This window comes from Solanum dulcamara, chromosome 5 (genome assembly GCF_947179165.1).
Source record: "Solanum dulcamara chromosome 5, daSolDulc1.2, whole genome shotgun sequence".
NCBI lineage: Eukaryota > Viridiplantae > Streptophyta > Magnoliopsida > Solanales > Solanaceae > Solanum > Solanum dulcamara.
This window is the reverse complement of record NC_077241.1, coordinates 71,218,726-71,290,814: the sequence shown is the minus strand read 5'-3', so window position 1 is coordinate 71,290,814 and position 72,089 is coordinate 71,218,726. Positions and strand designations below refer to the sequence as shown.

Below are 72,089 nucleotides of genomic sequence, written 5' to 3'. Positions count from 1 at the left end.
TATGAAATTATACTCAAATGTGTTGTTATTGGTGTTATTAAATATTAAATTCTCTAAAAGGCTCAACTCAACGGTTAAGTCGGTTCAAATTCCCTTAAAGATTACACAGGTTCAATTAACGCTAGCCACAAGTTCTAATATTTTTAACTCTTTTTTTGTGTTTATCTCTTTTTAACTTTTTGAATCTCCTTGGCAAAATGTCTCCATCATATGTCACAATTGGGCACAAATAAGTCTAGCATCCAATGGCATAAGGCCTCTTTTGAGTAAGTAGAACTTCAATAGATGGAGGTATTTGCTGACAAATTTTAATGTGATAAAAAAATAAATTATAATCATGAATAAAATATAAAGAAATATAATTTTATTGATAAAATAATATGGGTACAATTCTATTCCTTATTAATTCTTCTCTCATAAGATTTTTTTGTGATTCAAGGACCTTTAGTGGCGTGTTTCTCGAACTAAGAAATTTAGATTTGATCTTTTTACGAATATTTCATAAATTTGAGGAATATTTGAGATGCCTATTTAAGAGAATATAGTATCCTTTATATAGGCATGAATTAGGGTTTAGGGTAGAGTAACCTCAAAGAAATCTTAATTGAAATAGAAATTGTCTTGTAGAGTTCTACAAAATTTTGATTTCTACAAAAGGTTTTACAAGTCCATATAATTTAATTAATAATGAAGAAATAAGAGTCCCACCATGTTAATTAAAGTTATATTCTTGTAGTCTGTGACTAATTAAATCTAAATTCTAATTTTCATGAAGTTTAGATGGTCTTTGTGTATGCCTATATCTAAATCTGTTTTACATGTATTTTTGACTTATTTACGTGTTTGGTAAATATGAAATGTACTTATTAAATAACTCTTGTATAAAATAACTAAGAAGAAATATCGTGTAATGCATTATATGGGGGAATGGAAATTGTTTGGCATTACCAAGGATTGTGGTGAATCGGAAAATACCTTTTATCCTTAATCAAAGGTATTGGGTTGAAGTTTTTCTAAATACAGAGTCGTCTTTGTTAAGAAGCGGTTTACTCTCCAATATAAAAATTTTCAATACAAATTTAAATTTAATCGAATTCTAATGCAGATATTAAACACATGATAGGATGAACAAGAAAAGCAATTGATTGGCATTACATCATCCTTATATGGTTAAAATAAGTGCTTTATAGTTTTCTCTTATAAGTCTCCATTATAGAATGAAATACAGTTTGTGTACAATAATTACCTAAGCATGGCAGGATCGAAAAGAAAAATACATATGTATAATTAAAGTAAGAAGAAGATTTTTTTTTAAAAAAAATCCTTTATTGGAAAATCAGGTTCACATGAATTTTGACTTTTGAGTTATGGCATATTAGGTCAAGGGTGGCGGTTAGTTTATTGATTGTAACTTCCCTAGTGGGTTGCCGCCAAAGTTTTTTCATTTATATTTCTTAGATAAAACTAAATGCCAATGCATAAATTAGAAAAATAAATAATAATAATAATAATAATAATAATAATAATAATAATAATAATAATAATAAATGGAACGTACCATTTTTAATTATATATTGTTGTTAAAATAGACTCTTGTGGTCAGGCCCTTCCCCGAACACCGCGCATAGCGGGAGCTTTAGTGCACCGGACTGCCCTTTTTTTTTGTTATGAATAATTAGTGTTTGCATTTGTTTCAAAAGAATTACTTTTATGAGAAGGTTGTGTATCGATTAGTTCGGTTTGATTTTATGTATTAGTGGTTCAATTTATCGGTTTTCGATTTGAATTTGCTAATCGATAAATAAAGTAATAAAATATTTATTATCGATTAATCGATTTTTAATTCTTAACACTTCGACATTCAATTTAACCAAAAAGAAAATGTTCATATGATTAATTTTACACAATGTTCATAAGAATAGAATTTCAACACAAATTTCTATATTGATCACTTTTGTTCAAGACATAATTCTTTAAATTCGTTTTAAAGTCTCATGCAATAAATTGATGAAATAACATTAATTGTTTATCTTTTTCATAATTAAATTTAAAATTGAGAAGAGAGAAGGTATACTAATTTATATCGATAAGAGAAAAGGTGTCACAATAGAGAGATAGTAATGCTAGTTTATGTTGCCTACCGTGGAAAGTAATACTAAAATTTAGAAAATAGAATTAATAAAATATTAAAGTCACTATTATAATAAAGAGTAAAATAATAATTTTTAATATAATCTCATTGAATTGTCGATTTAACCATTAATAAAAATCATAAATCAAAATCGAATTGATAATTCAATAAAAAAAATTACAAAATTATTTTAAAATCATTAACCCAATACCCAATATCAATAAATCAATTATATATTTTTTTTATTCGATGTATGAGTTAAATCAATTCTTGCACCTCTAACTTTTTTACTACTAATCGGTATAAATTTTAATGGCAATAATAACATGCTTCTTCACATGTATGATGTAACGTGCCATTAAAAAAAATATTTAAATAGGAAAGCAGGAAAGTGAAGCCATAACTATTGAACGTGGCCCATCTCACATACTCTTTCAATCTTAATTAAATTCTTTGTTTGCTCTTTTTTGTTTAACATCAATTTAGGAAGCTTACTGTAGGCCGGAGCTAGGAAGAAATAATGAGATTCATCTAAATTTTATTCGATCAAAAATTATATTAAATTTTTATATATAATTAAAATTATTATATATATATATATATATATATATTATTTATTAAATATATTGAATTATTTTGATTTATTTGTATATTTACTTTTTTATATTTTAAATATTAATTAAATTTTAGCTCTGTCGATTTATTTATATATTTACTTTTTCATTTATTTAAATATTAATAAAATTTTACGGATTGGGGGATCTGGGGTAAGACAGGCCACCCACGATGTCGGTTTCTTTATATACATATTTTTTATTTCCTCTAATCTTTGACAAACTAAATAATTTTATTACTAATAAACACAGAGATTTCCAAATAAATAAATAATACTATAACCAACCACCGACACATATCATTTTTGTATTTTCTTTTACTTTATTCTTTGCTTTATCTTTTTCTCATTCTTAAAATAAAAAAGAGAATTGTCTCGTTGGATCCCTCGCCTCTAACAAGGATGTACAAATACATAATCAGTAATTGATTATCGTAAAACATGATATAATATAAATATATTAATACATAATTGATAATTAAATTGCATAAAGTAAAATATAACAAGTAAAATGTTTCTGTGCACGCATATGCTGACCTCCTAATATATAAAGTCCGGAATCTATTTGAGTCACAAAGAAATAAAAATAATACAAATAAATCACTTTTTTGAAATGTAATTAAAATAGACTTAGTGTAAAAACTTATTCCGTTTTATGAAAAAAAATTAACAGCAAACGTTAACTGTAAACGATTAAATTTTAATATAAAATGAAACTTTTTTTTACACTTTATAAAATATAATTTTTTCTTACACTTTATATAAAGTGTAACTATTTACACTAAATATTACTACGTTTATATTAATACGGCGTTTCTTAAACGTCATTGTAAATATTTCAATAACGGCGGTTCATAATTAAATTACGGTGCTTTAAACCGCCATTTACGTTTTTTTTTTTAAAAAAAAAATCACAAACAAATTTAGTACTTCAATAAATATTAACTATTAAATTTTTATATAGACAGATTTCTCACTCTTTTCCTTATTTACTTGAAAATTTTATTCTCTTTTCCTTAATTAAAATATAAATCACTGCTTCTCTCTATTTCCTTGAATCAATCCCAATTTTCTCTTCCTTTAATAAACTCTCTGCCAAAAATACAAAATCGTTTGATAGGTATCTCTTATCAGTGTAACTTTCTTTTCTACAGAGTGTTTGAGCTTCTGATAAGTGATTACATGAGTAACGTCCATGTTTAATAAACTGTTTTAATAATATTTTGTTCATTGTGGTAACATTTTCTATTAGAAAGTGACGTGCTAACTTTTTTGTTGAAGTTTCTGGTCAGCATGTTTCTTTTTTGTGGTCTCTGTAATTTTTTTGATAAGGTGAGATAATTTGTTGTGTCCCTGTAATGATGTAAAGAAATAAATCTCTGACTTTGAGAGGATTGCTAATTATCCAAATAAGATGTTCAGTATGTGTCCAAAACTTCACATTAAAGGTAAATAGTTACTAACATAAATATACTTGTTATTCTTATTATTCATTTTGATATTGTGATATTATTTAACTTTAAGTTGAATGGTTATGTTGTCCTTTCTAGCCATGTCAATCGATAAATCTTGAATTGGCAAACCACAAAATACTCTTGAATATTCAGATGAGGTACGAAACTTTTTTGATTTTGCCTTTGCCAATGGGTCTATCGACGGACATGTAATTAAATGTACGTATTTGAGATGCGATTTTAATAAATGGCAAAGAAGAGGTGTGTAATTTGATTGAAGATGGAAAGCAACTATTATATTAAGGGTGTAAGAAGTATTCTAAATTGTCCTTTCTAATCAAATTGTATCACATAAAGTATTTGTGCTGAATGACTGACAAAGAAATTAGTATGATATCAGAATTATTAAAAGATGCCTTTGAAGATATTTTGGGAAAGATTATGAAGGCTTATAAGAATGCAAAAAATACAAGACATCTAGGTGGAAAGACAATAAATAAATAAAAGCAACCTGCAAAGATTTTGCGCTACTATCCACTAAAGCCTAGGCTACAAAGACCGTTCATGTTCTCTAAAACTGTTGAGTCCATGAGATGGCATTCTTTACGGGGTAACCAAGATGGATTGATGAGGTATCCTAGGAATTTTCAGGTTTGGAAAACATTTGACTTGCTACATCCTGAATTTGGTGCTGATCCTCGAAATGTACGACTAGGCCTAGCTAGTGATGGTTTTAATAATTTTGGTGCAATGTCAACAACTTATAGTATTTGGCTAGTGATTCTTATTCCATACAACTGTCCTCCTTGGGAGTGCATGAAACAATCTTCATCCATTCTCTCAATGATCATTCCAGGAAAAAAGATGTCAGGAAATGATATAGATGTTTATTACAACCTCTTATCCAAGAGTTGAGGAAATTGTGGTATGATGGAGTGCAAACATTAGATTATTCAAAAAATGAAACATTTAAAATGCGAGCTGCTTTAATGTGGACGATTAGTGATTTTTCTGGGCTTGGTAACTTATTTGGATGGAACACATACACTCAGTTTGCTTGTCCCATATGCAACGGGAGCCACCAATTACATTATCAAGATCAGACATCTTAAAACAAATGGAGGGCATTAATGTCAATTTTGGAAAAGCACCCGAAACGAATAATAATCGCAAAAGAATTCGAGAAAAAACTGTTGTTGAAGATGAATTGAGACAATGGAGAAGGAGAAGCATATTTTTTGACCTTCCTTATTGGGAATCTAACTCGTTGCGTCATAATCTAAATGTTATGCACATTGATATGACATATCAAAAATTCGAGGATGTCCCAACATCTTTCATCATGCCAAAGTGTGATGGCTAACCAAAATCATTATCTAGTCCATAACTTGAAGCAATATTCATCTCATGCTGAGATAAACCGCTGTAAAAATATATTATAATAATAAATAATATAAATTAAAAAATAATAATCACAATCAAGAAATAATAGTCAAAGTATAATTATTGAGTATTACCAGTCACTTTCATTTATAGTTTTGTTCAAATCAAAATCATATTGACCGGTAAGAATATTTTAGTAATGAGTCATGATAAAAAAATCACTCGATTGGATTATGGAGAATTCATCAAGGTTATCACGATTTTCTAATTGAGGATGGACATCATCCGATAAAGGAGAACGTTGTCGACTAGTCTTAGGCTCCTTCCTAACATAGATTTCAAGCACAGTTAACTTGATTTGATCTATGTAATCACTTGGAGCCCTCAAAAAGTCGGTCAACGATTCGTCATTATAGATAATCCACTCCCCGAAATTTACTTGTCTTTGTGATAAAAATGAAGTTGGGTACTTTCCGACTATAATCAAATCGCAATAGGTACTTTTTACACCATCCTTTTATAAATTGATGAAAGAAACTTTTGAAATCGGACATTAAGTGAATACTTAACATTGTGTTGGGGGGGTGACAATTATAATGAATGGTGTTTTCTTCATGTATAATTTCACCTTCCCAATAAGTTGAAATTCTAACTTTTGGTTTAGAAGACATTTTTGAGATTGAACTGAAAAAAATGGAGGATTAAAGATGTTGAAGGCGTAATTTTTGACCATCCTTAAATAGAGTTGGGTGGAGCTTCGGAATTAAACAAAATAAAAATATATAACGTAATAATTTTTTCCGTTTTTTGATATGTCATATCAATATAATTGTATGACAAATACTGCAAAAGCTGCATAAAGAGACATAATTTAAAGTGTAAGAAATAGTTACACTTAATAAAGTGTAAGAAAAAATTCCGTTTTACACTAAAACTTAGCCGTCCACAGTTAACGGCTGTTGTTAATTTTTTTTCATAAAACGGAATAAATTTCTACACTAAGCCTATTTTAGTTACATTTTGAAAATATGACTTATTTGTGTCACTTTTATCTCTTTTTGGCTCAAATAGATTTCGGACTCCTAATATATAAAACAATATTGTTCTACCTTCTCTACATTTTTATTTTTGACAGAACATATCAAGAATCGCTCTTAAATTTTTCAGTAAATTTTATTTAGATTCTCGAATTTTGACATTTTTTGATTGAACTCATAAATCATAATAGATCATAACAGACATTTGCGATTAATTTTTTTAGAAAAAGAGTTATGCATGTAATTAACTAGCGCTTATTAAGTAGATAAGTCAATTATATAAAATATATTGTATTTTTTAATTCTACATATTAATCTTAATTTGATCAAGCATGAAGTTTTATAGCTTTTTGAGGCTAACGTACGTGTATTAGTAAGGATCGAAATGACATATTTTAAGTGTTAACTTATTTAGATAATAGAAGTTTAAGAGTATAAGTAAAATAATTTTTAAAATTTGAATGGAAAATATCTAATTAAAATAAGTTATATTTGAGTACTGTCTAAATAAAATTTATTGATACATTTAAAGATATATTTCAATTTTGAAAAATTTATTGTTAGCTACTGTCGTGCCAAAAAAAATTGTTTGGTAATTTGTCGGTGATGGCCACCTCTACTTCCTTCAGGCAGCTTTCTCAATCGGGTTAATTTCAGGGGGTCCCTATGTAAGTGGGTTTAATTGAATTCATTTTATTGAAAATATTTGTTTTATGCATGTATAAATTATTTTAAAATTGTATATATAAATAAAATGAACCCACTTTAGAATTGTGAGAAAGCGTGGATAAGTGGTTTGTGGGTTCAAATTCACCCAACTTATTTGAGTTCAAACCTCAAAGTAGCCATGGGCTAAGCTGCCTATTGCAGGAGTTCCTGACCAGGAATTTGTTCTTCGTAGCACTTCTCCTCCAGCTCCTTCTTCTATAGTACATGTGCTTATCATAAAAATACAAGAAAAAAATGACGAAATTGCTTAAATCCACTTGTGCGGCCCCTAAATGTTATGAAAGTCGTAGATCGTGTCGAGGTTGCACTTACAGATCCCCATGTACCTACGGAGGGTCTTATAATGGTTTGAGAATTATTTTAAATTGTTAATAAAGAATTATTTTAAATTGTTAATAATTTAGGCTATTTATTTATAGTTTTTAGATAGTACTTAGTTTAAATTTTTTATAATATACAGAGTTGTATATTATGTTTCCTTTTTATTTACTATACACGAAAGATATGTTAGTGTATTTTTATTTATTTACTCCATTTGTTTCAAATTGAGTGACATTTTATGACTTGACACGTAGTTTAATATATTGAAGATTTTTTTTCAATTTTATGGTCTAAAATTAAAGATATGTTATATGTACCAATTAATCTTATGATTTTGAACATGATATGAGAAAAATTGCAATTTAAAAATTGCTAAAAAGAAAAAGGATATTCTTTTTAAAACAGACTAAAAAAATATGTTATACAAATTAAAATGGAGGGATAATTATTTTACTAAATTAGTTTTTATTTTATATATGATTTCAAAATTGCTACAGTTCAAATCAAACCTCAATTCAAATTAAATTGATTAAAAAAATCAATATTTTAGTATTGGGTTTGAGAAAATGGTAAAGTGTGTAATACACCATATACTATGAAATTGGTGTTATACGTTCATGTATGTAATAGTTTTACTTTTAGATAGTTTAAATGTGTAATAAATCACAATGATAATTTAAGTATGTAACTGACTTTTCGATACAACTTCGAAAGAAATTTGTGTCTTTTCCGTATATATAAATGACATCACATGATAAGGTTGGGCCCTCCATATGGTGAGAACATGAGCTTCTTCATGGAATTGCCGGTGCTAAGAATAACCTTGTTTTCTCTTCTTTTCATTCATATGATGAGATCAACGCGTTTATAGAGTTATGTTTGATAATGAAGTGGGAATTTTCTAATTTTTTTTATTATATTCTTAATAAGATATTTTAAATTTTTTTGTTAAACTTTTTTCACCTTTGGTTGAGTTCGAATTTTGGGAATTAGAAACTTCTTTGGTATAGATCGTTTAAATTGTTTTTAATAACGTAGTCGAATTAGGATTTTTTTTGGGTAGGGGTTATCGAGAATTCTATTATTTTTGTGTAAAATTGATATTTATATTAAAAAAATTTATTAAATATATAATAAATATATGTTTGAGAATATAATAACGAAGCAACCTTATAGTCTAATGGCAAAAATGGAACCTAGCTACTTAAAAGAAATTATCCTGCTAGATAAGTTTTGAATCCGTTAGAACATTTATAATAATTTTTTATTTCTCAAAACTTATAAACTTTGAATTCTACATCTATCATTATTTTCATTATTCAAAATACAAAAAAAAGTACAAAATTTAATTCTTTAGAAGTGAATTTAAATGAACCTTTTATGCCTCTTCGTAGCTAGTTGTAAGTTAAGACAAATCATTCAATCAGTAAATTTTAAATATTAAATAATTTTATAAATATAGCTTTGTATTAAAAGGAAAATAGGCTAAAGACATTATCATGGCACGATAAGTGATGTGACAATTTGGAGAATTAAAATTAATTGTTCTTTTATGACACTAAAATTTGGTCTTTCACTACAATTTTTTTTCTTTGATGAACCCAACCTTGCATGTGCCTTCTTCGTTTCAAAAAGTCATTGAAGACAGAAGTCATTTTTATAGTATTTAATCATTCAACTGATTGACTATATAAATAATCAGTTTTACGATAAAAGTTTAATTTCCCACGTAATAATTTCTTTCTTTCCCTATTTCCCCATCAAAAAAATAAAGTTTCATTTCCATTTGACCATAAATTATATTTCAAAACTGAACATGTATTTAAAAAATTTCAAGTAAAATAATATTTTTTACTCATAAATTCAAATATTAATTTTTTATTCGACTACTTATTGTTCAAATACTAATTGAGAGAAGTATTAAAAACACTCACTCGAAGCAAATTATTAGTTTTATTTTTAAACTATTGACAGCCTTAAAAATATTCCTTTACTTGACTAACTGAACTTAAATATATCTCCAATCTCATTGCATGAAATACAAACCTAAATTCTCATTAAGTTTATGAATATTTTCAATACTTCCCTCGACTCTTTATTAAGAGTTTCATACTTTTATAAGAGTTTGAGATCACTTAGTATATTATGTTGCAGATTGACATTATATCAAACTTTAATTAATCAAGTAGATAAATCTTTTAAATCTGTCAATAATTCAAATACAAAATAAATAATTTATATCAAATTCAAAAATATTTTCAATACTTCCATACTAATATCTTTTCATCCCTATAAATTTGTTCCTCAATCAGCGCAAACTTCAAGATGGTCCATTCTTGTCTACAGTGTGCCGACACAATTTTCGAGTCGTCCACTCATCCAAGTTGAATTCTAACTTGTATACTCCTGTTTCATTTTATTTTATATTAAAAATATTTTTTTCTATTTTATAAAAAAAAAGAATTATTTGTTTTTATTTTTTTTATTAAATAATTATATCAAATATTATAAAACAAATTTAGATTTCTAAAGTATAATTAATAAATTAATTTAATAAATTAAATTCTTGATCAATATTATTTTTAAGTGGAAGGTGACTTGTTGAGTTTGACTTTATTTTGTTTCTTCTAGAAGTTTTTGTTTACAATTAGTCCATGATAGACAAATTACAGCTAAGTAGTTAGTTGCATATCTATATGGAGACATGTGATGCACTAAATATTGTAAGGGGTTTACTCATGAATTGGAAAAAAAAATTACGAACTTCTCTTAAAATCTTCAAGAAATAAAAGGAAAATACATTTTTAAAAAAAATAAAATAATTGGAGTGAATAAGTCCATGATCCTGCTTTAAAATCCCCTCAATCAACCTCATTGTTTTGTTAATTATCGTTTTCAATTACCAGACTAATCTTGCTGTCCATTAAGTATCATCAATTGGGTTATAGGAACTTATCAAAGTATTGTCAATGTCACCAAATTGATGGACACAAAAATTAGGTCGATGAGATATGCAATGATTCAAGCTTTTTTTTTCCTGATAATCATTTGGTATTTAAAATTTAGTGATTCGATTATTTTAGATTCACGTTGTGTTGGATTTATTTGAAGAAAAACTATTTATGTATAGTTTATTTATTTCAGAACTCGAATTCAAAATTTCTAATTAAAAATAATAGACTATTGATTTAACAGATGAAAGTGTCAAAGTAGAGTGGAAAAGTAAAGTACTCCAAGCTAGTTAATATTAGTAAAAATTTTAATACTATATACAATAATTAGGCAGCAACAGAATAAAGAAAATGGGGTGTGAATAATTACAATTAAATAATACTCCATGTAATGCTCCAAATTATTAATTAGGCTTGCTTTTGGAATTAAAGTGTAAACTGCGTGGATCTTTGAATCAAATCCTTTTTATACTCAAGTCCTAAGATTATACTCATCATAAGCACAGAATTTGTAGTTGGTTTAATCATTAACGGTGCTTAATTTATTTTGCAGGCTTTTTAATAAATCATTTAATAAAGAGAATTTCAAAAATAGGTTATAGTTTAGAGCATAATTATGAAGCGTAGTATAAATTAATTATTGTGTCTAGCAGAAAAGTTGTAGACAAATATCAATTGTATTAATGTGTATGTGTATAGTGTATTTGCTACAAAATTAAAATTATAATTATATTTAATTTCATAATTTTTTAAAATTATAGTTATATATGGTAAATACAATTTAAATATTTGTCACATTGCGTAATTTTTTCTTATTTACTTTTTTTATGGGGAGGGGGGGGGGGGTCGCCATCAGTCAATCCATAATATTTGGCTATTTATCTAATATTTGTATTGTTATTCATATTTTTCTCGATATGAGTTAAAATTTCCCATCAAACGGAATTTATATAATCAATTAGTATAATTTAGCATGTCGGCGTTTTCATACGTTGCATATGATAAGTGATTTATATTACCTGTCGTCCATTTTAAATGTGATTTTATTTTGATTCTAAAAATAAATATCGCTTTAAAAATTAAAAAGTTATTAACTGGTTTTTCTTTAATCTACAAATAAAAGATCTATACAATTTTCTAAATAGCCATTCAACAATTATTACTCATTTTTGAGAAGAGATAAAAGATAGTTTAGTCAAATGACTCTTATAATTTATTAAATATTCTTTTAATGACCGTACCAATATCTTAAATGACATTTAAAATGAAGCCAATTACCATTTTTTGCTTCAATCTGAGAGGAATATATGAGGAACTTTCAAAAATAGCAAAGACTTGACATATAATTAGGTTTATTGGCTACAGTTTGCTTAATTAAGTTTCATAGTTATAGTTTCAGTTGCTATGCTAAATTTTGTTTGTATAACTAGTTGCATTATACAAATTTGATTTAGAGATTTGTATATGAGCCCCAATAAATTTGTATATGAGTCCCAAAATAAACAAATACAAAAAAAATACAAATTTACTTTAGAAATTTGTATATGAGTCCCTAAATTCGTTTTCAGATTTGTATATGCTTCCACAAATTTGTATAATAACAAATTTCATTAAACTATAGCCATGATTCATAATTATAGCAAATTTCATGAAACTATAGTCGTGATTCATAATTATGTGAAACTATAGCTATTCAATTATACATTAATAATGTTTGTCAATTCGCGTAATTTTTTTGAATATATATGAGGGGACAACGAAAAATAAAAAAAAATCAGGATATTTACATAAATGTACTACATTAAGAAAATATTTACCATTTATAGCAATAATATATTTTTTTTCACTAAACATTTATAATACAATTTTAATACATATTAGAGAAAATAATTTATAAAACTCATATAATACAAGTTTTATTCATGAATAATATATTTATCACATACTTTAATACACTTATAATACATTGTGTCAATTTCTTACCAAACAAGTATAATATATTTTAAAACACTTATAATACATTTATATTGCATGCATAATTCACTTTTAATACATGGTAAATATCTCATAATATTGCTATATATTGCTATAAATGATAATAAATAAAAAGTATCTCTAAAATCAATAATTATTTATTAAAAAGTATTTTTCCTAATATTTTTTTCAAAGAAATCCATATCAATAGCCAATTGAGTCCCAGTTGTGTTTGTGTTATGGTGGCCCATATCTTGAATTTCAAGTTCAATTTGAGCTGGCCCAAAAATAAATTTTGAGCTTGCAATTTAGAGGCTTCTGATTCATTTGAATATGGGGTAATTTCACAGGTAGCGCTATTAACGTCCATTTTGTAATATAGTGGGAATTTTTTCAAAACGAACCAAAATACAATGTATTTCTATGGGTATATAAAATCTAATTCTATCTGAAATTGTGCAGATACGATATCCAGTTGTAACTATATGTGTATGTATATGCGATCAACTGTATATGTATGTATGTGTTTTCAAAGCACAAGCTGAATGTATGTATGACCAACTGTATGTGTATGTATTTGTTTTTGAAGGAGAAGTTGGATGTATGTGCGTATTTGAATACGTCAATTGTATGTGTGACCAACTAGATTCAATGTATGTGTTTTCAATCTGTAAGTGCACAACATTGGCTTAACAGAATATGAAAGTTATGTAAATTCCATATGAAGTATACGTAAAAAGTATATGTGAAATGTATATGTGGCCAACTATAATGCATATCATACGTGTAGAATGTCGTAGATCCCATGATAGACTAATTCAATGAATACATATAGGTATATATTGTTGAGTTTAATTAATAGGTTAAATGGGAAGTGCAGGGAAAAAATGAGTTGTTCCCTCTTGCTATATGAAATAAGCATTTGTCTCACATAGGTGGTAGAAAGAAAAAATCTCCTACTTAAAAGTAGAAGCACTCTTCCATGTTGCTAAAGGGTTAAGAAGAGGGTCTCCCCTCGTGCTGTCATCTCTCGCTTGGCTACGGCTCTGGCTCAAATGATTTGATTGATAATCTTTTTGGATCAAATTTCCTTTTTAAAACATTTCCTACCGTTTTTTTCCAACGAATTTTTTGAAAGTTGCAAACAGGTTACATATTTCTGTTGATCCTCAGAATTGTTCATAACGAAAATTTCTGATAAACATCTTCTTCTTCTTCTTCTTCTTCTTTTTTTTCTGCACTTCCTAAAAACTCGTGTGATATACTGCCTTCGAGTGGTTCGCAGTCACCATAATTTGTTGTACCGCTATTCTGGCGAGTAAATCGCTTTATCCTGGGAGGAAAGATTCCAAAACCTTAGGTACATTGAGGGGAATAATTTCCTTAAGGACACACTGCGCATTCAGTGGGCTCGATTTTTCGTTCTTACATACTTTTTCAGATACTGTTCTTCTTTTCAGTTTCTGTCATTTAATTTTCCAACTTTATTGTTACTGTTTCAATGTTTTACAATACAGTTTACTGACAAATACTTCTGCTAAAAATCAATTAGAAGTAGAAAAAAATATATGAAAAATTAATATTTACGTTTATTCATTTTCTTTTGCAGGGAGAATATGATATAGTTTAATTTCTTTACAATAGTTTAATTTGTTTCGGTATTTTATGTACTCAAATAATACTTTCGTCATGCTTGGTGTATAAAGTTTTAAAATATTTAGTCAAAATCTTTAAACCATTTTTTGATAATCTTAGAGACTCTAAACCATTTTTTTTTAAGTAACCCGCATATTGGTTCGCCTTTCTTCAAATATGAGTAATGGTAGTCCTATTGATTGCCAATTAATATTTACGATCTTCAATAATAACCCTGAGAGAATGAGACCGTATGTTATCCTCTTAGATAAGTTTAACAAGAAGTAATCAATATGTCTCCACTTTCAGGTCTTTACATCCCATTTTCTTCATAAATTTCAACCTTTTTTGATGCTTTATAGCTCGTGAGATTTGAAGTAGGCTTCATCTTATTTGAATATCTCAAGAATCACTTGCCTTGATCATCTCTAAAGATTTCTCCAAAGCAGCATAACTAATTTGAATTTTGACACTTTGTATTCAATTTAAGCATTCCTCCACAAGGAGAACACCAAACTATTAGTTTGAATTCTTTGAAATACTTTATCAATTTCGTTAGCATAATCTTCAATGTGTCTAAATATAAAATTGGAAAAATTACTTGATTGAGTGCTTTTTAAAAATTAATTACTGATTTTAACAATATTTTTTATTTATTACAATTTATAACAATACATAGCAATATTATGATAAATCTACACTTGTATTAAAAGTGAATTATGCATACAATATAAATGCATTATAAGTGTTTTAAAATATATATTATGTTTGTGTAATAAGAAACTGACATAATGTATTATAAGTCTATTAAAGTATGTGATAAATGTATTATCTATCTATAAAACTTGTATTATATATGTTTTATAAATAATTCTCTGCAATTTGTATTAAAATTGTATTATAAATGTATTATAAATGTTCAGTGAATTTTTTTTTATCGCTATAGATGGTAATTATTTTCTTAATATTGTTTATTTATGTAAGTTTTTAAAGGTAAATATTTCTGCTCAATCAAATTTTTATTTTATTCTTTTTATATATGCCACCTAATAGAAATTATAACATTAGCACTATAAGAGAGTTATCAATTATCATGCATTGTTTATAATGTCATTGAGCCATACAAATTGTAACAATTTATCGTTTGATATATGGTTTGGTATTTAATTATAGTAAAATAATATGATTTCGTGTATGCAATGAATTCGAATAGATCTTTTTCAAGTAACCCTTGATACATCATAACTTTCTGATGGAAGGATTGTCTTTTAACATTTTATTTTATTTGAATGGTTGAGAAAATGGAAGTGTTGATGCACCAACTAAATCCACAATTTCCTAATGTAACAAAAAAAAAGTGAAATTTAAAAGGTGTATGTACTTGGCATAAACAAAAATGTGTTAAAGGTATATCACAAAAACAAAAAATGGAATAAATAAAAATGTCTTAATGTTAAATGTGCTGAGGTATATCACAAAAACAAAAATTGGAATTTATCAATTAGTACTTCTGGTCGCTCAATTATTGATAAATTTCATTTGTTTGATTTTATGATATATCTTTAACACATCTAACTATTAATAATTAAATAGTGAAATAATTAATATTTTAATTTTTTTAAGCATAGAATCAAAAGTTTCACATTTCAAATAATTGAGGATTAAATATCACAATGCTATTAAAATTTACAAAAAATCGAGGGACTGAAAGTCTATTAGCCCTTTATTTATCCTAGTAATGGACTAGAGGTGTTCTTACCAACTGTACCATTGTTACAATAAAATATTGTATATTCAAGAACTGATAATGGTTAATTTTTACTATTTTTGGTACATAATGGCATTGATTTGTGTGTGCATCATTTTGGTTACACCAACCGGTTATAACCAAAATTACATGACATACACACCTTGTTATGCATTTCACTAAGTTTTTATTATATGTGTATTGAAGTTAGTTACACAAGACTGAAGGCAGTGAAGAAGTGTGCACATGGTTAGTTACAGTGCATATGACAAGCTAGTTGTTAGTTAGAAGATATTTTGTTTGTAATTCACCATGGCTATAAAATCTGATGTACAGCTCATTCAAGAGATGAGAATAATAAAAAAAAGTTACTTAGTCTTTCTCTTCTGCCTCCTATGTTCCTTCTCTAGCTTGTAATAGAATTTTTAAGCTCTTAAAGCTCACATTTTATCATGGTATCATAGCATTCGATGCTGGCTGATTAGAATTAGATTGATAGAGTTTAGATCTCTACTAGATAATAGCTTAGTTTGTTACTAAATTCTGCAGAAATGGCAATCACAAAGATTGATCAAAACGATCCTTTGTACATTGGCCCTTCAGATACCTCTGGTGTTGTACTGATTCCAATCAAGCTTGTTGGATCCGAAAACTATGGACTTTGGAGTAGGTCAATGAGGATCGCACTGTTGGGAAAAAGAAAGTATGATTTCGTGATAGGTACTTGCACTAAGACACTGTATAGAGAAGAGCTTCATGAGCAATGGGAGACTTGTAATGCAGTTGTTCTCTCATGGCTGATGAACACAGTCAGTGAAGAGCTTCTTAGTGGTATTGTTTATGCCACAACTGCATTCTCAGTTTGGGCAGATTTGAAAGAAAGATTTGACAAGGTAAATTGCATGAGAATATATCAATTACATAGGGAGATTACTACACTTACACAAGGCACTAATTCTGTATCTCATTACTTTACCCAATTGAAGACATTATGGAATGAGTATGATGCAGTGATACCAAGTCCTTGTTGCTTATGTCCTCAATCAAAGGAATATGTGGATCATCTACAAGAACTGAGATTGATTCAATTTCTGAGTGGTCTAAATGAAATATATTATCAGGCTAGAAGACAAATTTTGCTGAAGGGAGCTACATCATCTATCAATCAAGCTTATGCTATGATCATTGAAGACGATATTCAACACACAGCTTGCATGTCTAATGTAGTTGAAAAAACAGATTCTGTAATAATAAACGTGAACAAGAGCCAAGGAAGGGAGTATTACAAAGAAGGGAAATGTGAATACTACCACTTCACTGGTCATACCAAAGAGAATTTCTACAAGCTAATTGGCTATCCAGCTGATTGGAAGCAAAGAAAGAAGTCAAGTTATGGAAATAGTGGAATGAGGAACAATTCTGATAGTCGTGAAGGGGGACAAATCACAACAAACAATCTGAGAAACATAGCCAACTCCTCACATGCTAGCAGTCATGGAGGGCTTGAACACTCAATGAACAATGTTACCAATAGACAATATGATCATTCTCAGATGACATCAACCAGTCAAATGAAGAATTATCCAATTCCAGCCAAAGGACAAATATTCACTGATAAAGAGTATAAACAGATACTGAATATGTTGAATAGAGATGTTCAGGAACTTAGACTCAATATGACAGATATTGCTACTTGTTTAATGTCAAAAATTCTTTCTCAGGAGTGGATAGTAGACTCTGGTGCATCTCATCATATCACAGCAAACAAACATTTATTAACAAAGAGTCATGAATTGCCTAAGTCACAAAAGAATCAAATACATCTACCTACAGGTGATAGAGTAGAAATCAATCATATGAGAGAAATATCTATATTTGACAAAGAAATGGTGACGAATGTCCTATATGTACCAGATTTTCACTTCAATCTACTGTTAGTATCCAAGATCACAAAGGAATTGTCCTGCTTTATATCATTTTACTCTGATTTCTTTGTTTTTCAGGACCTCTTCATTGGCAAGGTGAAGAAGATTGGTAAGGAAGAAGGTGGTCTATACATATTCAAGAGAGCCCTGAAACAAAAAGAAGTTGTACAATGCACTCAGAAAGTGATAGCTGCAAGAGCAATATTTTCAGATATCAACCTATGGCACAAGAGACTTGGACACCCATCCCAACAAACCTTAAGGTCCTTAAATCTAGCTTCAGCAATAAAAGTAGTGAACCATTAGCTAGTTGTCCTGTTTGCCCATTAGCTAAGCAGACAAGACTTACTTTTCCTGTTAGTAATTCTAGAGCATGTATGAGATTCAATGTAGTCCATATGGACCTTTGGAGACCCTACAAGACCCCTACTTTAGACAAAAAACACTATTTCTTGACTATAGTGGATGACTATAGTAGATTTGTGTGGATTCAGTTGTTACAGTTGAAATCTGAGACTATTGTGGCTATCAAAACTTTCCTTCAAATGGTCAAGACTCAGTTTGATTCTAATGTTAGAATTGTTAGATCTGATAATGGAACTGAGTTCTTCAATTCTCAATGTACTGAACTATTTCAAGATCAGGGGATTCTGCATCAGAGTAGTTGTCCTCACACACCACAATAAAATGGTGTGGTGGAGAAGAAGCACAAACACATTCTTAACACAGAGCCATCAGATTTCAATCACAATTACCCACCAGATACTGGGGCTATTGCATTAAGGCTGCAGTATATTTAATCAACAAACTACCTTACACAGCATTAAACAACAAAAATCCTTATGAACTGTTCTATTCCAAGCAGCCTAACTTGTCTCATTTAAGAGTCATAGGATGCCTATGTTATGCTTCTGTGGTTCCAAAGGGAGATAAATTTTCAGAAAAGGCTATTCCTGCTATTCCACTAGGCTATTCTGAGTTAGAGAAGGGGTATATACTATTAGATATAAACTCCAAGAAGTGTTTTGTGAATAGAGATGTGGTCTTTCATGAATCTATTTTTCCTTTTGGAGATGCATCTCATATTGATACTTCTATAGGTTTCCATGGTTCTCCTTTAGAAGTAATGGATAATCAGAACTTGGAAGCAGTTACTGAGGATGTGCTTGAATCTACTCTTGCTAAGGATTCTACAAGCTTTGATACCAGTCATATTGCTACTGATTCTGCAAGCCTTGGTACCAGTTCTACTGTTACTGATGTTAGTGAAGCAGCTATTAGTTTTAACTTGCTCATTCCTACATACCCTCCTATCAAAAAAACTTCCAGAACTCTCAAAGAACCTTCATGGATGAAAGATTATGTTAGCAATACTAAGAAACACAACAGTATCAGCCATCCTCTAGCCAATTTCCTCAGCTATGATAAGATAACTCCCAGTTATAAGAGCTACTTGAGCAAGGTTTCTACTTGTGTGAAACCTAAAACATTTAGACAGGCTGTTAAAGATGATAAATGGGTTCAGGCCATGCAACAAGAGATCCAAGCCCTTGAACAGAACAAAATATGGCAAATAGTTGACTTGCCTAAGGGAATGAACACTGTTGGCTCAAAATGGGTGTATAAAGTGAAGTATCAGGCAAATAGTGAGGTAGAAAGGTACAAGACCAGGTTGGTAGCTAAGGGTTATAGCCAACAAGAAGGGTTGGATTACCATGATACTTTTTCTCCTACAGCTAAGATGGTGACAGTAAGGTGTGTAATTGCCTTGGCTGTATCTAAAGGCTGGCCATTATTTCAAATGGATGTTTACAATGCTTTTCTTCAAGGTGATCTAGATGAGGAAGTATCCATGGAAATGCCTGAAGGTTTCAAAACACCAGGTACCAACAAAGTGTGCAGGCTTCTTAAATCTTTATATGGGCTCAAACAAGCATCTAGGCAGTGAAATTTAAAACTAACTATTGCCTTATTGGGTGCTGGCTTCACTCAAAGCACTCATGATTATTCTCTATTCACACTCAAACAGGAAACAAACATGGTCATTGTTCTGGTCTATGTAGATGACTTGCTCATTACAGGCAGTAATGCACACATAATCAATGCCGCCAAGAATAGCTTACATAAGCAGTTCAAGATGAAGGACCTAGGAGAACTCAAATACTTTCTAGGTATTGAGGTTTTAAGATCTTCATAGGGTGTTATCTTAAATCAAAGGAAGTATATCTTAGAGTTAATCTCTGATGCAGGCCTCACCGGTGCTAAACCTGCCCCTACTCCTCTTGCAACTAATCTACGACTGACCTCAGTGGAGCATGATCAGGTCTCTGGTCTCACTAGAGATGTCATTCTCCAAGAAATCACCTCTTATCAAAGGCTAATAGGCAAGCTTCTTTATGCCACAATAACTCAGCCCGACATTAGCTATGCAGTCTAGACACTTAGCCAATTCATGCAGTCACCTAAAAGGTCTCACTGGGATGCAGCTACCAGAGTGGTAAGGTACCTTAAGGGCATAGTTGGTCAAGGAGTTTGGTTACACTCTGAACCTATAACTATGCTCACCTGTTGGTGTGACTCTGATTGGGCATCCTGTCCCAACACAAAAAGATCTATTACGGGCTATGTTGTTAAGTTTGGAGAGTCTCTGGTATCTTGAAAGTCAAAAACGCAGCAGACTATATCTAGGAGCTCAACTGAAGCTAAGTACAGGAGTATGGCTTCAGCTGTCTCTGAAGTCACTTGGTTGTTAGGCTTATTTACTAAGTTAGATGTCCCTATTCAAGCCCCTATCACCATCTTCAGTGATAGTAAAACGATAATTCAACTTGCTGCGAACCTAGTATTCCACGAACGCACGAAACATATTGAGATAGACTGTCATTTCATCCGAGATAAGATTAAAGCAAGGGTGGTTGACACTATGTATGTTCATACTCAGCAACAGTTAACAGATCTTCTAACTAAAGGATTAAGTCAAGCTCAACATTTGTCCCTTTTAGGCAAGCTTGGTGTGCTTAATGTTTTGCACCCTTCAGCTTGAGGGGTGTATTGAAGTTAGTTACACAAGCACGTGCAGTCAGTTACACAAGCACGTGAAGGCAGTGCAGTGAAGCCTGAAGGCAGTGAAGAAGTGTGCACATGGTTAGTTACAGTGCACATTTCTGCACATGGCAAGCTAGTTGTTAGTTAGAAGATATTTTGTTTGTAATTCACCATGGCTATAAAAGCTGATGTACAACTCATTCAAGAGATGAGATGAATAAAAAAACGTTACTTAGTCCTTCTCTTCTGCCTCCTTATGTTCCTTCTTTAGCTTGTAATGGAGTTTTTAAGCTCTTAAAGCTCACATTTTATCAATATAATTAGAAAAGAATCGAAACACAAGAAAATAATTTATACAACATTACAAACTCTTTAATTTCATTATTTTGTGAGGAGAATAGTGTTCTCCTTTTTTGGGCCTATGGAGACGTTTTTTTTTTGGCAAGGAGGAATTTTATTTAGCAAATTAACATAGAGGAGGGCTGCTTATAGCACAAAGCTCATAATATCTAATTGTAGCTTAAATTTCAAGGTTAATAAAAGGTCTTAAATTTGTACATATTAATGCACTGTCTAATCAGTGGCATATACAGTTTTATTTTTGTAAGCGAAACGTTTGACTAATTTTTCAAGTGTCAAACATATAACTCCCACCATCTATTCTTCTTAAGAACAATAAATAGAAATAAAATTTATTATATTACTTTTAATATAATAAATTTAATTTTTTAAAAAAATGAATAAGAAAATAACTATAATCAATAAATAAATTAGAAACTAAGCGATAAATTATTTTTTAATTTTTTTAACCAGATATATAAAAATTAATATCTATAACCCACACCCGATATATACATCAAACTAATGTAATTTCTCATGATTAAATAATTAATGAAGTAAAATATATGTTAATTAATTAAGATTAAGTAAAATAAACTCTAAATGCAAACAGCATGTATTGGGTTGGACTAATAAAAGTGGATGGAGGGAATACTTTTATGTTAATAGAGGTATGAGAGTTACAAATATAATAGTGAAAAGTGGTTGAAAGATTATATTCATAATAGGTTATGATCTGAATAATGTATAACTTAGTATTATTATACCGCCAATAATATGGAACAACTAATTTATGTATAACATATATATGGATAAATTAGAAAAAGAATAAAATTAACTTTATCTTTTTCCTAGAAACTAATGACAGTTAAACATTCAAAAAAATAATCATAAATTCATTACTCTTTTAGTTTTAAAAATAAATAATGTTTTTAAATGATATTTTGTATATTCAATTTTAGTACAATAAATCAAAAACCAAACAATTTTTTTTTAATATTACTAATTCTATATAACTAATATGTACATTTTCATTCTCCTATAACTTATCTTCAAATCAAACCCCCTTAACTCATTCGTAATATGAACGAATAGTACGGGATTCTTCAAAATATGAGTATTACTATTAAGAAATTCTAAAAGGAGTTTTTAATTTTTTTATTACTAACAATAATGAATTATGTAAGGGCTACAGTTGTCATTTGCTTTTTTCTCTCTCCTGAAATTCTGCTCTTTGCATGTTCAATATTCTTCTTAGTAAAGTACTATATAAGCAAAATATTTTAAAGATGTAAAAATAAACCAAAGAGTAGAGGTACGTGGAATCAGAATTTAAAGTTTATAATTTTAATTTTTTATATAATTAAAATTTAAATTAACAATTTATATATATTTAATAGTTTTTTTTAAGATAAATACAAAATTCTATCAAAATAATAGAATTCGTCCAACCCTGTAAACTCAATTATAAGAGTTTGTTTGAATTAATTTTTAACTTTTAACTTATTTTTATTATTTTAATTTAAAATTAAATATTTTTTAAATTTATTTAAATATTTAAAATTTACTTTAATTTAAAAATATTTAAAATAAATCAATTCAAATCAATTTTAACTCCACCTCTTTATTAGAAGAGAAAATCCACCATCTAGAATGAGATATAAATAGGTTAGCACGTAATGTCGTATTTGATGGTTAGGTTATTAATTAGGTCGTCCTTTAAGGGTCCACACCTCGTAAAAATACATAAAATTAGTCAAGATTGTTATATTTGGCGATTTTCTTTTCATCATTATTTTTTTTTAGTTTACGTCATATTTGATATTCGTTTTGAAATTTAATTATATGAATTTTATGAAATTTTTTTCAAGACAAAATATTCTTTATTAAAGAAAAATATATAATCGACATAAATTTGTTTGGAAATTACTATACTAATCAATATTTCCTAATTAATTAATTAAATTAGATAAAGAAATTTACTATACTAATCAATCTTTTCCTAATTTGAATCAAATTAGAATTTAGATAGCTCTTAATCAATATGTTCCTAATCTAAATCAAATTAGGTAAACTTGTTTTTTTCCATAAAAGATTAGTTGTATTTTTATAAATTGAGAAGCGACAAATTTAGTTCTCCCAACTCCCACGTTTGTTACGTGTGCAGCACCATTTCGGTTCAACCAATACTGCTGTGACCGGTCACCGGTTACACCCGGTCATAATAAACATTTGACTTTCTTATATTGAAAAAATAGCCACAAATCCAACCACCACGAACGATTTTCCTTTCTCTTTTTGCTCCGATCTGTGTTAACCACACGCTTTCAATTGCTTGTGGCCGGCCCGTTCTGCAACTTCTCCGGCAATCATTGGAATTCGGAAGTTTTTACCTCTGTTTTCCGGTGACTCCCAATTCGATTTCTCGTTGTTTAATTGTTATTTCTCTTGCGTATATGTATATATATTCCTTTGTTTCAATTTTGCTGAATATGGTTGATTTTCTGCTTTAATTTGGGAGTTTTGTGTGTAGGAATTCAAATAAATCTAGAGATGCTGATTTCTTCTGTATGTGTTTAACTGAGGTTTTTATTTTGGGATATTGATGAGTTTTAATTTTTGACCTTGCTTTAGTTGATGGTATAACATTAGGCAGAAAGAGATGAGCTAAAATATAGTTGTTATTTAATAAAAGTGAAAGTAAAGAGGGGGTTTGGGTTGGGAGACAGGGAAAAGGGGATAATATGGTCTTTAAGTGTTGAGGAAGTTGGAATTAATTGATTGTGCTATAATTTACTGATTTACTCCAATTGTTCTGTGAGAAATTTCAATTTAACTGCGAGGAAGAAGATTGCGTAGAGAGGAGTAAAAAGTTCATAAGATAAATAGATCTTGACCATTTAGTTGACAATTTGATAAAGAGGATATCTTGAAGGAGCCTATTGCTGAACAAATCAGGACGTACCGAAATACCAAACTAGGTATCGAAGACTGCTGGAACTTTTACCTGCATATGATTGCTGAGTTGCTTTCCGAGTAACTTGGTAAAATATGGATGACACTGGTATTTTGCAGCTTTAGATAGATTGTCCAGTTCAGACATCCAACACATGCTTTAGTTTAGTACGTCTACTTTAGATCCTAAATCTTTCAGGTGTCTTTTAGCTCTATTCGAGATTTTTATGCTTGTAGAAAACATAGAAATTTCTAGTACCTTTCATTTTTTTATTTTTCACTTTGTATAATGTTGGCTTGAGATGGATTTGAATGGAGAAACATGGTTAATGAAGATTCATATAGCCCCAACTTGTTTGGGACTGAGGCATACTAGTTGTTTGTCTTTAGTTTTTGTGAATGACATCCATATAAACATGGACATAAATGCTACACCCAGTTTCTAAAATGTGTAATCAATATTTTGTACCTGTTTTAACAGTCTTCTTTGCTGATATATTTGTTTAGGATCAAAAGAAATGGATTTCTTCTTCAGAACACAGAGTGAGGAGACATCTGATTGCTCCTTCAATGGCCAGGACATTCAAAGATGCCCGTTCTTGAGTAACATCAACAAGCCAACTAACTTTTCTTTCTTTTCTGCTCTGAACTTTCCCAACCCTGTAAGTTGTTGTTTCTTAACCTTATAGTTGGTGGTTCAAGTGATATGGTTATCCATGTGCTGTTGTACTGTTTAAACATCAACATGCAACTTTTTTAAAAGTATAAACATGCTAGTCATTATTTTCTTTTGTTCGTATACTAGTGATATGGTTAATTATTGCTTCTAACTCATTTTTCACACTTAAATCTCTATTACCTTTCAGATGAAGGGAGGTAAAGGTCCAATTTTTGAAGATGGCCCCAACTTCGATATGGCATTTAAAGTCTTCCATGGAAAAGATGGGGTTGTCCCACTATCTGGAAGATCTCAATTTTCTAATGACAACATGGAAGTAGAGTCTGCCCCTCAATTTCATCCTTTAGCTGCAAAAGCTGCCACCATAAGTTTGTCTTCATTCGGAGCAGGGGGTCCTTTTAGTTTTGATTCTTTCTCTCGGAAATGGAATTCACAGAAGAAGAAGCCGGAGTCATCCAAAAAGAAAAGGCCTTCTTCTCAGGTTTGTTTGCTGTGATTAACAAGAATATGTGTATAGAAGAACCCAATGATGTTATAATGTGATTATTATTGTGATCGTGATTCTAAATTCTTGATATTGGCTATTGGATTTTTCATCATAGAATACTCAGTCTGTTGATTATTTTTGGTGAAATGTCTTTTTTCTCATTTCTGCGCGTAAATGTTCTAGTCTATTGCTAATTGTGAATTGAATTTTTGTAGCGTAAAATGATGATTTTTAGTCACTTTAGGCAAAGTTTCACAATGTTAGAAGATTAAAATATTCTGGTATATGGCCCTTCTGGATTCTTTTCTGAGCAACAGGTGGGCTTCATTGAATTGATGTCCATTGCCAACTATAAAGTTGGACCGTGGCATTAACAAAATGGTATAGTTATCATAAATGTTCATAGTAATTGTTTTAATTTCATACGACTTTTCTTGAATATCACGTCACAACTTATTTCGATAGGATTTTGTTGATTCTGCTAAATGTTGAGAATGTGCCTAAGAACTTGAAATTATATGAGCATATAATATTTTAGAAGAAATTGGTCGTAAGTCTTCTGATGAAGTGCTGCTTTTTTCCTGCAAAAATGGCATCTTATAAAGTTTACCTTCTTTATTCATCCTTTGATTTTTATCTTCAGGATAAATCTTCTAAGCACGAGGCAATGGGAAATGAGTGGTTGGAGTCAGGGAACTGTCCTATCGCCAAATCTTATAGAGCTGTTAGCGGTGTTCTCCCACTTGTGGCATCAGCTTTTCAGCTGCCTCCAGGAATGAAGCTCAAATGCCCACCTGCAATTGTTGCAGCCAGGGCTGCCCTCGCCAGGACTGCTTTTGTGAAGACCGTGCGGCCACAACCACTATCTTCAAAGATGCTTGTTATTGGAGCTTTGGGCATGGCTGCTAATATTCCACTAGGCATATGGAGAGAGCACACTGAGAAGTTCTCACTTTCATGGTTTACTGCAGTCCATGCTGCTGTTCCCTTCATAGCTATGCTGAGGAAGTCAGTTGTGATGCCCAAAACAGCTATGGCATTAACCATTGCTGCTTCTATCTTGGGACAGGTCATTGGCTCAAGGGCAGAGCGACTTCGAATGAAAGCAAAAGCCGAGAGTGTTAAATTGGTAGCACAGACTGGCTCAGGTGGAGTTATTGCACAGACTGGCACAGATGCCGTTATTGCAGGTCTCAACTCAATCCAGGTCAGTGGTATGCCTGGGGTTCATTGTGGCACCCAGGGTATGCTTAAAGACCAACCCTCGAAAGAACCTGCCAATACTATCTCTCCATCTGCTAGTCTCTGTTTCTAAACTTTTTTAGAACTGGTAATTAAGCAGTAGATCTATTATGCTGCAAATAAGAGGTGTGTGCCCCTTGCCAGAGAAAGCAAGAGATTTAACAACAATATGCATTATTACATGTTTAGTGTTTGTATTAAATTCTATGTAAAGGATACATATTTCCATGACCTATGTGGTCTGAGTGTTGCAGAATCCTCAAATACAATGTACTATTGGATGGAACCTCATTAATAATATATCAACCCATCATGTTCCCACAACCTACTGCCCTCCATCCGATCGTTTTTCCTAAACTATTCATTGGGTTCTTTGTTGAGTTGAGCGCTCTTTTTGAGTCGTCGTTTCACTACTTTTTTCGTTGAGTTGAATGTCGATGATGTTGGCAGCAGTTATGTAAGTTTGCCATTAGCTTTTTATCAGTTAGTTGATCAGTTTCAGATACTCTGTTAGGGGGGGGGGGGGGTTATGTTTAGGGTGATAAGAAAGCAATTTGCTCTAAACTCAGTTTTTCATATCTTTTAAAAGCTCAAGAACTAGTTTTGGATTTTTTCAGTATTTGAAGATTCTGAAAATAAAGTATGAAAATCTTTTAAAAGAAGTTGAGGAGGACAAAATTTTTACCTTTGGTCAACTGTATTTATCTCCTGAATTTTGCATCTCCCATACTTAATTTTTTTTTGGAGAACTAGACTTGCAAAGACTACTTGTTTGTTTTTACTTAATTATTATTTATAATTAAACTTCCAAAGTATGGTGGGTTGTGATTTCAAATTTGCAAAGAAAAAAATTCAAGAATCAAGTAAACTTACAATTTAAAACTGTTATGGTCATCCTTGATTGAATATTACTACAATATGAAGATCAAGACGTCTGGATCATGAGAAAACCATGATATATAACAAAAGTTTGGGAAATATATATTTTATAATTATATTAGGAAAACCAAAATTCATTACCAAAAAGTCGAAAGAAAAGCAGGACTGAACAATCAAAGGAAGCAAAATAAAGAAAATGAAAAAAAAAAAAGGTCAGAAAAGGAAATTAAACTAATTTGGACTTGGGCTCACGCTAGGAACCAAATAGTCAACCCCAAACATAATTTTTTGACTAAACCACCACAAACACAAATTTTGTCAACATTTTTTTTTTCTTTCCAAAATCAACATGAGAAAAATTGACAAAATTAGAACCAAAGATTTTAAATCTTTTGATTTCAGTTGTTAATTGTCATCAACAACTGATGCCAATTGAATTTTTAAAATATGGATAAAGTCAATCAATGTTGATAGGTGAGCACGGTTTTAATTACCTCCTTAAACAACTTAGTTGTTGGTAAAGAACAACAACATACCCAATGTAGTCCTACACGCTTAATTTGTTGGTTATTCTCCAAAAAATAATTGTTTTGTTTCTTGGCGTAAATGGGCCTAACTTAATGTTGAACCTATTAAGTGACCAAATTAGTGGGCCAAACTAGCTGGATTAGTGGGGAAGTGAACAAACTCTATTGGGCTAAGACCAAAATTCTCAAACGAGTTAACAATGTGTAAATTTAAAAGGGGAAGGAAAAATCACCCCACACATCTATTTATGGATTAATATTATAATTTATATATTTATTTATTTTAATTACTATTTATAAATTTTTAATTAAAAGTATTAAAATATCAGTTTTAATTTATAAATTAATTGATTATATTTATTAAGTAAAGAAATAATAATATACTTTCCTTACCTGTAGTGTTTTATAAATGGTCAGATATATCAATTTTTGATTTTTTCATTTTAGTTTTTATCAATCTCCTAATTAATAGTATCAATCTATTTTATTTTTTAAATCTCTCCTTAATATTCTCACACAATTTTCTCTCTTAATACGCCACATGATTTTTTCCTTTAACTTTTTCATGCACGTTTTTTTTCTTCCTTTTCTTCCCTATTCACCTTCAATACAAATTTTATGTTTTCATCAATGATTTTAAATTATTTATTTTTTATATAAATTTTGTAAAGTAACATTTTTTTTTGAAATATTGTAACGTTCATTCAAACTTGATTCAATAAGGAGATAATAATATGAAATCTTAATTAAAATTAGTATCTAGATTAGAAATTTTGTTTTGAAAAGCACTGCATACACAAAGTAGTAAGAATTAAATATTTTGAAATTCTATTTAGATACTAATTGTATACAACATTAACTAGTTTTAGCTTGTCTTACTAGATTGAAATCTTAATTATATTTTATATTTTCAGCTGGATATCAATTAAATACCAATTGCATACATGGTTAGAATTAATATTTTCAGTTGGATACCAATTGCATACATTGGTGGATTTAATTTTTCAAGTGGATACCAATTAGATACCATGTGGATACCAAATGATTACCAACATTAACGAGTTTTCATTTCTGAGTCTATATTTGAAAAATAATGAATACACAAAGGATTAAGTAGTGCACATAATAAATATTCTGAAATCAACATTCATTGAGTTAAAAGACCCAAAACATCAAAATATGTATTTGTCACAATAACAACTAAATTAACATTAAAACAAATTATGACTAATTTTCAGCAAGATAATTTGAACATGTCTTCTTGTTGTGTCCCTCTCGTCGACATGCGCTGCACGTAATATATAATTCCTTCCATTTGAAAATCAACATACTTTCATGTTCCATCATAAATTTAATATCATAGAATTATATTATACTAAAGTAGAAGTAATTTTTATGCACATTTTATACCAGATTCATGCAAATGCGTGTACATTTTATAACAAAGTCATACCAAAATTCATACAAACTGTGATAAATATCGATATGTTGACACAATATATCAATTTTTCATACCATTTTAATGACACATATAACTATAAATTAGATATAAAAAAAACTAACTTATTCTATAACTATACCAAAATCATACCAAATATATACCATATTCATGCCAAATAGATGCACTTTTTAATAGTTTTGCACGAATATAATACATACTTCATACCAATTATATACCATTTTCATGCTACAACAAAAATCGTTGTCAATGCAAAAGTATACCAAGTTAGTTCTAAAATCATGCAAGTTTCATTTCGTGGTATGCATAAAAAATACCGAATATACTCATAAATCACTGTTTCGTACAAAATTTAACTACACATAAAATTCTTTAACGCATTATGCATTTTGAAAAGGTTTTTCATTTTTAATTCTCTTTTACACTGAATTATCACGAAATTCATGCCATGTTTAAATAAGTTGATCATTAGAAATAACGAACAATCAAAGAAAATTTAAACAAAAACAAATGATTTTTTTTACACAAACAAAAATTTTTAAAAAAGGAAAACAAAATTATTGAATAATAAAACCTGTACAATCCCATTTACCACTATGTTGAATAATTATTTGACAAGAATCTTTCACTAATGTCAATCAAATTTTCTTCCAAATTGATGAAAAGTCGTTACACACAGGAGAAAGAGGGACTTGGAGATCAAAAAAAGTATCTTTAGTTTGAAAGATATCTTACCGGATTGAACTGATTGAGAAAATAAAGGAATTTGATTTCAAAATTAGTTACTAGAGTCCTGATTGAATGGTAATTCAATATTACCATTAATACATTAATTCTTTTTTCCTTTAATTTATTGCCTTTTTTCTTTAATTTATTTATTAATACATTAGTTACTGCATAATATTTTAAAATTTATTATAACTTGATAGATTTTTACTGCTGCAACCTGAAACATATAAAATCCTGTTATAACTTGAAATATATTGTCTTAATAATGATATTTCGAAAAGATTTCACATTATGTAACTAGGAAAAAATTATTAACTTATTTATGTAGAATAGCTACAGTTTTAAAATATTGTAAAAAAAAGACTATAGGTTGTTTTTATAGCAAAATATTTAATTTTAATTATAATCCTAAAATACATCTTATTTTTCCTCCCCCTCAACTACACTCTTACTCCTCAACCCCACTTTCTCTCTTTTTTATTCATCCGTGTCTCTCCATATTCCTATACTCTCTCTCCTCAACCCAACTCTCTCTCTTCTGATTCATCAGTGTCTCTCCATATTCCACCATTCTCTCCCATTACATATTTTTTCTCCTTTTTTTTTTCTCAAAATGGAAAATCTTTCAAAAGATCTTCCATCAGAATTACATTGAAACATATAGTTATGTATTTTTTTCATATTTTTTGCCATTTTAATTTTATTTTTATTTTTATTTGTCAATTTGTTTCGTCAATTTAAGCCGAAGTATCTTTTTTTGAGATAATTTCGCCATTTTTAGGGTTGTGTTTGTATTTTGTTCCAATCCATATACATTTTGTGTCATTTTCTATTACAAACCAATTTGTATTCTCAATTTTTTTCTTGTATTACAACCTTACATGTATTCATAACACCATTTTGTATTCCAGCCCTACACTTTATATTTCAAAATAACTTGTATAAAAAATTCATTTGCATTACAAACTAATTTGTATTCTCAACTTACTTGTATTATAAGATTATGTGTATTATAAATACATTCTTTGTATTCTAGGTTTATTTGTATCCCAAATTTACTCGTATTCTAAAATTATTTTGTATCCAGATTTATTTGTATTATAAAAACATTCTTTTTAATTCAGTCTCAATTTGTATTGTATTTTTAGTTCAATTTCATAAGTGTATTCACCACTAGAGCATCAAAGTTGTATCCAAATTCAACTACATAAAAATATATTTCTTTTTGCATTCTGAATTTAATTCACTACCAAGCATCAAAGTTGCATGCAAATTCAAATTTATATAATGTACAATTTTGTATTTGAATCTTTGAACATACATATTAACAAGGAATCTCAATTAAAAAATATTCAATATACAATTCGAATGATATACCCAAATAATATTCACAACTTAATCGACATATAAATCTTACAATTTTGTATTTGAAATTATTTTTATTTACAAAAATAACTGATGAATAACATAAATTCAACTGTGATTTGAAATACAAATTAGACTATATTTGGAGGGGAAATAGGGAGTCATTATCTGAATAATTTTGGTTTGTATAACAACTTTGATGTCTTCAAACGAGCCTCGTTTTGTAAGAGTATGGTGGAAGAACGATGATGAATTGCTCTAATTTTTCTTGTCAGATGTATCAACGTTTTTGATTTTTTAGAAAAACAAACAAAGGAAATTGATGATTTTTGAATTTCATGAAAGATGAGAGATAATGAAAAATCGAAAGTCATGTATGTAACAAGAATAATGAGGAAGTAAATTATGGGAGTTTACTAAATATAGAGCCCGTTTAGATAGACTTATAAGTTGATCAAACCAACTTATAGGTCCTTTTTAGCTTATTGTGCTATTTGGTTACCAACTTAAAAAGTTAAATTTAAGCCATAAAGTTTTTAAAGTCACCAAAAAATAAAAAATTGAAAATCCTAACTTTTTTTTTGGAGGGCTTAAAGCCATTTTCTTTGACCATGGAAATTACTTTTATATCCCTTATATTTTATTTTAATTCATAAAGTACTCTCTTTAGCTCTAAAATTTACATTTGCCAAACACATCAACAACTTATTTTCAGTATAAGCACTTTTATCCAAACACTCAATTGTTTATTTATAAAAATAATTTTTAGCACTTAAAAATTTTAAAAGCACTTCATAAAAGTTACCTTTTTTAAGCTCATCCAAACGGGCTCATAATCTTCAATATACTACAATCAATTAGATTGTTTTTTTTTGGTATGCATCATGAGAAAAATACAGAATTTGGAGGCATGGCAAATAAAAGTATATGTGTGTTTTGCAATATATTGAAAGTATAGCTAAGGAGTCCTATGTAAGGCTTAAAATTTGCCATTTATAAATATTTTCCAACATAAATTCCACTACTTTAGGGCCTAATTACGTATCTTCTCTTGAGTTTTTGACCATTTGTGTCTGATTTTGGTTCTCATAGAAATGTGTTTGGAGCGTTCAGATACATGTATCTCGCATACATGAGTCAAAATTAGGTATAATGTGTTCTGGATACATTGTATCTAAGTGGATTTGCATATATATGAAATATAGTGACTCTCTCGCTCGCCTCTCTCTCTCTCTCTATGTATTTGTATTTCCAAATGTATTTGGGATACCAGATACATGTATCTAAAACGATTTACAAATATCTGGGATACACCACTTCTCTCGCTCACATCCCTCTTATCTCGCTCACCTCTCTCCTTCTCTCCCTATATAGAGTGTATCCGATAACAAAAATACATATATCTAGGTATATCTGACTTGAGATCTAATATGAAATTATTAATTAGTGATATAAACTATAATTATTTCAAACTATAGGAAGAATTAATAAATATGATAGGAATATTTATATAATTAGGTAGTTTGCCCAATTTAAAATTATAAGGCTAGAATGAATGTTAAACAAATGATAATAAAATATCGAGAATTCAAGATACAAGATAAATGAAGCAACAGATAGTGAAACACCTTTGCACCATGATTAATATTTAATAGAATCTGTAAAAAAAGTTATGGTAATAAATGTTGATCGCTCCACTAAAAATTGACTAGTTTTAAAATGATAGTTATTCCCTCTGTTCCTATTTACTTATTAAATATTTTTTAATTAATTTTTTTTTAACTTGTCAATTTTGACAAATCAAGAAAAAACAATTTTCTTCTTCCTATTATACCCTCAATTTATTAACATTGAGTTAATGTCTTTAAAAAATGTAGTAAGTAAATATGTTTAAAACTCTAGCAATTAATAGAGATAAAATAATAAACTCACTATATCAATAATTATTTCTTTAATAAGTGTGCCAAGTTAAAATCTGACAAGTAAAAAGGAATGGAGGGAGTAATATCTAATTAGCGGTTTCAAGTGGCTATTTGTCCAATTTTCTTCCTCCTAAACGGCAATTGGGCTGGCAACCAACTTCATAAAGCCCAAAATAATAAAGACGGCCCATAAAAAAGAATCCATTAAACCCCACCACCTTCTCAGGCTAAAACCCTGTGGGAACTGTAGAGCTGTGGCACATTGAGCTTTCAGGTACCCTTTCTTCTTTCTCTCCTCTTCAATATTATTGGGATTTTTTTTTTTTTGGTGAAATTAATCAATTTTTTCGCATTTTAATGTTTTTATTTTTTTGTTGTCGTAAAATATCGAATACAATTGAGAATTTGATTATTATTTTGATTTGGGTTTCTGAAAGTATGTTCTCTTTCCATTATTAAAGACACCCAGATGCTAATTTAGTATAAAGTTTTGTTTTTTCCTGTTTCTTGATGTGTACGGAGGAAATGGAAACTGGTTTATTTGGAGAAATCATTTTCTGGATCATTGTCTTTTATTTTAGGTATAAGGACTATGTATTGATACTTTCGGGTATTAAAGGTTGATAACAATGTCTAGGTGTTAGACTAAATAGGAGTTGAAATAAGGTAACCAAACAAGGTAAAACATTTTCTGTTATACTAAATAAATGTCATATATGCTTCTCTGTGGTTCAGATTAGTAACTTGATACAAATGATGATTGGTTTTATTTCCTCGTTCGAACTTTACTGAGCTTGTGCTTTATTCACTTTACTATGCCTGCATTTTCATATCTCAAGGTAATGTTAGATACTGTTTTGACTCGTGGAGCTCCGAGTGGGAGTTTATGAAAATTTTGTTGCTTACTTAATGATACCAATGTTTTGTAGTAGTTGGTTTTGTTTTCCTGATAAGTTAGAGTAAGTGGCCTACACTGCAAATGCATAATCTATTGCTTAGATGGATTTGCAATAGATTTGACTTTTTCATGATTCTTGATTAATTTTAGTTTTTTTGGGGGGGCCTTATTTGATATTCATCTAATTAGTGTTTTATTCGCACATCTGGATGCAAAGAAGGGAGCTTTTACTTTGATTAAGGTCAAAATGGGGTGGAAAAGTTATCAGAAACTCATTCATCAGTGGAGAATTCTCAGAGGAGATAATGTAAGCTCATTCATCACTGTTTCCATGGCTGATTCACTTTCTTAATACTTTCGTATCATTTTTTCCCCCAACACTCAGGTCATGATTATCAGAGGAAAAGATAGAGGCGAGACTGGTATCGTTAAGCGTGTCGTACGTTCTCAAAACCGTGTAATTGTCGAGGGGAAAAACCTGGTTAGCAATTTTGTGACACTTACTTTATATCTCTAAGCATATCTTGTCGTAATTTATTCTTTCTTTAAACATTTCTTGTCATATCACTCTCTTTTATGAGCCAGTTGGTCTCTTATTCTCATAACATGAAGCTAAGTGCACTTAGTGCAGACAAAAAGTACCCGATATCAATGGCAGAGTCATCAACTAAGGGGTGTCAAAATATAAAAAAGTATATACACGTAAAAAGTAAGAAGAGTCAACATATAGCATATATACATAAAGCTAAATGTTAACCTAACTAAACAATGTAATTCTCTTAGCATAAGGTGGCTTTTCTATTGCCCGATATTAGAGAACACAATTGTTCTGACTTGAACAGGGAATTTTGGCGGTTTGACCTTCTGGTCACCTAAAACTTCACTGGTAGTCTTGTGGGAATGATTTACAATAAAATCTACTACTTCGCAAATCGCAAGTCTTGCAAGTGTAAAATGTCTGTCTAAAAAATACTCTCTCCGTTCACTTTTACTATCCAGTTTGGACTTTGCACATCCCTTAAGAAACAATACTTTGTATGAGTATTTTAGTACTCATATTAATGGTGTATAGTTTCAATAGATTTGGAAAATGATTTGGGCAAGGAATAATTAATGATAAGGGTAAATCATGCAAAATAACATTGTCTTTCTCTTGATATGCTAAAGTTGCTATGGACAAGTAAAAGTAAAAATTTATTTTTAGTATAGCGGACAAGTAAAAGTGAACAAAGGGAGTATAAGGCATGCTTACCGATAAAAAAAAGTAATAGGCATGTTTAGTGTCCTGCACAATTTGTAATTGGTTATTGAGCCTTAACTGTTGGATATCATCTATTCTAGTTTATGTGTATATCTAGTTTGTTATGCTATTCAACGTTAAGTATGTGCCATATTCATTGTGGATCCATCGTAATCGTGATTGGATGATGCTGGGACATATACTCAAAGTGGAGGGGCTGTGTATAGAACTGAGGACTTAAGTTATAATGAATAAGAAAGCTTGTCGTTAGTTTCCTAAGTGTTGCCTTTTCCAAGTTTTGGGTCTTACACGAATAAATTCTTTTTAATAGTTGTGGTCTAATTTAGGGTGCTTGTAAATTTTACATAGAAGATTGATAAGTGGTTCTAACAATCTGATAGCTGGTTTGTATGCTATGATGTCATTTGCAACTTACATAAAAATAAAAATATCCCTGATTTTAAAGCAAAGGGCATGTTGCAATTTGAAGGTACAGCTCACTATATACAGAGATTATAGCCTTAATCAAAATATTGAAAAGAATAAGAGATGTTTTTGAGGTATAAAATCTAATGCAGGCGAGTACTAATTTTCTGCATAATAATAATTGTTCTACATACAAAAACCGTTGAGCGTACTAAACAGTAGACAGTTTGCGGATATTACAAAAAGTAAAATGAAGGGTTGAGAAAAATATGTTAAGTTATATGCACGGTTAGTATTACGAACTTTTTACACTATAAGGTCACTCAAAGGATATATATGTATAGGTAAGCATCCTTAAAACGTGGGATTTGTAATTTTGAAATTAAGACAGACTACTTGCTACACTAGGTAAAATTGACCCGATGATATAAAAAATATTGTACACTGACAGTGGATATATCTCAAACTCTTAATTTTTTTATCATAAAGTGCTGGTTAATCAGTTACCAGCATTTACTATTGTTAGGTTTGTAGATGTAGCAACAACTAGCAAGAGAAGCTTTGAATTGAAAAGCTCACACTGGATAGAGAGGTTAGGATCTTGAGAAATTAGGAGTCTTATATGATCCTATCAGACTTGATGCGACCTTCATGACGCTACTCTGTTATACCAGTTTTCATGGTACCTCTGAATGTGGATTATTTTCTCTCTGGGTTCAAGTGGTGATAGTATCAGCCTTTGCTGTGTGTTGTTTACATTAAGTTTAGTGGTGGTGTTGGAGAATGGGTGTAGACTGAAGAATATCTAGGTTCTAATTATCCAAGGATATGGCGATTGTAATCCGAGAGCATAAAGCAATTTCAATGTAGTAAATCCTCATTGGTGACCGTAATATAAAGAATATGAGAAAGTAGCTTGTTTACTATCATAGTGATAGCTGGATTAAGGAGGAGAGCTGTTAATTTACAAAGAAGTGTTTCAGGCTCTTTTTTCTTTTAGCGATATATTTAGACTGTTGGTGTAAGGGAGATTCTTTATCTAACATGACAAATATTTGGCCTTAGTTAGACTTTCTACCCGATTTTCTAAAGCTTTATCAGAGGACAAATGACTTTGTTAAGAGCCCGTTTGGATTAGCTTAAAAAAATGTTTTTTAAGCCAAAAATGACTTTTAAGTAAAAAAGAAAAAAGTAGTGGGGATCAACTTTGAACTTTTGACTTTTCTTTGTAAATTTTAACTTATTTTAAACTCTTTTTTTGATTTGCCAAACACTTCCAAAAGTTAAAAAATAACTTAAAAGCTGGTTTGACCAACTTTTAAGCCATACAAACATGCTCAAAATCTTTCAGTATCCACTTGTTACTGTTCATAAATATAATTACGTTCTTTTATAAAAAAATAATCAGAATGTAAAACAAAACTATCCCTTATATTATATGCCCTTTTGCAGGTCAAGAAACATATCAAACAAGGGCAAGGCCATGAAGGTGGTATATTTACAGTTGAAGCCCCGCTGCATGTATCCAATGTTCAGGTTGTAGATCCAGTCACAGGGTATGGATGTATTTATTTCTCTTTACCTTTTATTTTTGCTCTTAGAACGTGGTAGCTCATGTCTTCTTCCACAGGAAACCAACCAAGGTCGGAATTAGATACCTGGAGGATGGGTCCAAAGTAAGAGTCTCAAGAGGTATAGGAGCATCTGGTTCTATTATTCCCCGGCCCGAGATCTTAAAAATAAGGACCACACCAAGGCCTACAGTTGGTAATTATCAAATCCATTTACATATTAGTATATGCTTCTAAATTTCTATTGCATCTCAAAATGTAGTAAATGCTGTATTTTTTTTTTGTGGGGTGAGGGGGTTACTTAAAAAAATCTGTTAATTGCTTTAGAGGTATAATTGGATTTCAACTGGAAGAAGAAATGAAAGGTTAAAACTTCAAAGAGCTTAGAATCAACTGTAGACAACTGCATGATGTAACCTTAATGTAGGACAAGTTTCAATTAAGACAAATTGTTGAAATATACGTGAAGGATTATGGTGTGGTTTGAAAGAGTGTAATTTGAAATCCGATTATAAGGAATATGGTGAGGTTTATTCTTCTATTCTTTCCCTTGGTTTCATCTGTGGGAGTACTGTTTGGAGGAATGTCTTCTTATCATGCTTTTATTATTCTTCCTTTTTTCTGGGTGTGAGGTGGGGGGAGTGTGTGTGGAAGCTGGGAATGTGGTGGTATTGGGTTGCACAACTTTGAGAAATTGTGTGCTGAGTGATACCTAATAGGTGCTGAGGTATGCCACTTATCTATTCGTTTGATTGTAGTTGTTGCTTAGCCAAATGGTGCTTGTTTGACATTGTTACTTTACCACGTTCCTTCTATTAAACTTCAAGCGAAATGCTTATAGAGTTTGTTCAACCAATTTTATAAGATGTTTGAGTACTCTGCTCAGTCCACTTTTTAATGTGTGTTTGGTTGAGTCTGATCTTTTCATCTTTGTGGATGTTTTGGTTTCGTGGTGCAGCTGGTCCTAAGGATACCCCAATGGAGGTTGTTATGGAGAGGACATATGATCCAAAAACAGGAAAAGGCATGCCAGATCTCTAAAGAAAATGTGGTGCAGAAGCTAGTATCTAATGCATTACCTTTGTGAGAACACGGTCACTTATTTCATTTAAGAAACTCACACTGTTTGGCTTTAGATCAACAGAATTCGCTACCTCTTTTGTAACAGAAGATAAATATCGTCAACCGCCAGAATTATGGTATACTTTAAAAAAGTTCTTGGCAGTTGTTGAAGATTGTGTGCCTTTCGTCATCTTTAGTTCTTGGGAATTTACTTGTGGAACTCTTCAATCCTAAATCCTAAATCAGTTTTCAGTTGTTTCATGTTTGACTGTCTTCATCATTGCAGATTTTCCTCATTTGGCGTACCTGGCCAAATTACTCACTTTTTTGGCTCTTTGAGAGTCGGTGGCATAGCAAGTTCTTATAATTTTGTGAGAGTTTTTTGGAATCGAGAGAATGCTGACTACGTTAGAGAAGGCTGAATACATACACGGCTCCTTAAACTTGCCCTAAAATTTTCATTGAGACACCTAAATTAAAGATTAATTATATTGAAAAATTGTCTATTGGACGCATTTTTTGCAATCACCCAAACACTATAGGCGTGTGAGTGTCACACTTCAAATCTACCAACTAGTTTTTGACACCTTATCCAACACCCCACCTATCATTTCGGAAAACTGTGTAGACATAATTTTTCGGAATACGAAAGAGAAAAAAAATACATTGTGTGCTCAATAGACAATTTAATTAGAGTTCAAGTGTTTAAAAAATAACTTTTAGAGTTCTAGTGTTTAATGAATATAACTTTTAATTAAGGAATCTAAATGAAAACTTAGAACAAGTTTAAGACATGAGTTAGCTTCCAAAATTGATCCAGACTAAGACCAAGATACTTAATTCTTTCCTTCGATTTGCTCGACACATTCCTAATTCAATGTGCAAGTTTTATGACGTATACAACATTAAATTAAGAAAAGAAAACTATATTTAAAAATGCTTTTAGTTAATATCCCACTTAATTTTTAAAAGTGAATTCCTTAATTCATGTGCCCAAGCCTAAAACATAAAATATTTATTTTGAACAGGACGGAGTGTTAAGTATTCCAGACGTGAATAGAGATGACATGTCACAGATGAAAAAGATGGGACAACATTAACATGTTGGCAACACAGTAGTTTTATCTTAAAAGGTCAAAACCACAAAGAAAGATTATCTAAAAGAACTAAGAAAAAAAAAAAGAGATCACTTAAGCAAAGACTATAATTTACAGGGAAAGAGTAACAAAATATCACTCCTCAAAACAAGGACAAGACTTGTAGCGCATCTCGTCCAGGAACAGTGGCGCATAATTTAAGCCCCAAGCGGCCACTGTACAGAAAGGCAAAACGCAAGCCCTCAAGAAGCTTTCTCTAAAGCGGAACATGACTCATGATGAACCCTAAGAGAAGACATCTAAACCTGTACAGGACAACTTTATGTGCTCAAAGGTTTATCAAAAACCACCAACGTGTTGCCTTGGAGTATTCCCATATCTTCCAGACGTCATGTTATTGGCAGCAGGTGCATTGTTTACACCTGGGCAATCTCTTGCCCAATGTCCAAACTGATGGCATTTATAACACTCACTTGAAGCACCACCACCACTGCTCATCCCTGAAGTTGCCCTATTGCCAAAACCACCTCCTCCATATGCCTGGCTTTGACCACTCATCATGCTTGGACAGTTTGAAGCACTATGGCCTGTTCCACCACAACTATTACAGCTCCTATACATGCCTGTAGAAGAGCCAGACGGAGCAATCTGTGTGCCAGTAAGCTGATTTCCGTATGGACCTTGACGATTTCCCTGCAGTCCACTTTCTCTGCTGATACTACCTGCAAAAGAATCAGTCGGAGCAAACTGTGAGCCAGTAGGCTGATTCCCATATGGACCTTGCCGATTTCCCTGCAGACCACTTTCTCTGCTGATACTGCTATTGCTGCCACCATAATTTGTAACAGGGTTCATAGGTTCTTTGAGTTTACTCCCACATCCAGCATTATTAAACCCTGAATTTGGAGTTGCATCATCTGTCTTGGGAGGTAGAGCGCCAGATTCCTGCCCATTGATCTTGTCTATCAAGTCCAACAGAAACCTGGTCTCTGATTGGGGGTTAAGCTTCTCAGCTTTGACTACTGTTGACTTAACACGCTGTTCATCACTATACATCTCTTCTTTCACTTTCAATTTAAATATAAACTTGTTGAATAAAACATTACGCATGATTTCTGCAAACCTATCATCATCCTGCTCCTCATATTTTAAGAAATACAATTCTTTTGCAGAGACGCCCATGATCTGGTCACCACATTCCTGAAATGCAGTAACCCATGTTAAGCCAGTATGGTCCTGAATCTGGAACTGAAGAATGTACCTATATTCGCATTCATCAACAGTCTGATCACACCGGTCACACCGCCATTTCCCATCCCCATTATTTGTCACCTTTTTGTTGCACTGTCGATCTCCTATCATGAGGGGACATGCAGTATAGCTAAAATTGTCAACCTTTATAAATGTAACAGTGGCACTTATAGTGATCCAATCTGGTTTCTCAGAAGTGCCTAACCGTTCATCTTTGATTTGAGATATAGTTTTTCGCACATCTGTCCGACCAATGCTGCTCACTTCTCGTGACAATGACATTGATGGCATGTTCTTTCCCTCCCTTTCAAACCATGCCTTCGTTTTCAGAGCTTCAGGAAAATCCGGTTCTATAAACAACTTGCTTGTAGATATAGTACCTATAGATTTGCCATTAAAATCATTTACTCTACCAGCTTTAACTGCCAAGACAGGGAAAGCCCCAGAATCACACATACTCTGAAGTGTTTGACCTTCTGCATTGCAGAAATTTCCCCACAAAGTTAATTCAACACTTCTGCCAGACATGTCCTTCAGTTGGAGGACTCTTTTCTGAGTTTCTGTACCATTTTTCCGCATTATTGAACTAGATGGACTTATTGAAGACACCACACCTATCACATCTACCACATTGTTGTTCTCAAGGGCTTCAATATCAGTGATTGGCCGAAAATGAAATTGCTGCTGAGGAATAGTCCTGTCATCCTCAAAACAAGGTTGAACTACAGACGTGCTCTCGAGCATAATTTCGTGATCATTTGGAAGGTGATTGAAATTTTTCTGAGCTGGTTTCAAGATTCCTTTTGAAATTTGATACACTCTACCTGGCTCAATCTGGTCGTAAAATTGGTCAGCTACAGAGTTAAAACAAGTCACCCTTATTTCTCCCCCATCAGAATCAAGAAGATCAAAAGAGAATACTTTTCCATCACCCCTTTGATTGTTGTAGTGTCTGAGTTCCGTCTTCGCGGTTACCCTGGCCTTGATAGTCCACCGACCCTGATATGGATTGAGAGCAGCAATTGGAACAATCCTCGGAGGTGCTTCATTCTTGGCTATAGGTCCTCTGTTTGAGTACATTGGTGGTGGCTGCTGATAAGAAGGCTGAGGAGGACGCACATAATTCACTGGAGCCCGTGAAATCGCAGGACCAAATTCTGCTTTGGGGTAAAGATGTGCACCTGAACTATATCGTCCAGAGTCAGTATTCCCAACAGAGGAAGTATTGTAACCACTGCTACGGTTTGTCTCTGGAGATTGCATTCCTCCTGGCATAGTTGGTCTTGGAGTTGAGCCTGAAGTAGCTGAAACAGAAGTAAATGATTGGGGGTTTACACTTGCACCACCTAATTGATTGGTGGAAGGCTGTAGTGGGGCAACTGGTCGTGGCACCGAAGGAGTACTACCATCAGTTCTGACATAATGCTTTGGGTCTCCAATTTGATCACACGTATCAAGTAAAATATCTAATTCAATGATAATGATGATCCTGTTTGAAGAATTAGACAATGAATATCAATAAACAAAAATTTTGAAACTGCAAGTATGATTCACAAGCATTTACGAAACGTCAAATACATAAAATATATATATATAGGTCCTTCATTGGAAAGTATAGCGGGAAATTACTGACGCGGTAAGCTGTTTGCTTACTATATTTTCAAAGAACCAGTCTTGGAAAGCTCATCATACAAAAGTGTCACACACTCACCACCTTAGAGGAAGAAAATTAACAATTAGGGTCTAATCATATACATATAAGATGTGCTTCCAATCAGAGCATCTTGGCAGTTCATGAAACCAAAATGATAATCTAGAAACATACAAATTAGCAGTCCTAATTGCAGGAGCACTAAATTGTTAATTTAGGTAAATGCCTATCTAATAACCTATTCAGTTGCAATCCTGGTAGCAAAAGCAGAACTTTGCTGATTGGGAAAAAGTCAATCCACAAACAGACTACACTTTGATGTAGTATACCTGTATATATTTAGAAGTAAATGTTACCTTTATCCCCCCCAAAAAAAACCTAAAAAAAGATGTAATACCAACTGCAGTAGCAAACCACTGTCATTTAAAGAACCTTGTCACAATAGGAAAAGCTTTCCACATATACAGAAATTTAAACCCCAAGTTGAGCCTATTCTTGGATTATTTTAGGTTTATAAAGCACCAGATGAGAGGTATGAACTACAATCTGTAACATCCATGCTATCATCTTTGTGTTAATTGATCATCTAAAAGAAAATTTTAGGCAATTTAGCTATACATAAGCATTGCAAATAGCAGCTACTAATCATCATCAACAGTAAAGAAAATAATCCAGGACTCTCTGAGTATTGGAATTTCATAAATTCACAAACACAAAATAATTGCACAGACATAACATTTGCTTTAAGCATACAAACGACAACAGCCAATTAAAAGGTAAAAAAAAAAGTATTAAACAATTGATTTTCTCAAAAGCCCAAACATAACCAATTTTTTGTAGCAAAGCATCTCAGTGAAAAAAAATCACTCAAGGTGCACAGATGCAATCCGAGATTTCAATAATTATATCATTACTAGACCATATAAATAACAAAATTGAGAGAAATTGAAAGGGAATTAGGAGTCATTACACTCGATTCTGAATGACGTTACGAACGAACTCTTTCATCTGAATAATAGTTCCTTTCTGAATCTGTTGAGACCGAATAAGATCGTTCTTTTGCGTAGCTAACATCCCTTGCTGAATATGCGTTCCGTCCGATATTAGAATCCGGTATCGTTCGTTATTGTTACTCTGATTCTGAGTGTTCACCAACCGAACATCTGTGATCTGTAACACCGGTTTAAACTCCTCGGGATGCCCTTCGCCGATCGATAGCATCTCTATTGCGCCTTCCGTCAATTTTATCGGCGGCATTTTCCGTCAAAATCAAAATTCCGACTGTTTTTTCCTCGAGAAAGTGAAAGTGAGAGTGGGGGAAAGTGAAAGGGGAAAGGGGTTTTCAAAACCCTAAAAAAGGGAAGCGGGATAAAAACTGAGCGGGCGCGAAAACGAAAATAAGGAAAAAGCCTTTTTAATAGTTTTGTGATTTTGTGAAATGACAGAATTGGTCTTTTGAGGATTCCAAAGGAAGTTTTCTGGATTTTTGGTAGAAGGTTTTAAGGAATGGAGTAATTGCGAAAAACCCGCTAAAGTTTTTTCATGTTAATGATTTAGGCTACCAAGTTTGAAAAACGAAGCAATTGAACCACACAAATTATTATACTAGCAATATAGCAAAACAGGCCCTTAGTCAATCTGTGATGCACACAATTATGACCAACAACTTTTTACTTCTTAAAAGAAAAAGGTGAGGAAAGAACACTTTCCATCTTCAGTTTGCTTTTATTTATTATCGATATAATTTATTGATTTTTAATTTTTAAATAAGTTAAATTAATAAGATATTTTTTATCGATTTTTTATTTATCGGTTATTGATACTTAATAATTTGATTTTCGATTTAACTAATAAGAAAATACTCATAACACAAATATATAATTTCTCCAATAATTTAGCGTGACAGAACAATAATATACCTTTACATAAGGCTCATAAAATAGAAACATCAAGGTACTGATTTTAATAAACCAAAATTAAACCCATAACTCGATAGTTTTTATTTTATTTTATAAAACCACTAAAACCTCGTTAACCCAATAACAATAAACCTATAACATTTTTTTTTGTTCTGATTTGATTTATTGATCGATTCGATTTTGCACACCTCTATTCCTTAGTCTCATTTTAACCGTCGTTTTAATTAAAAAAATATTTCAAAATAGTTATCACTTTAGAATTCTTTTTAAGGTAGCTCAAAAAGATCAATGAACATGAGTAAGTTAGAACCTGTTTGAATTGACTTATATTTGAGGGGGAAAATTAAGCACTTTGATAGAATTAAGTAAGATTAAAAAATGATTTTAAGCTAAAAGAAAACAAAATCAAAAGTCATAAATTTAGAGTTCATAATTATGACTTATGCTTATAAGTCGTAAGTTATAAGTTCATCCAAACAAACTCTTAATAAACTATACTTTTTTTTAAAATAAGCGTAAAAAGGGTTAAAGCGATAGTTAAAACTACCAAAACCACAATAAATAACGATGGAGGAAACAGATATTCTAGTGGAGATAATTCACATTATACTGTGCATAAGACATCTTTAATAGCATGAATGATAATAGTTAGCATAAGAATATATTTATAATGAATAGCATGCCTAATAAATATTGATCTTCACAATTTAATAGAAATATATATATAATATAGTAACAATGAGTTGTGTACAAATGAGACATGATTAACAAACATGTGATTTTCTTTTCCACAAATGTGATCTTGACAAACCAGGTATTGAGAGCCAAATGGTTTTATATTATCTTGTCAACAAGATACCTTCCAAGAGAATTGATAGGCTTGGTAGAGTCAGAATGCTGCATTCCCCTTTGTCTAATCTTAATTCGAGCAAGATAATCTGCTGCAATCCATGCAAACCTTAACATAACAGTATTTGAGAAAACATCTGGCTTTTGCAACTCCAGTGTTTTAGTCACCCAATGAGGATGGTAGGTAACCCGATACCATGCAGATGCCTTTCTTTCATACATATCGTTCTTCTCATCAACGGGAAGTTGATCAAAATCAGGCTCCATATGCTCGAAAACATTCCTGAATTCCATCCTCAGTGTATTATATGCGTGCTTCACTCTCTCTTTTAATTCCCCTTGCTTCTTAGCATTGTACTTCGCCATGGACCATATATGTCCAGTAACCACCTCTTCCTCTCCGTTAACTTTGTATTGTCCTAAAAGTCCATTCAACTGACCATCATAAGAAAATTTGCGGTTCCATGCTTCATCTATGAAATCTTCGTATCCTGGGATCTCAAGATTAGCATCATATGGGATGTCTTCAGGGACAAACTCAAGTCCAGCAAATTCTCCATTAGATACATCTTTCACTCGCCTATATAATTTGCCCAAAATTTTCTAGGAATCATATGTTTGAAATTCCTCTTTCCCCATGAAGTCAGGATACATTTTTGGTTTGAGGTCATATGGCATGGTGACAAGTTTTCCAGTTTTAGGGAAATCAATGGCTACGGCAGCAAGCTCTGCCAATTTAAGGCACTTCTCATCCAAAGCTCCAAATTCACTGAGGTCAGCATGAACAACATGTACGTTGCAGATTTCTCCTAGGCTCTGTTGAACCATGTTCTTTGAGAAAAAATCTATTATGTCCTGTAAATAAAGAAAAAGATAGTTAAAAACTTCAAAAATAAATAGCACACCCAAAAAATAAAATACAAAAGAATGTTTCCAACAGATAACAAGTGCCATAACAATTGCAAAATCTGTTGAATATACCCAGATACCACAAATGATCAAAAATATTTTGAGTCATGAAGAGCAGACGATCTGTTATAAGTGTCTTTAACTTTTTCTTTTTATTCTAGTGAGTGTACCTACAGAAAAAGTTTCCCCTCTTCTATTACAAAACTAAATCCATTATGGATAAACCATACAACTCATATTATGATCAAATGCAAAGGCAAATACATAATCAGAGAAGCATTAACTTGGGGTGCATAATACAAGAAAAATGAGCAACAAGCATCTTACTAAAGCAACAAAACTCAAGACAGCTGTTAAAAGAGAAATATAAGCTAAAGAACAAGTAATGCTAGAGTTTCAAGAAGGCTTATAATTATCTCATCAACATTCTATCCAAGTGAACATAAGGCTGTTATAAATTTATACAGATCTAGGAAAGCTAACCAAATATAGGAAGATATGAATCAAAGATGCAAGAAATATCATTATAGTTGGGTAGTTACCGTATGTTTAACTTGACGACCCAACTGTTTAAGTTCTGCAGGAGCATAGTCCATTGGCATCCAACTTTTCTTACTGGGTGGGATGAGATTTTCATCCCAAGTCACAAAGTAGAGGTCACCATCAAGGTCACTCGCTGATGCTTCATCTGGATGTGGCCTATCCCCCTTCTGAGGGAAGACCAGACAATCATAGAGATGGTGTAAACCAGGAACATCTACAGCCTCCAGAATCTTCACATCCCCGGGATGAAGACACGGGCTCTTTGCAATTATAACAAGGCCTTTTATTACTTGAAGATTTTTCTTGATATCAGAAAACTTTGGAACATGCTTAACAAAGCAATTCTCCAAAGAAGGGCTAGACACTTGAATAAAGCATTGGCCTTGCTCAAGTTCACCTAATTCATCCAAACAGCTCATCAACCACATTCCTGATGGAACAAATATCCTTGCCTTATTCCTGAGGTTGCCAAGTTGAGCACCTTTAATGCTAGACAACATCCCTCTCAAATGAGGCTCACTTTGAGGTTTAAACCCCCGCACTCAACATTATAGCCGCTGTATTTCCTACCTCAGCACATGAATCTGTAATGATATCAAAAGCCACGTCCGAATCCACAAGTATTTTATCCAACCTTGATAACATTTCTTTCTGCATTTCCCAAAATATTTCATCTTTTAACCTCCAAGGCTGAGAGCAGGGTTATTATTTGCCGGTTCAAAAAACCAGGTTGTAATCTCGTCCAAGAGCAGATTTCAAGGATAGTGTGATTTGAGTCAAATTTCTTCATACTTGGTCTCACAGAAAGGCGGAAACCATCATTCTTTGCCGGCCAACATGCGACAACACCTTTACAACCAGCATATCTTATCTGATAAGCACAAGGAGGATTGACACTTAATTGCAACTTCTCTGCAACTTCTATAGCTAGATCTGCTGACATCATGCTGATTCCATCAGAGAAAACATACCCATTTCTTTCTATATCTGGAAGCTTGGAGTTAACCTCGCTTGGAAGGACTTCCACTGTTGCATAGGTTGATGAAAAGCACTGTCCCATCCTAGCAGCATATTTTGCAACATTCCTGTTGCTGAATTTCACCATCCAGCTTATGATGCTGGGCACACTAATTTTCGGGTCTTCTGCAAAAAACCAGGAAGAACGATCCCTCAGCTGGTTAGCTGGGAATGCCAGAAAAGAGTACTTACGACCACACAGATAAAATCCTGTACTCGGAATACTTTTCACCCTTTGGAAGATAGCAGTTCTCTGGTGAAAAGGATTTGACGTAATTTCTCTTACAATGGTGGCAGCATAGTAAGTCAGAGCATTCCAATTCAAGTTCCGCATGCCCTCGTCCATGAAAATAACTCGCAAAAATCGATCTGCGACATGTTTATAGTTCCTAAGGACTCTATTGGACAGCTCCACAGTCGGTGGAAGACAATATGCTTTGGTTGGGGTAATAACCAACCTCCTAACCTCTACAACATCATCAGACTCTTCAGTTCTCTCGGGAAGATTATGATTATTCAACAGCCACGTCTGCATGTGTGCTAACTTCTTAACAGCATCATTGGCAGGTCTTTTGAAGGAAAATATGTGCTTCAGTGCAGCTACGTTAACCCCCTCCTGATTCCTTTTAAGCAAAGTAAAGAATTCATTGGTCATCTGATGCTGATTAAAGATGCCTTTGTGCAAAACAGCATTAACCAGAAACAAGACCTTAAAGCTTATACCTCCATGGTTTTGGAAGCAGAAGAAAGGTTCTGGAATGGACACCCCAAAATCAGGCTCATCTCTCACCCGGAGCCTCTGGTTACATGGTTCTACGGGCACCCTACTTTCATGAAAATAGTCCTTGGCCTCCCTAAATCTAGGACCATTGCGAGGCCGAATTGAAATACGGTAGGTATTAAACCTACCAATGGCTCCGCTACATGTAATGTCTGTGGTTCGGATCCATTGATCATCATCGTCTAATAAGTCAAATGGTACTGATTCTTCAACATCATCATCAGCAGTTCTATAGAAAACCAATGGAGATGAAGCCAGCTGCAATAATATTACCAAAGACGCTAAGTCTTTACATTCCTTTATCTCATTGATTTCCCTTATCAAAAACTGAATCTTGATATCACATTTTATAACAGCATGTCTTGCTTCATCCTGGAAAGAGAAAACAGTATTCTTTGTGAAAAGTATTTTGCATGTCCCGTCGAATGGGTCCACAAGAAAGTTCACACCAGTACGAGTTCCCCTCCGACCAACCACAAAGTCATCATTACTAACCAGTACTCCAATTTCTACATTAACATCCGAAAACTTTACGGGCATGGCCTTTCCTCTGCTCTTATTAAAACAAAGGGGATTCCCAAGACCCAAACTAACCTTCAAAGGCTTCTCTTCTAATATGAGTTCATTACGCCCAGCAGCAGCAAAAGCATACTTTGCGGACCCTGAAGATACAAAATGAACGAATGCATGAGGTTCCACTCTTATGTAATCGTTTATTCTTTGCACCCTCTCTTCATCAATGTCATAAGTTGCGTAAGAGTCAGGAGGAGTGGATGAAGTCTTTAATCTACACCTACACACTTGTCCAACTTGTTCTTCCAGATATTCCGAAAGCATTTCGCACTGACATTATTGTCAAACCCACCAACACTAATTTGAGTCTCTACAATATCCATTTCAGAACCCTCTGATCCCAGCTCTTTCTTTAAGGATTCAGAAGTACTTTTGGACTCGCTTATTCACACAACCTCCAAATTCACCTGTTGCATGACCCAATATTTGTGAATAAAACGAAACAACATAACAAATCTTATAGAATGGACTATGTATGAGGCAACAAATATTCAACTATTTATAGAACGAGTTATGATGAGAGTCAACATAGAATAACAGGAAAGCAAGCTCGACTTGAATTCACTCTTAGCATTGATCCATCCAGTCATAAAAAACTTAAAAAATCTTGAAATTCAAGACCTTCACCAGCATTTCAGGAAACAAAAAATTAAATGAAATCTATAAGCTATTAGCTACCCACATTACAAACTTTTTTAGGAAACCCTTAACTTAAGGTGCTTTTAACATTTCCTGAAATGTATAAGCTGCCTTAGAGGATCTCTTTTTCCCTTTTCTTCTCACAACTAGTAAACCCATAAAATGGTTTCAATATTTGCTGAAAAGTATAAGCTATTGTAAATTAAAAGAAAAAAGTCCTTTCTTTCTTTTGCACCTCAAGAAAACCCATAAAGTGCTTTCAACAATTTTTAGGCAATTTCAGCACACTAAAGTCTATCCACCTCTAAACCCCTAAACCCAGAAACATGAATCAGAGACAGAAGAACTCACATGAAAGAAATATGGGAGAAGTTTGTAAAATTAGGCCTTGGGCCTAACTGACCGCGGTCAGGAGTGACCATCCATCTCATTAACCACCGATGTGTGAACTTTTTCATTCTTTTAACAAAGTTTTACTTTTTACTTCCAAAAATCGCTAAAATCAATTTCATCTCTCTGATTCACCAACTTCTAAATACTAAAAACCCAAAGCAAATTTGCAGAACAAACTGCATTATTAGCTATATATCGAGATCAAACAGGAACAGTTGTTAAGAATGAAAAACCCACAAAGATTACTTAAAAACAAACACAAAAACTTGAAGCGAGTATCAAAAAATCATCGTAAAACTCCACATTTTTCAAAAAAAAATCAACGTTTTAAAAAAGCAAAATAGAACAACTTACAAAAATTATCGTAGCATCAGCTTTGCTTCTTTTGGGTGAAATTTTTGAGAGCTTTTCCTCAGTCACTCGAACTAACTGAGAGCGGGAGCAGTGAGTATGGATTCAAGTCTAGTAAATTTTTGGAAAAAGGAATCAAAAAGGTATAGTGTGTTATAATGAAAAGAAATAAAAGTTATACTAAATACTCTCTCCATTTCTTTATAATACTACGACACCGTTTGGACATGATTTGAAATTATTGATTTACGATGTTGTTTCAATAAGTTATGATTATGATCATAATCATCATATATGCGTCAATATCATAATGATTCATGCGTTTTGAAATTATTGATTTACAATACTGTTTTGATAAGTTATGATTATGATCATATATGCGTCAATATCATAATGATTCATGCATTGAATCAAAAAGTTAAAGATAGAAAGTTGGTGTGATGTTTGTATGGCAATTAACTTATGGAAATATTTTAAACGGAGGGTATATCAACTCCATATCATAAAGTTCAGAGGTAAATCAGGCCCTTTGCCCTTATTTTTATACTGACAAAGTTACTCAACTTTTGGGATATCTTATCAAAGTTATTTTGATTTTTTTAGGACAACAAAGTGACCGAACTATTGTATTTTAACTCAAAAAATATGAAGCACATATTTAATATATAATCTCACATTAAAATCTTTCTTTTCAATGATATAATGAATGTAAGCATGACCTACTCATCTAACTAAGATATTTTATTTCCAAGCAATTGGAACTTCTATTACTGATGCTCAAGTGTTCTCCCCGCTTATTGCATTTGCACTTTTACTTTTTTTCCCCACGTTTTTAACAGAAGTGGCTTGGTATATCTTGTTGATACTAGATAGTTGGTTCCAATGCCAGCATGGAATGCACGGAATTTGTGTATGCATTCTCCGGTGTAGTAGATATAGATACACGGAATGCATGAAAAACTTTAACATGAAATCTAACACCTATTAAGCACTTGTATTAAACTATCATGATTTTTTAACTTCTCTGAAATAAAGGATGACAATTTGATTATTTACTCATGAATTGTGGGTTTCGACATCTTAAGTTTTTTGGACACCTCCCAAAGAGTATAAATGTGCATTCCATTGTGTTCACAACACCAAAGTGAGAGAAACCTGTATGTGCATTTAGAGTAATTGCTGCGATACATTTCTGGTAACACAAAAGAAAAAAATATGAAACCATTGTAATCAATAAATAGTGAAGGGGTAGAAATTCGACACAGAAATTTCTGCAGCAGGATAAATCCCAGTTGCTTTGCATAACATCAATACAACAAAATAACTTTATGTGGCAACAAATGTATACATTAACAAAGAGTACTAAAACATTTACTGGCATTAGTTGATTGCATTGGATCCAATATTCCTATAGGCTTTAGGGACATTTACAAAGAGTGTTAATTGCCTCTAAAAATACATATTTAGAGGCAATTAGATCATTTTTTGGTGTAGTGCATGGAAAGAGAAACAATATGAATGTCAGCTAAAATTGCATGAAACTGTTGGCTTTCCACCATCGAAGCATTATTCGAAGTACCAATATGGATGAAGTTAATGTCAAAAGTACTATTAACTTCATTAAACAGGAAAATAATAATTGCAATAACATTCAAAATAATTGCAATAACATTCATCCAGATTTTATAGCTGCAATAAGTTACCTCAGCAAAAGAATAGAGCCTCTAAACGTAGTTAGTATGCTCCTTCTAGCCAAAATCAAACAAGAAACTGAAGAGAGGATTCCACAGCCACACTCTTATGGTCTGTTCAAAAGCACAAACTCCGTTGAGAACATACAGAGTTATTATATCAATAGCGTGGCCAAGACAATCATCTTCAGGTGGAACAATCATAGAATCTGCAAAACCCAAAAAATCATTTTTGTCATAGAAATGCTATTTTTGTCAATTTAAGAGATTATTTTACACCAACGTAAGTGAATTAAGATTAGTTTTCAGGATTATGATATCATGTAGGAGTTTGCAATAGCAGGGTGAAATAAAAGTTCTGTAAGACCAACAGAAACTGCAACCAAAATACTCCATCACCTATAGCTTAGGCCCGTAAAAAGGAGCAGTCTATATGAAAAGAAGGGCGAGCCTAAACCACGAAATTGGGGCACTTTAAAAAGGGAAAACTTAAACAAAAAAAGTTCTATATAGACTGCCAAAAACCAAGAATATTTAAACATACAACATTCTTACCTATTAAATCAAGAAATGGCACGTACACAAGAAAAAGCATAGGCAAACCCTTCTTATTAAATAAAAACTATCAACTCTGTTACACATCAAAACTTTTTCCTGTGACAATTCACAAACCAGATAATGAAAAATCTCATAAAAAGTCATAGATGAATACCCAAATTTCCAACAATAATTAGCAAGCAAGTTAATGAAAAAACTGTGAGGACAAAATCATACAATCAACATATCAAACCATGCTGTAGCAACTGCTGCTATTGACATCGAGATTGCGAGCACCACCTGATGCCTCTTGAATATATCCTAATCTCCAATGAAATCACACCAAAAACAAAAGAAAGAAATTATATTTCCACTATGTGTGTTTATGAGAAAAAAGAAACAACACATCCAAAACCCACAAGAAGAATCAAATATCCATCAAAGAATCATAAAAAAAAAAGTTGAAAAAGAAGAAAAGACAGTAGCTTTGTTGAATAATAAGTGTCCTGAATATCATACCATGAATTAGAAGCTTCTCTTCTCAACTATTCCGAATTGTTATTTTTAACAGTTAATGGAGGTAAATAGTAGTTAATAGTCAATTTACACCAGAATAAATAGTAAACTTCACTATCCAGACGACACGTCGAATTGGAGGAAGGGAAAACCATCAATAACCAAATCCGAGGAAGAGGCAACATCAAGCACACGAAGAGAGTTCCAAATCTTAGACAGACATATCTTACATAATATGTAGAAGCCGAAGCAAATATCAACTTATTGAGCATCCTTTGCAGAGGAAAAACACACATCCCCATACTTCTTTGTCTGGAAGTTGACAACAGTAAGAGGCTCGAGACCATGTAAATCACGCTCCAACTGGCAAGGTAAATATTCTACATAGGTAAGTTAGCATGCATTGACAAAAATTAGATGGCACCTCTGGTTTAGATGCGAAGGCTGATCTTGATGAACCAAAGGGTTTTTCTTCCTGTAAGGTCAATGGAAGAGCACATCTATTAAAGAGGAGAACAATATTGGCAATGAACAACAATATCCCCCTCAAAAAAAAAAAAGAGGATGAAAAGGAGGAAACTGAGCAGTTGATACTAAACAACAACTACTGCCGAAGGGAAAACCAAGTTTTTGAAGAAGAAGTGATCTTGCGGTGGTCATGACCAATCTGGTCTTTGAAAGATATGCTATATTTTGCATGGACCCTTTTCCGGAAATCAAATCCTTTAGCATCAACCAATTCAAGAAAGATGAAATGATCCGGCCATTTTGTCTAGCATCACCTGTAGGATATATATGAAGTTTCCATTTGTAACCCCCAACAGTAATTTTTTTAGAACACACTGTTTCTTCAGTTCTTTCATTCCTGCTTATAAGATTGTTTCTTCAAATAGCAAATCAAGGAAACCACCAAAATGTGATTTTTCATATTGTAAAAATCAGTATGGCGACAAAACGCCAAATCACAGAAAGAATATAACAGCTGAAATTCAGGAGTTCGTTTAAAACCTGTGTTGACACCCAATTTTGATCATTCACAACGCAAATTAGCTATCGATTTTCTTTGAATTCAAACATTTTAAAATAATTAGCTTTTATAAAAAAAATAATATATTTTCATATTATTCTTAACTATTTTTACCTTTTTATAAATTTTAGTATAGTACACATATTTCTATATAACTATATATTTGATTAATATTTATGTGGTTATTCGAAAATCACTTCAAAAGATTTTATATTTTTTACTAAATATAATATTAGTTAAGTTAATTTAATTATAGTTTGCATTTTTGAAAATTTTAGTTTTTTCTAAAAATAAAATAAAATAAAAATCTCAAACTCTCACATCGAAAATTGTATTAAAATTTAAAGTTTTTGGAGCCTATATAAAGGCTCATATTCTTATTAAGAAGAGGGAAGAAGTGAGAGGTTTTTTAGCCGCCCCAAAGTTAGAAATTTTCTTAACTTGGCTAGGATTTTTGGACTATTGTCCCTAGCCTAAAAGTTGTGAAAATTTTTAGCTTTTAATCTATATTTTTCTTCAAGGAAAATAGGAGATTGAAGTCAAAATTTAGGCTAAGAACAGTGTTCTTATAACGTCGAACCCACGAAGGTTCGAGTCTAAATTTTTAATCTTTTATTTTATCTTTTTGTAGATTGGAGTTCCATCAAGCTTTTGGATGGCGGTGAAATGTCTTCCGCTCATCGTCTTCCACCTCGTGGCCCGAAAAAAGGTAAAATATTTTCTTAGCTTTATTTTATTTAATTATTTCATGTTTATAGTTAGTTGATTTGTAGTCTTGTTTTTCTTAGTTAGCATGTATTAAGAATAGCTAGATTCATGATAGAAATTCCTTATAGTTAGCATGTGTTGGGACTAATTAGATAGCATGTGTTAGGATTATCTAATAAAAACACTTAGTTTTGTTCATTATTTTTTCAAGTAGTTTTCCTTGACAATATAGGTTTTTATGTTTTCAAAATCTTCTTTTAACATAATGTAGATAATAGTTAGTTTGACAACGGTTAGTGCCCTTGAGATGGGAGAGAAATTGAAGGATATGGGGGCCTGGGATAGTAGTGGGGATGCGAACGATATGTGGGATAGGACATCTAGTTATATTAGGGTTGTAGCAAAGGAAGTGCTAGGAGTCTCGACAGGCTGTCGTAGTCGGCATCGAGGGGACTGGTGGTGGAATGGAGAAGTGCAAGGGAAAGTGGAAGCAAAGAAGGTGGCGTATGCTAAGTTGATGGAGAGCAAGGATGAGGTGGAGAAGTGGACGAATGGAGAACTGTATAAGATAGCGAGGAAGGAGGCAAAGTCGGCGGTTGCAACGGCAAAAATGGCAGCTTTTGAATGTCTTTATGCTGAACTGGAAGAGAAAGGTGGGGACAGAAAATTATTCAGGCTTGCCAGGGCCCGGGAGAGAAGGGCACGCGATGTGGATCAAGTGAAGTGCATTAAAGACGAAGACGGAAAAGTATTGGTAGAGGAGACCCTTATCAAACAAAGATGGCAGTCATACTTTCATAAACTTTTGAATAATAAAGGGGACAGAGAAATTATGTTGGGAGATTTGGAACATACAGGAAGGAGTCATGATTTTGGGGGTTGTAGGAGTATTACGGTCGATGAGGTTAAGGATGTTGTTCGTAGGATCCGCTGGGGAAGAGCGACCGGACCTGACGAGATTCCTGGAGAATTTTGGAAAAGTGCGGGCTCGGTAGGTTTGGAATGGCTGACTAGGTTATTTAATGTCATCTTTACGACGACAACGATGCCCGTAGAATGGAGATCGAGCATCATGATCCCGCTTTACAAAAATAAAGGGGATAGCCAGAGCTGTGACAACTATAGAGGTATTAAGCTTCTAAGCCATACTATGTGTTATATCGAAAAAAGACGGTTTAAAATTAATTTCAACTTTTTAGAGAAAAAATCAATTTTAGAAAAAAAGGAGTCGCCACTTAATTTTTTAAAGAAATTAAGAAAACTTAATTTAAAAGACCCTAACAGATTTAAGTCTTAAAAATTCAGAGAAAAAGGTACGAGGTTCTTATTTCCACTTTGAGAAGGTGTTAAGCATTCAAAGTAGCCGCTAACGCGCGGTTATCCGACGATTTGAAAATTATTTGACTAACTTTTAAAAATGTTAATTTTAAAAAAAATAAAATGAAGATTTAGAATTATTTTTTAGAAGAAAAGAGAAAAAAAAAATTAAACTTAAACATTGAAAATAATATAGATGTATATATAAAAAGTAAAAGTTTATCAAATAACTAAGTAAATGTAGAAAATTATTTAAAGAGTAAAATTAACATGAATTGGATTATCTTTTGGGGATTCTAATTAGGTTAAAACAAATTAAAATTAATATCTAAGAAAGTATAACTAACATAAGTAACTAAATTATTACAATCCGAATTAATATAAATACAATAAATAATACATGAACAACAATAATAATAACAACAATAATAATAATAAGAACAACAATAATAAGAACAATAATAATAACAACAACAACAATAATAATAATAATAAGAACAATAATAATAATAATAATAATAATAACAAAAGAAAGAAGAACAATAATAATAATAAGACAATAACAATAATAACAAGAACAATAATAATAATAATAATAAGAAGAAGAACAATAATAATAATAATAACAAAAGAAAGAAGAACAATAATAATAAGAAGAACAATAATAATAATAACAAGAACAATAATAATAATAATAATAATAATAATAATAATAATAAGAACAACAACAATAAGAAGAACAATATAATAATAACAACAACAACAATAATAAGAACAATAACAATAATAATAATAATAATAATAGTAATCAACAACAACAATAATAAAAACAACAACAACAACAACAACAATAATAATAGTAATCAACAACAACAATAATAATAACAACCACAATAATAAGAACAACAATAATAATAAGAACAAACAATAATAATAATAATAATAATAATAATAGTAATCAACAACAACAATAATAAAAACAACAACAACAACAACAATAATAATAATAACAACAACAACAATAATAATAACAACAACAATAATAATAAGAACAAACAATAATAATAATAATAATAATAGTAATAATAATAATAAGAACAAACAATAATAATAATAATAATAATAATAATAATAATAGTAATCAACAATAACAATAATAAAAACAACAACAACAACAATAATAATAATAACAACGACAACAATAATAATAACAACAACAATAATAAGAACAAACAATAATAATAATAATAGTAATAATAATAATATCAAACTACTTGGAAAAATAATGAACAAAACTAAATGCTTTCATGAAATAATCCTAACATATTCTAGCTAATTAATTCTAACACATGCTAGCTAATTAATCCTAACACATGCTAACTATAACAAATTTATCATTAATCTAATTATTCTTATATACATACTAACTAAAAAAAAAAAGACTATGAATCAACTAAATATAAAACATAAAATAATTAAATAAAATAAAACTGGAAAAAAATATTTTACCTCTTCCGGGCCAAGATTGAAAACGATGAGCGGAGGACAACTTCACCACCACCCAATAGCTTGATGGAACTCCCATCTACAAAACAAAGAAAAAATATTTTTTTAAAAAGATGTTTAGACTCGAACCTTCATAGGTTCTTAGCCTAAATTTCAACTTCAATCTCCTATTTTCCGTGAAGAAAATATAGATTGAAAGCTAGAAATTTTCACAACTTTTAGGCTGGGGACAAATGTCCAAAATCCTAGCCAAGTTTAAGAAAATTTCTAACTTTGGGGTGGTTAAAAAACCTCCTCCTTCTTCCCCTTCTTAATGAAAATATGAGCCTTTATATAGGCTCCAAAAACCCCAAGTTTTCCATGTATTTTCGATGTGGGAGTTTGGGATTTTTTTTTTTTTTTTTTTTTTTTTTTTAGAAAAAACTAAAATTTTCAAAAATGCAAACTATAATTAAACTAACCTAACTAACATTGTATTTAGTAAAAAATAAAATCTTTTAAGGTAATTTTTGAATAACCACAAAAATATTAATCAAATATATAGTTATATAGAAATATGTATATTATACTAAAATTGATAAAAAGATAAAAATAGTTAAGAATAATATGAAAAAATATATATTTTTTATAAAAGCTAATTGTTTCAAAATGTTCAAATTCAAAGAAACTCGATAGCTAATTTGCGTTGTGGATGGCCAAAATTGGGTGTCAACAGCTGTCCCTTTCTTTGGATATGATTGATAAAAGAGATCGTGGACAAAGAAAATTGACAAATCCAATTTTGGCCGACTCCATTTTCATCTTTTTGAAAAGGGGTTGGTACGAGTTTTGAATTATGAATGAACCCCGAAATAACCACACGACTTCCTATAGAAATGTAGTTTATTGTGGCGGAAGTCGTTTCCTTAGCTCGTGTCCTATGAGTTTGACATTATTCTTTGGACTGTGTCCCAGTTCGCTGCTAAAAGGATTCCACGTTGTGCTGCATCCTCTTTGATGTCGTTCGCACTTTCTTTCATCCTCTTTGCATGTTGGAAAAATCTTCATTGATTCGTTGGTAGAAAAATGCTGCACTATCGGTAGGATGGTGATCCATTGATAGGATACTTGAAAAAATAACTATTTGTCCATCGGTAGAACAAATGAAGATCCATTGGTAGGATATGTTGCATGTCCATTGGTAGGACGAATGAAAATCAATTGGTTGGATATATTCAATGACTTTCTTGGCAATGAATATGCAATGACCCTTTTGGCAAATGAAAATGCAATGACCCTCTTGGCAAATTAAAATGCAATGACCCTTTTGGCAATGAAAATGCAATGGCCCTCTTGGCAATGATGAATGCAATGGCCCTCTTGGCAATGATGAATGCAATGGCCCTCTTGGCAATGATATTACCACTTCCGGTAATATAATATGAATAAAATAAAATATGAATGGCCCTCTTGGCAGATGAAAATGCAATGGCCCTCTTGGCAATGATGAATGCAATGGCCCTCTTGGCAATGATATTACCACCTCCGGTAATATAATATGAATGCAATGGCCCTCTTGGCAATGACATTACCACCTCCGGTAATATAATATGAATAAAATAAAATATGAATGGCCTTCTTGGCAAATGATATTACCACCTCCGGTAATATAATATGAATAAAATATGAATGGCCCTCTTGGCAAATGAAAATGCAATGGCCTTCTTGGCAATGATATTACCACCTCCGGTAATATAATATGAATGCAATGGCCCTCTTGGCAATGATATTACCACCTCCGGTAATATAATATGAATAAAATAAAATATGAATGGCCCTCTTGGCAAATGAAAATGCAATGTCCCTCTTGGCAATGATGAATGCAATGGCCCTCTTGGCAATGATATTACCACCTCCGGTAATATAATATGAATAAAATAAAATATGAATGGCCCTCTTAGCAGATGAAAATGCGATGATATTACCACCTCCGATAATATAATATGAATGCAATAAAATATGAATGGCCCTCTTGGCAAATGAAAATGCAATGGCCCTCTTGGCAATGATATTACCACCTCCGGTAATATAATATGAATGCAATAAAATATGAATGGCCTTCTTGGCAAATGATATTACCACCTCCGATAATATAATATGAATAAAATAAAATATGAATGGCCCTCTTGGCAAATGAAAATGCAATGATATTACCACCTCCGATAATATAATATGAATGCAATAAAATATGAATGGCCCTCTTGGCAAATGAAAATGCAATGGCGCTCTTGGCAATGATATTACCACCTCCGGTAATATAATATGAATGCAATAAAATATGAATGGTCTTCTTGGCAAATGATATTGCAATGGAAATAAAATGCATTGTCATCTTCTTGGATGATTTGACAATTTTTTTTTTATTTTTTTTTATTTTTTTATTTTTTATTTTTTATTTTTTTTTATTTTTTTTTTTGAACAACTTGTGTTCGTTGGAACTCATGTCTTTGATAGAAGTTATACGAGGCCTCGGTGGCTCGCAACTTGAATTTGAGTTCGCTTCATTCTAGCAATGTTGGAGATTATTTGAAGTTGACTTCGAACTTCTGACAATTCTTGATGGAATTTTTGAGATCTTCTAAAAAATTCTGTCCCAGTTGCATATATTAACATGATCTCCAATCTTGACTTGCTGGAGATAGTATCTTCTTCTGAATTTTTGAGAAGATCTCAAAAATTCTGTCCCAGTTTTCATTAAAAGGGAGAAATGAAAATCTTACGGGGAACATGACCGAGCCATTGTGGCGCCTACATATCCTGTTGGTACAGGAATCAGGTCAAATGTAGTTCCAATTCTCTGGATGATGAATGCTGCAAAATCTGAGACAAGATAATCAGTAGACACATGTGTAATATGAGCATAATGATATGAAAAACTGTATTACTTACAATATTTCCAGCTTAAAAACACGAGATATTCCACCTGTTTGATATGGACGATCCAATGAAGTAAAATAGGCATTTCACATCAATGAGATTACTCTAATGTTACATTATTTAGAGCAAACTATCCACTTTCAAAGGACAAATGCAAGAGTTTTTTTTTTTTTTTTAAGTGAATGCAAAGAGATAGTCAAAATTTGACTACAATTGGTATCAACAGTTAGGAATGCATAGAAATATTTCTCATTTCCTTTCTTATAACTGAGATTGACTTCAAGGTAATTCCTATAGCTTCAAGTAGTACCTTAAACATACTTAAGTGTCGACAAGATTTTTTTCATCCTACTTCCAACAAAGGTTTAGAATTTTACCAATCGTCATGTTTCAAGTGCCCTCACAACAAAGAAAGTTCTATTTCGCACATATATGAAGTGTTTGATTTGAGAACATTTTACAAAGTGCACTCACACTCTCAAGAAAGTTCAACGCATGCAACTGTGATACCATATGCTTGGCCTGCATGTAAGTCTCCACTAATGTGAGAATATTTGGAATGAGATCATATAGGGCTTGTTTATTGGTTTGTAATGTAGGCTTAGGGAACGGGTGGGATATTAATTTGGGATAAAGTGACTTAATCTCTCCTTGAGCATCACACTGAATTTGTGCTTTTGATGATTGATACGCCTTTGACGTCTAATCCTCTTTCTTTTGTCTCAACTTCTTCGAGTCTTTATTTGATAGAGTTTTTCCTCTTTTCACCTCTTTCTTTTGTCTTGACTTATTTGAGTCCTTAGTTGTTAGAGCTTTTCTCTTTTCGTTTCTTTTTGAGGTTTCTCCTTTTTTGTTGGAGTAGTTTCCTTTTTGTCTTACATCGACCTTGTAGGAGGTTCTTTTTTTTTTATGAGAAAGTCGTCTTTGCTTTCTTGACTTTGGAGACTTTACGTCTTTTGCCTTTGGCAATTTCAACGTTGGATCTTCTTCTATAATTTGCACGTCTTTGGTGCACTCAAGGAGGTTGGGCCAAGAGAGGGATAGTGCATGTAAGCACTCAGAAGGGAAAGGGCTAAGATGTGGTTGTCCAAAGAAAAGGTTTTAGGCTCAAAGTGGGAAAACTAGGGATTAATGTTATTTGGTAGGTTCTGAAAGGCACAATCGGGTCAAAAAAGGCCTACAATCCTTTCTCAAACCAAACATAACTCAGGATTTCGCCTCAACAAACATATCAGGCCAAGTTCTAGATCAACAGTGCGATGCAATTGAATTTTAATCTAAAGCTCACCACACAATGCACATGAAGCCATGAGGTTGGTTATATTCTTACCTTGAATGCCCGCAAGAGAATTTTCAAGCATCACAAAAGTACGAATGAAAGATACCAACAGAAGCTATGGTTTACCACAAAGCCAATCATTTTCATCATACCAAATATTTCGCATGCTCCTAACTGTATTTGTTCCAATCAAGAAGATATGACACTTAACATATGTACACAATTTTTTATTTTATTTATTTTCTATTTTTTTAATCATTTTTTTTTTTTGAAAAAAAGAAATACCGAACCCAAGAAGGGCTGCCTACGTATCTCATCGAGATGAGAATCAGGTGTGCGTAGTTCTTGCAGATATGATATATAAAATAATTTAGAGCTTTAGACAAACTTGGTGTGGTCTTCCAATGTTAATATTTTCTGTGGAGATGCTACAACGTGCTTTATAACCTCTCTTGGTCGGAATGTTGTGGCTTCCAACTTCATTACTCCTGATTCGACTTTGGAAAGGTCAATGATGTCATTTATTAGTTGAAGAACCAAATCTTCTGAAGACAATATTACATTCACAAGCTGATGATGTTCCTTATCCAATTTTATGGTAGAAAAAATCTCGATCATATTGACCACTCCTGACAAACGGATCTAATCTAATGAGACATGGTTGCAAGCATTTGTTTTTCTCGCATAGTTTTCTCTGTTAAGTTCAGTCTCCTTGGCTTTCTGTACAACTATCTCTTCTCGCAATTTTGCCATTTTTTTCTCTTTTCCTTATCTGATCAGTTATCTCCATTCCTATGTAATTTACACCAATTGTCTCTCCTGCCTTACTGAACACAGGTTCAACATATATTAGAGAATTTTTTGACCCAAATAATCTCTTCTTTGCCGATATTTCCCTTTCCAAAACCTCTCATTTGAAGTTTCGAGATTCCTTTACATCAGTACTAGTAAAATCTTTACATTTATTTATTGATGATGTCCTCTTCATGCAGACTTGACAAACAATTGTAGATAACATAACTCATTGTCCTGGTGACGGATAATAACGGGTGTATTTTGGAGGACAAATTGTACGAAATTATCTGCTCTTTTCAGAATTTGGGATAATTCTTCTACTGGAGAGGATTGCCTTTCAATGTTTTCTATGCTTTCCTATAATTTCTCAATTAGTATTTGCATCCTATTTCTTGTTTATCTTGAATTTTTACATCATTTTTTAGGAGACTCTTGGAATATGTATCTCTTTAATTCTTCATCTAATATAGACGTTGGATGTTTATCACCCTATATCTTTCTTCCTCAAATTGATACTTCTCCAATAAATCCAATTTCTTGAGCTCTGGTTATTGTTGTTGTGTTTCTCTTGAGGATTGTCTCTTATGATTTGAATTCTTCCAACTATTCAAAGAATCATACGTTGTTATAACCATCCCCGACTATTGTCGGGGACAGTTTTCCTGCAAAATATGAGAAGAGTGTGAAAGCGGGGTCATTCTAAAAAATATAAAAAAATAAGTAATAAGATATAAGAGTAAGATTTCATAGTCAAAGACTCCCCCGATTTATCTTTCAGGCTGTTTATTGGTGTCTTGTGAAATTTAATGTCATCGTTATTTCCCATTAACTCTTTGTCCCGTGATCCCCTCTCTTGAAATAATGTCGTCTCTTCTCTGTACAAAGAAAATTTCTTAGTTAGGGAGAGGGAATTGACCTCCAAATTGAGATCCTTTCATTTATCGCATGATGTCCTTTGATAACAGCCCCTACAAAGAAAGAAACAACTTTGTTGAACCCTCGATCTTTGAAAAGTAAGCAAGTTTGTTTTCCGACATAAATTAGTTTTTCCCTGAAAAAGAAAAATAACTCAAAAGCCAAAGTATTAGTCTGTGCTTATAATAATTAATGCAAAATATCACATAAAGAACTAAACACATAAATGTTGCTTTGTTTTAAGACAAACTAATCTATGGGTGAAGAAAGAGTAAACGGACAAAAATTAATTTTAAGATAAATGTGTGAGAAAAGTTGATTTGTGAATCACAGATTATTTTTTTTTTGCGTTTCAACTTTTGTACCCTTGTTTTTCTTAGATGCAGAAAAAGTTCTCAATTTTTTGAAAGAATGAGGAAAACTGAAAACTTCAAAAACAGGGACCGAGCCTTGAAAGACTGCCTACGTATCTCACAAAGGAGAATTCAGGTCCTACGTAGTTCGACCACTTGATTTTTTTTTTTTTTTTTTGTGGAGATGAGAAAGCAAAGTTTATGATTTGAGTGTAAAGTTCGAATTTTGTTGGGAAATTAAAGACTCATTGAATATTTGGATGCACTATCGATAGTGACTCAATATTTATGCCTATGAGGCTCTAAAAAAAATCTAAAAGAGTGGACTAGCATGTCTCCAAATAAAGCAACATATTCACAAAACAGTTATAACATATAGCACACAAACAATTATTGCGCATCCTAAACAGATATGTGACCTTTTTGTGCCAAAGGTAGGCCTAACGATTTGAAGGATGTATTACGTCATTTGAAACATTCCATTGTCCCCAAACTTATATTTATACAAATATTATGAATAATTTGAATGGGGATACATAAATGGAAAAAAGGGATATAAATAGTCAGTCCCACGCAGGGGTACAATCCTAACTAAGCCTTCGTGGAAAATCCTTCTTTCTTGATTTCTTGACATCTCCGAACGCAACGCCTTTTGGATGAAGTGTCATTTACTGAAGGTCCTTCTTTGACTAGACTAAGCTAAAAAAAAAAACTCCCAACCCCGAGGGACAATGGTTTGCCAAACCGCGTATAAAACCTTCAAATTTAAACATATAGGTATGCTTGTCCAATTAGGCCGAGGGCCGTTTTGAACTCAAGGTGGTCATTCTAATGGGCCCAATACGCCTTGGGTATTGGGTCGTCTTAGGCCAATGCACTAAATTAGGGATTTGGCTTTGGCTCTACGCTAGGTTGACTAAGAGTGGCTTTTGCAAAACTGGTAACCCAAGCGGACAACTCAGGCTGAAACTTACGACAACCATTGGACGCATAACGTATCAATAAATTGTCGATCGTTCCGAAAAGGGTTAAGTATAAAAAGCCCGACTGCGGTACCGCAAAATCGTTCTTTAATATACTATACATTAAATAGGAAAAATGCTATGAAATGCAAATAACAATTTAATATATAAATTAAACACATAATTGCACAATTAAGAAAAACAAGAATTACTAATTATTACAATCTAAAATAGTTAGTCAAATAAACAATCAAATCTAATGGTTAGAACCTAATTAATCCCCAGCGGAGTCGCCATTTCTGTTATATCGAAAAAAGACGGTTTAAAATTAATTTCAACTTTTTAGAGAAAAAATCAATTTTAGAAAAAAAGGAGTCGCCACTTAATTTTTTAAAGAAATTAAGAAAACTTAATTTAAAACACCCTAACAGATTTAAGTCTTAAAAATTCAGAGAAAAAGGTACGAGGTTCTTATTTCCACTTTGAGAAGGTGTTAAGCATTCAAAGTAGCCGCTAACGCGCGGTTATCCGACGATTTGAAAATTATTTGACTAACTTTTAAAAATGTTAATTTTAAAAAAAATAAAATGAAGATTTAGAATTATTTTTTAGAAGAAAAGAGAAAAAAAATAAATTAAACTTAAACATTGAAAATAATATAGATGTATATATAAAAAGTAAAAGTTTATCAAATAACTAAGTAAATGTAGAAAATCATTTAAAGAGTAAAATTAACATGAATTGGATTATCTTTTGGGGAATCTAATTAGGTTAAAACAAATTAAAATTAATATCTAAGAAAGTATAACTAACATAAGTAACTAAATTATTACAATCCGAATTAATATAAATACAATAAATAATACATGAACAACAATAATAATAACAACAATAATAATAATAAGAACAACAATAATAAGAACAATAATAATAACAACAACAACAACAATAATAATAAGAAGAACAATAATAATAATAATAATAATAATAATAACAAAAGAAAGAAGAACAATAATAATAATAAGACAATAACAATAATAACAAGAACAATAATAATAATAATAATAAGAAGAAGAACAATAATAATAATAATAACAAAAGAAAGAAGAACAATAATAATAATAAGAACAATAATAATAATAACAAGAACAATAATAATAATAATAATAATAATAATAATAATAATAATAATAAGAACAACAACAATAAGAAGAACAATATAATAATAACAACAACAACAATAATAAGAACAATAACAATAATAATAATAATAATAATAGTAATCAACAACAACAATAATAAAAACAACAACAACAACAACAACAATAATAATAGTAATCAACAACAACAATAATAATAACAACCACAATAATAAGAACAACAATAATAATAAGAACAAACAATAATAATAATAATAATAATAATAATAGTAATCAACAACAACAACAATAAAAACAACAACAACAACAACAATAATAATAATAATAACAACAACAACAATAATAATAACAACAACAATAATAATAAGAACAAACAATAATAATAATAATAATAGTAATAATAATAATAAGAACAAACAATAATAATAATAATAATAATAATAATAATAGTAATCAACAATAACAATAATAAAAACAACAACAACAACAACAACAACAATAATAATAATAACAACGACAACAATAATAATAACAACAACAATAATAAGAACAAACAATAATAATAATAATAGTAATAATAATAATATCAAACTACTTGGAAAAATAATGAACAAAACTAAATGCTTTCATGAAATAATCCTAACATATTCTAGCTAATTAATTCTAACACATGCTAGCTAATTAATCCTAACACATGCTAACTATAACAAATTTATCATTAATCTAATTATTCTTATATACATACTAACTAAAAAAAAAAAAGACTATGAATCAACTAAATATAAAACATAAAATAATTAAATAAAATAAAACTGGAAAAAAATATTTTACCTCTTCCGGGCCAAGATTGAAAACGATGAGCGGAGGACAACTTCACCACCACCCAATAGCTTGATGGAACTCCCATCTACAAAACAAAGAAAAAATATTTTTTTAAAAAGATGTTTAGACTCGAACCTTCATAGGTTCTTAGCCTAAATTTCAACTTCAATCTCCTATTTTCCGTGAAGAAAATATAGATTGAAAGCTAGAAATTTTCACAACTTTTAGGCTGGGGACAAATGTCCAAAATCCTAGCCAAGTTTAAGAAAATTTCTAACTTTGGGGTGGTTAAAAAACCTCCTCCTTCTTCCCCTTCTTAATGAAAATATGAGCCTTTATATAGGCTCCAAAAACCCCAAGTTTTCCATGTATTTTCGATGTGGGAGTTTGGGATTTTTTTTTTTTTTTTTTTTTTTTTTTAGAAAAAACTAAAATTTTCAAAAATGCAAACTATAATTAAACTAACCTAACTAACATTGTATTTAGTAAAAAATAAAATCTTTTAAGGTAATTTTTGAATAACCACAAAAATATTAATCAAATATATAGTTATATAGAAATATGTATATTATACTAAAATTGATAAAAAGATAAAAATAGTTAAGAATAATATGAAAAAATATATATTTTTTATAAAAGCTAATTGTTTCAAAATGTTCAAATTCAAAGAAACTCGATAGCTAATTTGCGTTGTGGATGGCCAAAATTGGGTGTCAACACTATGAAAGTGTGGGAAAGAGTGGTAGAGATGAGGGTGAGGAGAGGCGTGTCTATTTCAGAGAACCAGTTCGGATTTATGCCGGGACGCTCAACTACAGAAGCCATCCACCTTATGAGGAGACTAATGGAGCAATATAGGGAGAGGAAAAGAGACTTGCATATGGTGTTCATCGACTTGGAAAAGGCTTACGATAAAGTCCCACGAGAGATACTATGGAGATGTTTGGAGGCTAAAGGTGTACCTGTAGCGTACATAAGGGTGATCAAGGACATGTACGAGGGTGCCAAAACCAGGGTAAGGACAGTAGGAGGGGACTCTTAACACTTCCCAGTTATGATGGGGTTGCACCAAGGATCAGCTCTTAGCCCGTTCCTATTTGCCTTGGTGATGGATGGATTGACGCGACAAATTCAAGGTGAGGTGCCATGGTGTATGCTTTTTGCAGACGACATAGTCCTCATCGATGAGACTCGTAGCGGAGTTAACGCTAAGCTGGAAGATTGGAGACGCACCTTGGAGTCTAAGGGGTTTAAGCTGAGTAGGACCAAGACAGAGTACCTAGAGTGCAAGTTCAGTGAGACACCTCAAGAGGTTGGCGCGGAAGTTAGGCTCGGGGACCAAGTCATCCAAAAGAGAAGTAGTTTTAAGTACCTTGGTTCTATCATGCAAGACAGCGGAGAGATCGACGAGGATGTCACACACCGTATTGGGGCAGGATGGATGAAATGGAGGCTCGCCTCTGGTGTGTTATGTGACAAGAAGGTGCCACCACAACTTAAGGGCAAGTTCTACAAAGTGGTCGTTAGACCAGCTATGTTGTATGGGGCGGAGTGTTGACCAGTTAAGGTCTCCCACGTGCAAAAGATGAAGGTTGCCGAGATGAGAATGTTAAGATGGATGTGTGGGCATACCAGGAGTGACAAGATTAGAAATGAGGCTATTCGAGAAAAGGTAGGAGTGGCCTCGGTGGAAGACAAGATGCGGGAAACGCGATTGAGATGGTTTGGACATGTGAAGAGGAGAGCCCCAGATGCACCAGTGCGGAGATGTGAGAGGCTGGCCATGGATGGTTTCAGAAGAGGTAGGGGTAGGCCGAAGAAATATTGGGGAGAGGTGATCAGACAGGACATGGCGCATTTACGACTTACCGAGGACATGACCCTAGATAGGAGGGTATGGAGGACACACATTAGGGTAGAAGGCTAGTACATAGTGGTTTTATTCTCCCCTATTCGTAGGCGTATTAACGCACTATGATTTCTTGTATTCTGATGTATGTTATTTATGGTATTTATGTTATTATCCAATAATAATATCTACTGTTTTGTGCTTTGATTATACTATTGTTTGGACCATTTTCGTCATCTACTTATTTACTCTAATATTCTTGTCTGGCCTTTTTCTATGCTTTTATTGCTTTTATTGAGCCGAGGGTCTTTCGGAAACAGCCGTCCTACATTGGTAGGAGCAAGGTCTGCGTACACTCTACCCTCCCCAGACCCCACGATGTGGAATTTCACTGGGTTGTTGTTGTTGTTGTTGTAGATAATAAAATATGCTTAAGTTATATTTAGTTAGAATCTTCATGGCATAATTGATTTGATTCTTTTTTTAAAATTGAGCTAGTTAACATGTTGTTAGTCACTTCTAGGGTGCCCATCAATTTAATAACTCAAAATACCATGATATATTCCTTGATTTAGTTTAAAATAAATAAATGCTTCTGTAATTTTATTTTTGGTGCATGTGATATCAATTCGAGTTAATCTTTGGACTTCATCCTTGCATATCGTTGAATTTTGAATCTCCTATCATCTTGATCAAATGGCTGAAAATTGATACATGAAAAAAAAGGGTAATATCTATAATTTAAATATTGATATTGGATTGTATACACGGAATACAAGCGGAAAATAGTGCCGTATACACTAATATACAATGTGTATACAATTTGATGTAAAGAAATAATGTTATATACACCATATATACACTGTATACAGTGTATACACAACGATATATAGTATGTGCAGGGAAAAAACACTATACAGTGTTATATATACTATATATACACTATATACAGTATATATGCAGTTATATACAGTAGATACAAGGAAAAACACTATATATAGTGTATATACAGCAATATGCAGCAGCTACAAGGAATAAAAACTGTATACAATGTGTATACAATCTGATACACATTGATATGAAATGATATACAGTGATATACAGCATCTACAGGAAACAAACACGTGGTATATGGTGTATATACGATTCAATACAATATATATATAGCTGCGATATATAATGAAATTGGGCTTAAGACCCAAAATACAGATGACCCAATAACTTAGTCCAGACGTACAAAAACTAAGTGTTGGACCAAATTTTCATACTTTATTCATTTATATTTAATCCGGGTTGTAATAATTTATTTATTTACGTTTGTTTATACTAACGTAGAAGTTGATTAGTTTGATTTAACTTAATTGAATTCCCCTAAGGATAAACCAATTCATGTTAATTTACTCTTAAAATAATTTTCTACATTTACTTAGTCATTGATAAACTTTTACTTTTTTTTATATATATATATACATGTATATTATAATTAAATGTTTAAGTTTTATCAAATTTTTTTCTAAAAATAATTTCAAAATCTTCGTTTCCTTTTAAATTAATATTTCCCAAAGTTAGTCAAATAATTTTTAAATCGTTGGATAACCGCATGTTAGCGGCTATTTTAAGTGCTAAAACCTTCTTAAAATAGTAATATGAACCTCGTACCCTTTTCTCTAAATTTTTAAGACTTAAATCTGTTAGAGTCTTTTAAATTAAATTTTTTTAATTTCTTAAAAAAAATTAAGTGACGACTCCTCTTTTACTAAAATTGATTTTTTTTATAAAGATAAAATTAATTTTACACTTTGCCCATTTTTCAACATAACAACCTGTAACAAACATTATAGATCCATCCTCAGTAGCATCGTCATCCAAACTCAATTATTAGAAGTTTATTATGGTTTTTTGTGGGTATCAAATTTTAGAGGTACAATGTGGACGCAATATATATCAATCAGGATGTGGTGTTCTGAATAGTTATTTTAACAACTAATTAAGGGCGACAGTAATCAATTTACCCAACAATATGAAACGGCAACCACCGAAATTTGATTTTTCACATAGTAAAGCTCACTATTCAGACAATACACCAAATCACATTAAAGAGAAACCATCAAAAACAAATTCAAGTAGGAGGCAACATCAAACACATGAAGAGCACTCCAAATCAAACTATCAAACACAGAAGCAGAGGAATAATCACTGAAGAGAACTTACGGATGGGAAACCAAAAGATGAGGAAGGTATCTTTAGATAGACTCATTGGAAAACCACCTGCTTGCTCTTAGACACTTCTATATAGTAGTAATTAACCGATCGAACTGCTAAATTCATACGAAATCAATTGATATCTTATTAGTTAGACTAATGAATTAAAATAAGTCGAATAAGCACAAATATCCTAAAAAAAGTGTACATATATAATGTTATATAAAATTGAAAAAATAAAAAATGAACAAATAAAAAGGGTTTTGCAATGGCTCGTTGAAAAAAATAAAAAAATATACTAAAAGAGATTTAACTTTCCAAAATTCAATGTAAATGTTGTTGGCTAGTAGTCCAAGTATAAATTATTACAAAATTATGCAGGATGTAAACTGTTTTATTTGGAAGGTCGAGTAATAAGACTAATCAAGAATAGTGCAGTCAACAACAACAACAACAACAACCAAGTGAAATCCCACAACGTGGGGTCTGGTGTGCAGTCAACAAAAAACTGTAAATAAATGAAGGAACTCAAAGATACTAGAGAGAAAGAGGGCTTTTATTGTTATTATTATTATTATTAATCTGTTGTCTAACGATTATAATCGTTAATCCAATACAGTATATAAAAATAAACCTTTTTCAAAAGGTCAAGTTCCTCTATTGGTGTGGTTGAACCAATCTTATTTATGCAATATGATCAAACTTATGTCTAGAACAATAAAAGTTTGTTTCACTAAGTAAGCCCCATTCAACACCATAATTCATTATAGTTTGCTAGCTTTAGAAACACTTCCCATGGCTTTGACTCTCTGTCTCAGAACAAACTTTTGAGTTTT

At 31.7% G+C, this 72,089-nt stretch overlaps 4 protein-coding genes and 1 pseudogene across 6 annotated transcripts in view; 2 read left to right on the top strand and 3 right to left on the bottom strand.

The window, feature by feature from the left end:
* Positions 1-23,439: 23,439 nt before the first annotated feature.
* Positions 23,440-26,971, top strand: LOC129889601 (uncharacterized). Its single transcript, XM_055964980.1, has 4 exons — positions 23,440-23,689; positions 24,747-24,901; positions 25,106-25,399; positions 26,049-26,971. The coding sequence occupies exons 2-4, from the start codon at positions 24,758-24,760 to the stop codon at positions 26,718-26,720; spliced, it is 1,110 nt and encodes a 369-aa protein (XP_055820955.1). The 5' UTR covers positions 23,440-23,689; positions 24,747-24,757; the 3' UTR covers positions 26,721-26,971.
* A 6,758-nt stretch (positions 26,972-33,729) lies between these two features.
* LOC129889602 (uncharacterized) lies at positions 33,730-38,986 on the top strand. Of its 3 annotated transcripts, none has more exons than XM_055964981.1 (6): positions 33,730-33,802; positions 34,616-34,733; positions 34,812-34,907; positions 37,545-37,648; positions 37,723-37,859; positions 38,622-38,986. In XM_055964981.1, exons 2-6 carry the CDS (start codon positions 34,674-34,676, stop codon positions 38,702-38,704), a joined length of 480 nt encoding a protein of 159 aa, XP_055820956.1. In that variant the 5' UTR covers positions 33,730-33,802; positions 34,616-34,673; the 3' UTR covers positions 38,705-38,986. The 3 variants fall into 3 exon arrangements, with proteins under 3 accessions (XP_055820956.1, XP_055820958.1, XP_055820957.1); XM_055964983.1 differs by having other exon boundaries at positions 33,731-33,802; positions 34,647-34,733; XM_055964982.1 differs by having other exon boundaries at positions 33,732-33,802; positions 34,644-34,733.
* Positions 38,987-39,825: 839 nt separating this feature from the next.
* LOC129889598 (replication protein A 70 kDa DNA-binding subunit A-like) lies at positions 39,826-44,130 on the bottom strand. The gene is made up of 2 exons (XM_055964974.1): positions 43,695-44,130; positions 39,826-42,562 (listed from the first exon to the last, which is right to left on the bottom strand). Exons 1-2 carry the CDS (start codon positions 43,979-43,981, stop codon positions 40,162-40,164), a joined length of 2,688 nt encoding a protein of 895 aa, XP_055820949.1. The 5' UTR covers positions 43,982-44,130; the 3' UTR covers positions 39,826-40,161.
* Positions 44,131-45,365: 1,235 nt separating this feature from the next.
* Positions 45,366-52,785, bottom strand: LOC129890732 (RNA-dependent RNA polymerase 6-like; annotated as a pseudogene).
* Positions 52,786-71,807: 19,022 nt separating this feature from the next.
* The window catches only part of LOC129889600 (butanoate--CoA ligase AAE1-like), a 7,553-nt gene continuing 7,271 nt past the window's right edge, over positions 71,808-72,089 (bottom strand). Inside the window, exon 2 of the mRNA XM_055964979.1 lies at positions 71,808-72,089. This exon is cut by the window's right edge and continues 1,398 nt beyond it. Within this exon, the coding sequence (XP_055820954.1) occupies positions 72,018-72,089 (72 nt within the window). The 3' untranslated portion in view covers positions 71,808-72,017.

Excerpts from the sequence above, each read along its gene's own strand:
- LOC129889601 (XM_055964980.1), top strand. The coding sequence starts at position 24,758 with ATGGATTTCTTCTTCAGAACACAGAGTGAGGAGACATCTGATTGCTCC. Across the intron at positions 24,902-25,105 it reads CTCTGAACTTTCCCAACCCT|ATGAAGGGAGGTAAAGGTCC; the intron begins GTAAGTTGTTGT and ends ATTACCTTTCAG. Across the intron at positions 25,400-26,048 it reads AGAAAAGGCCTTCTTCTCAG|GATAAATCTTCTAAGCACGA; the intron begins GTTTGTTTGCTG and ends TTTTATCTTCAG.
- LOC129889602 (XM_055964981.1), top strand. The coding sequence starts at position 34,674 with ATGGGGTGGAAAAGTTATCAGAAACTCATTCATCAGTGGAGAATTCTC. Across the intron at positions 34,908-37,544 it reads TTGTCGAGGGGAAAAACCTG|GTCAAGAAACATATCAAACA; the intron begins GTTAGCAATTTT and ends GCCCTTTTGCAG. Across the intron at positions 37,649-37,722 it reads GTTGTAGATCCAGTCACAGG|GAAACCAACCAAGGTCGGAA; the intron begins GTATGGATGTAT and ends CTTCTTCCACAG.
- LOC129889598 (XM_055964974.1), bottom strand. The coding sequence starts at position 43,981 with ATGCCGCCGATAAAATTGACGGAAGGCGCAATAGAGATGCTATCGATC. Across the intron at positions 42,563-43,694 it reads AACGTCATTCAGAATCGAGT|GATCATCATTATCATTGAAT; the intron begins GTAATGACTCCT and ends TTCTTCAAACAG.